Raw genomic sequence first — 72,089 nt, 5'->3', positions numbered from 1 at the left:
ATTGTTGCATATTGGATGGTGCACTTGGGTGACTGCATATGATTGACATGCATACAAGATACATGCTTATTTGCTTTGACTATCTTTATCTGTGTATGTCCACAGTCATTTGCCCAAACCTCGCAGGTGAGTACAGTTTATTTCAGTATTACATTTCTTATTATTCTTGCAGTAGAATGTATTACATGCCTATTGTTGGTTACTGCAGTTTATTTAGTTATACATACCTGTTTACTGTTAGGAGACTGTACTATATGTTGTACTGTTAGGATACTGTACCATAGGATTGTTGCTGGTAGTTATATGTTGCTGTACATATCTATTGGATTATCTGTTGAGTTCTTTGGACTCACACTGTTATATTACTATTTTTCAGGTTGAGGCCGCCGGGAGAGATTCCAGTCGCTACCCCCCTTGTCGCGAGGATTTGCTGTAGTCGATCTCTATTTTCGTTACTACATTTTTACACTTGTGATGTGGGTTTTGTATTGTGGACTTTATGTTGAACCTTTGGATTTGCTACTTTTGTTTTCCGCTGTGGATATTTTCATTACTTCGTGGATTTCATTTTCTTCGTTGTAGTGGAGTAGGATGTTATACATGTATCTGTGATGATTTCTATATTGTCTTTTCTTTATATTAAACTGCGTGGATTGTTCATATTAAACTGTGTGGAATGTCGATATAAACTGCGTGGTTTGATTATTATTTGTATAGTATTGTTCCTGCCGTGTGGGCCGATGTATGGATATATGTATTCTGGATTCATATTGTCATCCGTATAGGGGAGATGTTGTCAAAATTTCTTCTGGCAGGGAGTACATGGGGCGTGACAACTACTCTCTCTCCAAACACCTCAAGAAATCACTAAGTGATGACCTGATCTCCAAAAAGCATTCTCTGCTTCTTCCTTTACGTGGTACCGGGTCACGTAAAGTTTAAGCAGCTAACTTTAACTCTCTCCCTCCAGAACAAATCATATGTCTGAAAGTACTCTCCAACTCATACACCCTAATAACGGTTATATCTCATAAGTGTTAAGCAGGTAGCTTTACACTTTTCCACATCAGTGGAGTATCCTATCCGAATGTACCTTCTAAGTCATCCTACCAGGTACAGACAACCCATGGTCAAAGTCCCCATGGAATAGGATACGACAATCCTCTATAGGCTGACCAAGTCGACAATGGTATACGGCTAACTCAGTCCTCCCCATGACGGTACAAGTCATGTACTCAAGTATGTCTCCCAAAATATCTAACCAAGCACGAGTATCCTAAGGATCAGAATCTCTATAAAAATAGGGTAAGTTGGTCCCTAATGATCGAACCAACAAAATAAATCGATCATCTACTAACTGATCCAATAAGGGTAAATCAATCATCCACTGATGAAACTAACTAAAGTAAATCAATACACAACTACCCAAATCAACAAGGGTAAATCGATCCTCTACCGACTAAACTAATAGGATCACGAAACCAACTAAGATAAATCAAATCACAACTACGTCAGTCAACCAGATAAATCAATCCTAAACTGACAGAACTAACAGGAGTAAACCGGTGGTACTCTACTAACTGAGTCCACATGAGTATATAGATATTATCCACTACCCAGCTAATAATAACAGAGACTGGTATGTGACTCTAACTCTCAACCAACTCGTAGTAACAGACACTAAAACTACTGGTAGTATGATATGACGAATCTCCTGAGACTGCAATGCTTGATCTCCAGCAGGGTCAACCGTGATCAGTGATTGACCCAACACATGAAATGCATGGTACAATCAACCAGATAGGTACTAACTGTTGGATCGAAAAGAATTTAGATATCTCCACAATGGTATGATATTGTCCACTTTGGGCCTGGACCCTCATGGCTTTGCTCTTGGGCTCTCCCCAAAAGGCCTCATGCCAATGGAGATATCTTTTTCTTATAAACCCATGATCTTTTCCATGTGTTTTCAATATGGGACTATGTTTGCAACCTTGCAACCCCAACAATCCCCCCCCTCAAACAAAGGACCATGGGCTTCCCACGTCCGATCCTCGACCCACCAGGTCTTCCTGCCCCTCGGTCTACTCGACCTACTAGGACTTCCTGCCCCTCGGTCTACCCGACCTACTAGGACTTCCTTGCCTAGCCGCAACTAGGACTTCCTACCCCTCGGTCCACCCGACCTACTAGGACTTCCTGCCTGGTGTCTGGTCCTCTTGATCCGAACATAGGAGCCCCCACTTTCTTTGTTCGAGGTCAATATTGTACTCACATGGTTCAATCAGACCATAGCTCTTGTGCACAGTCGGCGGTTAAACCTTCTGGCAGTCCGGGCTCTGATACCAATTGTTGGATCGAAAAGAATTTAGATATCTCCACAATGGTATGATATTGTCCACTTTGGGCCTGGACCCTCATGGCTTTGCTCTTGGGCTCTCCCCAAAAGGCCTCATGCCAATGGAGATATCTTTTTTTTATAAACCCATGATCTTTTCCATGTGTTTTCAATATGGGACTATGTTTACAACCTTGCAACCCCAACACTAACAAAAGAATGCTAACACATGTCATCACTATCAGAACAACAATGCATTTACTAAAGAAATGTACGATAACATTATGCAAACATACCTCCTATAGCCTGGAGATGTCCTGCTGCTGCCTAGTCCCAAAGCCCGAAAAGTCACATCAAGAAAACCGAAACATGAAATCCTAAAACACGAACAACAACAAGCATCATAAACATGCTCTGATACCACTAATTTGTCACGCCCCCATAGGAGTCCATACCGAAAAATTTCGGCAGCACCTCCCCTGTACCGGTGACAATCTGAAGCATAAATACATACAAAATATACATCAGCCACATACGGCTGAAATATGTGCACAACCACACAGTTATAATCACAACCCACTTGGCTGGAATGAAACAATCACAACCACGTAGTTATATACAAAGTAGCTCACACGGCTGTACTAAAAACACAGCGGAAAAACGAAGGAAAAGCCCACACAAACCAAATAAATACAATGCATGTCGGCACGGCTTAAACACAAATACAACACCAAAACCATAAGATAGCCACATGGCTAAACACAAATACAATGCCAAAATTAATAAAATGATATACAAAAGAAAACAAACACTAGGTGAAACTGTCTTCGGATGTGACGTAGGACCCGACAGACAGGATACTCCGAGCGACACCAACCATCTACAAGCTACCTAAAAACATAAATGTATACATGCGGTGGTGAGTATAGGTAACTCAGCGGATAATAGACAAGATAGTGCATGGTCTATAAACAAACATGGAGATCACAAGTATACAGTCTCAGTAGGGAATAAAGAACATGATCATACTATCATAATCAATGCACCTAAACATATCTGACATAATAACCTGACATATAAACTGTACAAACCACAACTAACATAATGACAGATACATACCTAATCTGGAATCAACACATGGTACAATGATCAGTAAACTCACCGGATCTACAACAAAACTACTCATGACACCTATGAAATATAAATACAACTGCATATACATGTAAAATAAATAACATGTATGCAGCATGACAACCATATGCAACAAGCATATCTCAAACAAGTGCAACAACCACAATCACATGCATCTAGTATCTACTAGGCATGTATGTAAATATATCTCCAAAGATGCACCGCGCATCATATGCAAAAATGCGTATGCATGCTCCATGGTCACCCCCGCCACCTCTCTAGACACCACGACCCCTATATGGCCGAGAGGCTTGGGTGCGTGACAAACCGTACTAGCCTCCAGTACATGCATGGCTATAAGCGACCAAAGCAGACGGTCAGCTAAGTAGTTATATAACTACATAGCTAAGGGTCCCTGGCTACTCACATCTCTAGCCCTCTGACTGTTGTACCCTCAAGACTCACTACTCCAGAGTGGTTGAGGCTGACAGAACACTGAGCAGCTGAGTAAGCGCGACAGGACTAGCTCCGCTCCAAACTATCACTCTCCATTAGTGGTCGAATGGACAGCTATAAAAGACTGACAACCCTCTCAACTACAAGGGAGACGATAGTCGTCAATACGCAATGAATGATGAACATGATATATATATATTACTGTCATCATCCATGCAAACTCTATGTCACGCCCCGGAGGAGTCCCTGTCCGAAGAAATTTTGGCAGCATCTCCCCTGTACGGCGGACAATCTGAAACTTTCTACATATCCATATACCTCAGCCACATGCGGCTGGAATAACAATGATAATAAAATACAATACACAGACATTCCACGCAGTTTATATGACAAGTAAATGGAAGAATAATACTCTGACTCGAAACCAACCCTACTCCACTACACCCATAAAGCACAAATCCGATTTACTCACCTCTTCTGCCGTCCAGGCATACATGTAGTAAAACATATCGAAATAAAATCCATCGACATCACAAAATCCATACAATGTCTATACCATCAAACAAAATAATTTAACATAGTCTATGTAAGAAAACCAAAAGACCAATAATATCCTCGAGGTCTGCAGGGACTAGCAACTGGAACTCTCTCATGACAGCATCAACCTGAAAAATAACAACAATGGAGGCGAGGTGAGTCCAGCACTCAGCAAGTACAACTGATATGCAAAGTAGGGAAATAACACCTAGCACTAATCATGCGTACAGTCTCCTGATATAAGAAAGATAAAAATGCATCTGAAGTAAACAAGAGAGAAACTGTACTAACCAGAACCTGGGTATAAGGACAAACAGTCCGAGTGGTATAGAAATCCTGTATGCATGTCAAACATAGGTATCCAAACAATATGCAACATATAAATGCAGCAAACACAAACACAAGCAATAAATGCATCATGCATATGATGCCAATGATGCATCCTGGTCACCCCTGACGCCAGTCGATCATCTCACATAATAGTGAGGCCAAGTGGGTAGGGCTGTGACAACCGTGCACTCTGTCGTCACTGCTCCTGATGAGTGACCGAGTGGACGGGATGCTGTCGGAGTATACCTATCCTCCTACCCCAAATCATAAATGGGGGAGCGCAATACTCTCAACTCTCGGTACATGATGACGGGGAGGAATCCCTGCCGGCTACTACGTTGTGTCACACTACCCATGAGTGGACCAACGGAGCCAAACAAAGTCCCTGCTGCAACACACTCTGCCTAAATCGACCACTAACCCATGAGTGGTGGTGTGTGCAAATCCATGTAACTGGCGATGTGCTCAACAATAATGGAGCGGACTATCGCACAACATGCAATCATGCAAATGGTGCATGGCACTAACCACAAAATATCCTGAGCTAAACCATGTATATATATAGAAAGTGCACCATAAGTCAATGAATCAAAACAACGGTACACAGATCAGATAAGGTATACAATCTAGGTCCTGAACATGGTGAAGCATGGTATATCACTACCCCTACAAGCATGTATAAATAGGTAAAGTATACATGAGATGCAAACCAAGAAATCAATCAAGCATGTAACAAGTTTTGGGTAGTGATTAACTGAAACAGAATGAGGAACATAATTAATGTAATTTGTTAAATTCACTACTATGTATATCAAACGACATAAAGTCAAAAGTACCCGCCTCCAATAGGAATGTTCAAATCCAACATCGAGATACTCGTCTCGCGTCAAAGTCCTGTAATACCAATAGATATACTTTTATTTAGCTAAAATTCCTATAAATATCTAAATAAATTCTTTAACCCTAAATTAGGGCAAAACCCTAATTTCAAAAACACAAAAACCTAATTAACACATCAATTTTTAAAGTCAACAAGGATCTTTACCTAATTTTCCTCTTTTCAACGACGGCAGCAGATCCGATCAAATGTTGGGTGGTGACATTAGGTCAAGTTGCTGCCCAACAGATCAACATTCCTAAAATCAGGCACCTAGTATAGTTTAAATGCCTAAATTCACAGTGAATTCCTCAACTAAATAAGACTAAATCAATGTTTACCCTAAACTTGTGTCGATAGCTTTCTTCCTGCCGGCATCTGATGACGAAGAAGGATGACCCGATAGAGAGGTCTAAGGCACGGCTTGGAGGACTTCGACAGATCTAGGCAGATCAAAAGGGGGCTCTGTCCAGCAGTAAAGAACTAGGGCAGTGGTAGCCGCGGCGGCGCTGGGATCTCCACGGCAAGGGGTGACGGGCGCCGGTGACTAGCTAGGCACGAGCACAGAGGAGGAGGCCGACGATCGGCTGGTTTCGTGCGGGAAGAAGGCTCGATCGGCTGCGGATCTAGGGCACGGCTGGTGCAAGCGTCGCCGGCGCTTGGGAGAAGATAAGAAGAGAAGAAGATGTGGCGGGGCGATGGGAGATCAGCGCGGCGGAGAGTGAAGTCGGCTAGGGCACAACGACGATCGGCAGAGGAGAAGAAGAGAGGCGCTCCACGCCGTGAGAGGGAGAGGGAAAAGGCTCAGGAGAGGAGGGAACTGCTCGTGCGGTTAGGGCACGAGAGGCTTCGGCGATTAGGGCTCGGAGGAGAAGGCGTCGGGCGCGTGGGGAAGGAGTCGGGAACGCGAGGGAATAATAAGAGAAAAAGAAAAATAAAATAAAATAAAAAGGAAAAGGAAATAAAACTTTTCCTCATTAAAATGGGGTAGCCTAAACAGGCTTTTTCGGGCCCCATTTTTTTTATCCCCGTTAACTCGTCCGTACGAGCTCCAAAAAATTCCCGAAAAATTTCTAAAAATTTTGAAAAATTCCCTTACGATTATTCGCCTATTTTTGGTATTTTACATTCTCCCCCACTAATTAAAATTTGGTCCCCAAATTTTGTTATCTACCATCAGCAAGTACTAATAATAGACAGAAAGTATAAATGCTGAACGGTAAACTGAATCACATACCTCACGTAAAAAGATGGGGATATCGAGCTCGGATAGTATCCTTGAGCTCCAAAGTAGCCTTCTCGTCCAAATGATGTTGCCATCCGACTTTAACCAGCCGGATAGTCTTGTCCGTAACTGACGATCTTTCTGTTAGTTAGAGCCCTAGAGCCAATCATTTGATGATTGTATGGACTCATGTATATCATATTCTTGTATGTTAATAAAGGCATTTGTTTGGTTATTATACTTATTTGTATTAGTGCCAAATAAACTAAGTATAATAGCGTCCTTGAGTAGAAGGTTCATACCTATATCAATCGATTAGTTGAATCGATAGTGAGATGATATAGGGAACACTACTCTAAATCATTCCTAGTTGAGTATTAGCATTCAGGGACAATGTTAATACAATAAGACTAGCATGTAGGTCAGCTCGATGACTTGATCTCACAAGTCATGGATATAGAGATATCAAGCTGACACATGGGTATGCATTAGAGAATGTATACTGAATGACCCGCCATGAGAAAGTATCATGGATCGTTATATGAGTGTCATATACTTTCTCATGTGGCTATTAGTATGACTATTAGTCCTTAGACCTGAAGTCACCATGGATCCCTACATAAGGAGTTATGTACTTTAGTTTCGTCAAACGTCACCCGTAACTGGGTGGACTATAAAGGCGATTACTGGGTATGTAACAAATTATGCGGAGGGATGTGAGTGATGTAGATGGAATCTATCCCTCCCATATGACGGGAGCGACATCGGTATTCTTGATAGAGTGAGACCACTAAGTGCATGGCCATGCCCAAATGAGTCAACACTAGATGTTGAGCTCATTTGATCGAGTGAGTCTACTTGGAGTTCAAGATTTAGATTGATTAGAGGATGACACGGTCTATGCCTCACATTGATCAATCTAGATGTCTAGGAGAGAAGGACAATGTCACATATTGTGAGGAGTCACAATTAGTAGTCACAAGGTGATGTCGGATCTCGACATTCTTGTAACTTGGGTAGTAATGATGTGTTGCTAGATACCGCTCATTACTTATGCTCCTAAATGGGTTTAGGGCATTGCCAACGTTACAAGAACCTATAGGGTCACACACTTAGGACAATTAGATGGAGATTAGGTTCATATGATGAACCAAGAGGATTAGATTCATTTGATGAATCAAATTGGATTAAGAGTAATCCTAATTGGGCTAACTTGAGTTCGACTCAAGTTGATTCATGTATTTAATGAGTCTAATGAGTCTAATTTAGATTATGACTTATTAAATCAATTTAATTTAATGAATTAGATTCATTATATTAAGTTGGCTCGAATCAAATGGTTGGATTAGATCAACCATGGTAGAGATTGGGTCAAGTTTGACTTGACTAGAGAAGGAAGACCAAAGGTCAATTTTGACTTGACCTTTTGCCACCTCATTGGTGAGTTGGCATTAGGTGGACCAATGATGATGTTCCACATCATCTTGGTGTGTCACCTCATGGAAGTTACAAAGCCATTTTCTTATTGACTTCACATTAATTGCATTTAATGGGGAGTTACACTTGATGAGAAGTAGCCAGCCACTTTTGAATTTGAATTGATTTTCATTCATTTCATTCAAGTGTGGTGAATCTTCCTCCTTCTTCCTCTCAAGCTCTCCCTCTCCCTCTCCTCCTTGCTTGGCCGAATCTCACCAAGGTGCTAGCACACCTTTGTGTGAGGTTTTCTCCACCTACGTGTCCGTGTGGATACTTCTAGAGGACCGGCGCTTGACGGTCTAGAGATCCGGCAACTCCTTGGACGAGCGGGATAAGCGAAAGGCACGCTTCGAAGGTATAACCCTTATCTAGTGTAGATCTAAAGGTTTTACAAACTCGTACAAGAAAAGGTTTTTTCGAAAAGTTTTGTTTACGAATCTTTGCACGGATCTGCGACGCGAAAAAGCGATTTTCGCGGCCCGAAGAACCCAACAGTGGTATCAGAGCCACGTGCAAGGCTTGTATGAGTTTGATTTTTAGTTTTATGAAAACTAAAGTTTCTGTAATTTTCTGTAAAATTATGATTTTATAGTTTTTATGGGTAATTTTTCCGTAGAAGCGAAGCACAAGTGTCTCGGCACTTGTAGGCTTCGGCTACCGGAAAGATTTTCCCAAAACGGCTTCGTTTTGCCCCAAATCCGTTTGGGACAGCGGGCTTGGGTGCCATTAGATCGTAAAGGAGCAACTCACGATGGTTAGATCGTGGGTAGGTCTCTGTCCCTAACCCCGCAATTTGCTCCTGATCGCACCGAAATCGCTAAAAACGAACCGGGAAGATTTTCCGAAACGGCAATGTCTCGACCCAAATTGTTTTGGGACAGCGAGTTTAGGCGCTGTTGGATCGCAAAAGGAACCCTCGCGATGGTTAGATCGCGGGTAAGGGCGCTGCCCTGGCCCCGCAAGGGGATCCGTTCTGCGATTGCGAAACGGGACCGCCGGAAATTTTACTCGTAAAATTGTAAAAATTATTTTTAAAATTATAGAAAATTATGAAAATATAAAATTTTGAATTATATATTAATTTTGTGATAGTCATGGCCCAAAAACCCAATATGATTGGTTGTGTTGTAATTCATAATACGACCTGCGTGCCGTTATGTGTTTGCGAGTGTTGTATTGTATTCGCGACCTGCGCGTCGTGCCTTCTCTTATATTCTTGTTGTAAATTAGATTTAGACTCGAATGTAACTCGAGTTTCAAATTGTAATGTACAAATTGGAGCGGTGGAGGGTCCACACGAGACGGAGTTTCGAGGCGGGCACGAGCAACACAAGGTGGTCAAAGGGAGGAGCTTGGAGAAGCTGTTGACCCTAGGTTGACCATTCGATCTTCTCATTGGCTTGAGAAGATCGTAGTAGGGCCATGACTAAATCACAAATAGATTAATTAGTTAATTGCTTATGTATATGATACATGTTTAATAAGTAATTAATTAATTAGTGTCTTACGATTAGATTAGATCTAAGTCGTGCACATGATGCACCCTTGCGATTAGATAAGATCTAAGTCATGCACAAGATGCATCCTTTTCGATTAGATTAGATCTCGATCGAACCAACTCTAATGCCTAACCGTGCCGTGATACCTATCACTACCTCGATCACATGTATTGTTGAATCTGCCAAAGCAGAGCAATACATATTATCTTGGTAGGGTACGGAGGGACAATCTTGGTCCCGCCTATCAACGCATGGGTGAATATAAACTCAATTAGATTGAGTATTCCTAGTTGCTCGGTTAGATCGAGTCAACTATAGGCATTCTTCCAACGGTTGGAAAAGATAGGTCAAAATCACATCTATATTAACTCTCGGGCGTATTAGCCGAAGCTAACTCGAGTTTTAATATAAATGCGGATATTGATTCTATAAACAAGAGTTGCATAGAGATGTAATTGGTAATTGTTACCTACCGATCATACTAAGCCTTGGGCGTATTAGCCAAAGCTAACTCAAGGGTTAGTATGATGTGGATCTTGTCCCACAAGAATTATAGAATTCAGTGGGAGCATCATTTAATTAAAGGCCTAATTAAATGATTTTTAAAGAATATGATATTTATTTCTGCAAATTTTCTGTTGTAGATAACCATGACGTCGAACACGAATTCCTTCTCCCTGCGATCTGTCCTTGAGAAGGACAAGCTCAACGGAGTGAATTTCCTGGACTGGTACAGGAACTTGAGAATAGTTCTCGCCCAGGAGCGTAAGTTGTACGTTCTGGAGCAGCCCATTCTGGAGGCTCCTCCTGCCAATGCCCCGCGAGCCGACAAAGATGCTTACAAGAAGCATCAAGACGACGCATTAGATGTGTCCTGTCTAATGCTCGCGACCATGAACTCAGAGCTTCAGAAGCAACATGAGTTGATGGGCGCTTTTGATATGGTTGAGCATCTTCGCCAACTATATCAGGGACAAGCGAGGCATGAGAGATTTGAGATCTCGAAGCCATTGTTTCAGATGTCGGGGGTCCTGTAAGTCCTTATGTACTCAAGATGATTGGGTACATAGAGAACCTCTGACTGGGGTTCCCACTTGGCCAAGAGTGGCCACTGATCTTGCGATGCTTGCCAGATAGCTATAGTCAATTCGTTCTCAACTATAACATGAGCGAGATTGACAAGCCACCCGAGTTACTTAGTATGTTACGAACTGCTGAGATTAACCTTAAGAAGGTTAAGCCCATTCTGATGGTCCAGAAGCACAAGGGCAAGGGCAAGCCCAAAGGTAAGGGAAAGTCCCAAACCAAGGGCAAAGGCAAGGCACTGAAGCCTAAAGGAGGGGTCGACAAGAATGCTACCTGCTTCCACTGCGGTCAGACCGGGCACTGGAAGAGGAACTGCAAGGTATACTTGGAGGATCTTAAGAAGAAGCGAAGTGAGACTTCCACTTCAGGTATATATGTTATAGAAGTCAATCTATCTATTTCTACATCATGGGTATTAGATACTGGATGTGCTTCTCACATTTGTACTGATATGCAGGCGCTGAGAAATAGCAGAGCATTGGCAAAGGGCGAGGTGGACCTACGAGTAGGCAATGGAGCACGGGTTGCTGTAGGGAACTTATCAGCTATCTCTGCCCTCTGGGCTTGTACTAGATTTAGATGATTGTTGTTATGTGCCTGCTCTTACTAAGAACATAGTTTCAGTTTCTTGTTTAGACAAGAAAGGATACTCTTTTATAATAAAAGATAAATGTTGTTCTGTATATTTAAAAGATATGTTCTATTGTAGCGCACCTCTAATAAACGGACTCTATATTCTAGACCTTGAGAGCCCTATCTATAACATTAGTACCAAGAGGTTCAAGTCAAATGACATGAACCAAACCTACCTCTAGCACTGTCGCTTAGGTCATATAAATGACAAGCGCTTATCCCAGCTCCATAAGGATGGTTTGCTGGACTCATTTGATTTTGAATCATATGAGATATGCGAGTCATGCCTACGAGGCAAGATGACCAAGACGCCCTTTAGTGGGCATAGCGAGAGAGCAACCGATTTGTTGGGACTCATACATAGTGATGTATGTGGCCCTTTCAATGTTCTTGTATAGGCGGTTATAGGTACTTCATCACATTTATGATGATTTCAGTGAATACGGTTATGTGTACTTGATGACACATAAGTGCGAATCCTTTGAAAGTTCAAAGAATTCAAGAATGAAGTAGAGAACCGACTTGGCAAGAGTATTAAGGTACTTGATCAGATCGAGGTGGTGAATACTTAAGCCATGAGTTTCGTGACTACTTAGTGAGTGTGGGATTTTATCTCAACTCACTCCTCTGGAACACCACGGTGGAATGGTGTATCCGAAAGGAGGAATCGTACCTTATTAGATATGGTACGATCTATGATGAGTCACACGGATCTTCCGACATATCTATGGGGATATGCTCTGACACGGCAGCTTTCATACTCAACCGAGGTTCCATCAAAGGCCGTGATAAAGACACCATATAGGATATGGTGGAGAGATGCCGGTGTCTTTCATGAGGATTTGGGGTTGTGAGGCTTACGTGCGATGTCAAGTCTCGGACAAATTGGGACCCAAATCCGATAAGTGCTACTTATTGGATATCCCAAGGAAACTAAGGATATTACTTCTACATTCCAGTCAACAAGATAGTTGTGGCAAAGCGGGGTCTTTCTAGAAAGGGACTTTGTTTCTAGAAAGACTAGTGGGAGCGCGTTCGATCTTGAAGAAATTCAAGATGCAAACAATAGCACTAATGCCTCGATGGAAATTGAACTGGAACCACAAAGTATTGTGGATGATGTTGTTCCACAAAGAGTTGAGGAACAACAACCAGTTCAAGTAGACATACCTCTTCGCAGGTCTGATAGGGTACGTCGTCAACCTGAGAGATACTCATTTCTCTTGTCTGACCATGATGACATTGTGCTCATAGAGGATGAGCCTACCACCTATCAGGAAGCTGTGATGAGACCAGATTCCGAGAAATGGCTAGAAGCCATGAGATCCGAAATGGAATCCATGTACACCAACCAAGTATGGACTTTGGTTGATCCACCTGAAGGGGTAAAACCCATTGGGTGTAAGTGGGTCTTTAAGAGAAAGACTGACATGGATGGACTTATTTATAAGGGTCGCTTGGTAGCTAAAGGTTTCAAGCAGATTCATGGTATTGACTATGATGAAACTTTTTCTCCAGTAGCGATGTTTAAGTCCATTCGGATCATGCTTGCTATTGCAGCCTACCATGACTATAAGATATGGCAGATGGATGTTAAAACCACGTTTCTGAATGGAAACCTACTCGAAGATGTGTACATGACACAACCTGAGGGTTTTGTAGATCCACAGCATGCAAGCTGCATAAGTCCATTTATGGATTAAAGCAAGCTTCTCGAAGCTGGAATCTTCGTTTTGATGATGCAATCAAACAGTTTGGTTTCATCAAGAACGAAGATGAGCCTTGTGTCTACAAGAAGGTTGTAGGGGATATAGTTGTCTTCCTCATATTGTATGTGGATGACATACTACTCATTGGGAAGGACATCCCTATGCTTCAGTCTGTCAAGACCTGGCTAGAGAGTTGCTTCTCAATGAAGGACTTAGGTGAGGCATCCCGCATTCTTGGGATACAAATCTATAGAGATAGATCTAAGAGATTGCTTGGCCTAAGTCAGGGTACATACATTGACAAGGTACTCCTTCGGTTTGCCATGCAGAATTCCAAGAAGGGATTTCTGCCGATGTCACATGGCGTGAGTCTTTCGAAGACTCAAGGTCCCTCTTCTAGAGAGGAGAGAGATCGCATGGATCAGATCCCTTATGCCTCAGCCATAGGATCGATCATGTACGCCATGCTATATACGACCCGATGTCTCATATGCTTTGAGCATGGCGAGATACCGTCGAGATCCGGTGAAAGTCATTGGATAGCGGTCAAGAATATTCTTAAGTACTACGAAGGACTAAAGAATATTTCTTGATATATGGAGGCAATGATGAGCTAGCTGTAAAGGGTTACGGTGATGCCAACTTCCAGACCGATCGGGATGATTACCGATCGCGATCGGGGTTCGTATTTTCCATTAATGGTGGTCATCATTGGAAAAGTTGAAGCGAGGATCGATGGTGATTCTACAAGTCGAGTATATTGTTGCATCGGAGGCAACAAAGGAGGCGGTTTGATCCGCAAGTTCATCACGAACTTGGGGTGGTTCCTAGCATCGCTGACCAGTTGAGCTCTATTGTGACAACAATGGAGCTATATGACGAAGGAACCTCGCTCACACCAAATGGACCAAGCACATACTACGGCGCTTCCATCTCATTCGAGATTATCGATAGAGGAGATGTGAAGATTTCTAATACCTACAGAGGCTAACATCGCGGATCCCTTGACCAAGGCTTTGTACGGAGGAAGCATGATGGTCACACTAGGTCTTTAGGCCTTAGAGCCTATACTGATTGGCACTAGTGCTAGTGGGAGATTGTTAGTTAGAGCCCTAGAGTCAATCATTTGATGATTGTATGGACTCATGTATATCATATTCTTGTATGTTAATAAAGGCATTTGTTTGGTTATTATACTTATTTGTATTAGTGTCAAATAAACTAAGTATAATAGCGTCCTTGAGTAGAAGGTTCATACCTATATCAATCGATTAGTTGAATCGATAGTGAGATGATATAGGGAACACTACTCTAAATCATTCCTAGTCGAGTATTAGCATTCAGGGACAATGTTAATACAATAAGACTAGCATGTAGGTCAGCTCGATGACTTGATCTCACAAGTCATGGATATAGAGATATCAAGCTGACACATGGGTATGCATTAGAGAATGTATACTGAATGACCCGCCATGAGAAAGTATCATGGATCGTTATATGAGTGTCATATACTTTCTCATGTAGCTATTAGTATGACTATTAGTCCTTAGACCTGAAGTCACCATGGATCCCTACATAAGGAGTTATGTACTTTAGTTTCGTCAAACGTCACCCGTAACTGGGTGGACTATAAAGGCGATTACTGGGTATGTAACAAATTATGCGGAGGGATGTGAGTGATGTAGATGGAATCTATCCCTCCCATATGACGGGAGCGACATCGGTATTCTTGATAGAGTGAGACCACTAAGTGCATGGCCATGCCCAAATGAGTCAACACTAGATGTTGAGCTCATTTGATCGAGTGAGTCTACTTGGAGTTCAAGATTTAGATTGATTAGAGGATGACACGGTCTATGCCTCACATTGATCAATCTAGATGTCTAGGAGAGAAGGACAATGTCACATATTGTGAGGAGTCACAATTAGTAGTCACAAGGTGATGTAGGATCTCGACATTCTTGTAACTTGGGTAGTAATGATGTGTTGCTAGATACCGCTCATTACTTATGCTCCTAAATGGGTTTAGGGCATTGCCAACGTTACAAGAACCTATAGGGTCACACACTTAGGACAATTAGATGGAGATTAGGTTCATATGATGAACCAAGAGGATTAGATTCATTTGATGAATCAAATTGGATTAAGAGTAATCCTAATTGGGCTAACTTGAGTTCGACTCAAGTTGATTCATGTATTTAATGAGTCTAATGAGTCTAATTTAGATTATGACTTATTAAATCAATTTAATTTAATGAATTAGATTCATTATATTAAGTTGGCTCGAATCAAATGGTTGGATTAGATCAACCATGGTAGAGATTGGGTCAAGTTTGACTTGACTAGAGAAGGAAGACCAAAGGTCAATTTTGACTTGACCTTTTGCCACCTCATTGGTGAGTTGGCATTAGGTGGACCAATGATGATGTTCCACATCATCATGGTGTGCCACCTCATGGAAGTTACAAAGCCATTTTCTTATTGACTTCACATTAATTGCATTTAATGGGGAGTTACACTTGATGAGAAGTGGCCGGCCACTTTTGAATTTGAATTGATTTTCATTCATTTCATTCAAGTGTGGTGAATCTTCCTCCTTCCTCTCAAGCTCTCCCTCTCCCTCTCCTCCTTGCTTGGCCGAATCTCACCAAGGTGCTAGCACACCTTTGTGTGAGGTTTTCTCCACATACGTGTCCGTGTGGATACTTCTAGAGGACCGGCGCTTGACGGTCTAGAGATCCGGCAACTCCTTGGACGAGCGGGATAAGCGAAAGGCACGCTTCGAAGGTATAACCCTTATCTAGTGTAGATCTAAAGGTTTTACAAACTCGTACAAGAAAAGGTTTTTTTCGAAAAGTTTTGTTTACGAATCTTTGCACGGATCTACGGCTTTGGGTGACTCGGGGTTTCCGCGACGCGAAAAAGCAGTTTTCGCGGCCCGAAGAACCCAACACTTTCCAGTCTAAAATCCGTATCGGAACCTCCTCATAAGTAATGTCAGGGTGAACTGGAACTAGGATATCTGCCAGCACATGTGTCGGGTCTGGTACGTATCTCCTCAGCATAGATACGTGGAATACATCGTGTACGCCTGACAGGGACGGTGCTAGTGTCAGTCGATAAGCTACCGCTCCGATCCTCTCCAAGATCTCGAAAGGGCCAATGTACCGCGGAGCTAACTTACCTCTGAGGCCAAATCTCTTCACCCCTTTCGTGGGTGAAACTCGTAGAAATACATGGTTGCCAATAGAGAACTCTAGTGGTCTGCGTCTCCGATCAGCATAACTCTTCTGGCGGTCCTGCGCCTCTGACATCCTCCGTCTAATAGTACAGACCAACTCTGCATCCTGCTGAACTCTCTGAGGTCCCAACATCTGGGCCTCTCCAACCTCATCCCAGAGGACGGGTGTCTGACAAGGTCTACCATACAACGCCTCAAACGGTGCCAACTGGATAGCCGAATGAAAGCTGTTGTTGTAAGCAAACTCTACTAACAGCAGATGGTCCTCCCAACTGCCTCCGAAATCCATAACACATGACCTCATCAGGTCCTCTAAAGTCTGAATGGTCCGCTCTGACTGTCCATCTGTCTGTGGATGGAAGGTTGTACTGAAACGGAGCTGTGTGCCCAAGGCCTGCTGCAGACTCTGCCAAAAACGAGACGTAAACCATGGATCTCTATCTGAAATGATACTCAAAGGAACACCATGTAGTCTGATGATCTCTCGGCAATACAGATCTACCAATCGATCCAGGAGATCAGTCCTCCAAATCGCTAAAAAGTGCGCGGATTTGGTTAATCGATCAACGATTACCCAAATCGCATCATGACCTCGTCGTGTCCTTGGCAACCCTACCACAAAGTCCATGGTAATGTGATCCCACTTCCACTCAGGAATAGGAATCCGCTGAAGTAATCCTACAGGTCTCTGGTGCTCAGCCTTCACCTGCTGACAAACAAGACATCTAGCTATGAAATTCGCGATGTCTTTCTTCATGCCGTTCCACCAATAGGAACGCCTCAAGTCTCGATACATACGGGTCCCGCCTGGATGGATCGTAAATCGAGAGCGGTGTGCCTCCTGGAGTAGCTCCTGTAAGACCGGATGAGACTGAGGTACGCATAACCTGCCTCAGATGTATATAATACCCTCCTCGTCTCGTGTAAACTCGGTCTGCTGCCCGGAAGCTATCTGACTGCTAATGAACTGCAAATGCTAATCACCAGCCTGGGCCTCTCGGATCCTCGTCCTGATCGACAACTGAGCAACCATGGTAACAAGAATACCCTACTCTTTCTATCCCTGCTCCTCAAGGTCTAACTCTGAGAAACATTGAATCAAGTCCGTGACTGAAGTCCGGTGGCAAGCCAAAGTCCCTCTGGACTTCCTGCTGAGTGCATCGGCAACCACATTAGCTTTCCCCGGGTGGTAGCTAATGGTACAATCGTAGTCCTTCAGGAACTCCATCCATCTCCTCTGTCGGAGATTAAGCTCTTTCTGAGTGAAAATATATTTGAGACTCTTATGATCAGTGAGAATCTCAAATGTAATACCGTATAAATGATGCCGCCAAAGCTTCAGAGCAAAGATGATGGCAGTTAACTCCAAGTCATGAACTGGGTAGTTCTTCTCATGCTCCTTCAGCTGACGAGAAGCATAAGAGACTACTCTGCCGTGCTGCATCAGAATAGCACCTATACCCTATAGAGAAGCGTCGGTGTAGAGTACAAATCCGTCCTCTCCATAAGGTAAAACCAAAACTGGAGACGACACTAATCTCCGCTTCAGCTCCTGAAAGCTGGTCTCGCAATCCTCGGACTACATGAACTTCACGCCTTTCCTGGTAAGGCATCTCAGCGGCATAACAATACGCGAGAAACCCTCGACAAAATGTCGGTAATATCCGGCCAATCCCAGAAAACTACGGATCTCCTAAACTCACTTCGGCTGCTCCCAACCGGTGACAGCCTCGATCTTTTGAAGATCAACTGAAATACCTCTGCTAGAAACCACGTGTCCCAGAAAATCGACTGAGGATAACCAGAATGCACACTTGCTGAACTTCGCGTACAGCTGATGTCGTCTAAGAGTCTCCAAGACTATAGAAGATGTTGTACATGCTCCTCCTTGGAATGCGAGTAGACCAATATGTCATCAATGAAAACGATAACAAACTGATCCAGATACTCCAGAAAAATGCGGTTCATCAAGTCCATAAACACCGCTGGAACATTGGTAAGCCCAAATGGCATTACTAAAAACTCATAATGACCGTATCTCGTACGGAAAGCTGTCTTCTGGATATCTGAGTCTCTAACCCTCAACTGATGATATCCAGATCGCAGATCAATCTTAGAATACACTAATGTACCTCTGAGCTGATCAAACAAATCCTCGATCCGTGGTAAAGGATATTTATTTCTGACGGTAACTGCATTTAGCTGTCTGTAGTCAATACATAACCTCATAGTGCCGTCCTTTTTCTTGACAAATAATACCGGAGAACCCCATGGAGAAACACTAGGGCGAATGAATCCCCTGTCTAAAAGCTCCTGGAGTTGAACCTTCAGCTCGTTCAACTTTTTTGGTGCCATACGATAAGGAGCTTTCAATGTCGGCGCGGTTCCCGGAATCAGCTCAATAGCGAACTCCACTGGCCTTCTGGGAGGCAAACCTGGCAACTCCTCTGGAAATACATCTGGGTACTCCCGGACTACAGAAACGTCGGAGAGCTGTGAACTACTGCTGTCTTCAGTACTAATAAGAGATAATAGAAAACCGTGACAGCCATGAGACAGCAGCTTCTGCGCCTGAATCGCTGAAATAATCGAGATGTCGTCGTCTCTGATGCCAGTGAAACTCCACGAGGGTTGGTTCGGAGGCTGGAAGGTGACCACCCTCGTCTGGCAATCAACGGTAGCATGATATACTGACAGTCAATCCATGCCAAGTATGATATCAAACTCGACCATCTCCAATACTAGAAGATCTACCGTAAGTATCATGTTGCCAAAGTCTAACGGGCAACCTTTGACCTCCTGGGTGACGTCTAAAGTATCACCGGACGATAGGGAGACGGTCAATCGCTGCAGTCTAAAAGTAGGTAATCTACCAATCTCCCGCATAAAGGTATGGGATATAAAAGAGTGCGAGCTACCAGTATCAATCAATATATCAGCGGAAAATGCATAAATGGAAATCGTACCGCGGAAAATGGATCCGTCGGCTCGCTGCGCATCCTCTCTGGTAATCGAATGAACACGTCCAGTCTCTGACGGAGGAGGAGGTGGTTACGCTGCCAGCGGTTGGGCAAAAGCATGTCACTGAGGCGGTACTGGATAATGTGCCAGAGAAGACTGAGAGGACGGTGACTCATACTATGCCGATGACTGGGACTGAGTCTGGTACTGGCCTAGAGGCTGAGGTTGCATCTGATACTGCCCCTGCGTCAGATAATAAGGTCCTGGAATAGAACTCTGGGGTGCTATGGAAGCAATGGAGTACTCCTATCCAAGCATGCCAAATGCCGTTGCTGCAGGTGAAGCTATCCCCTGCTGACGATGTGAAGATTGGGCTTTCTGCCCTCCTCGATATGCCCCTGACTGACTAGATTGTCCCCTTTGACCTGACCCTCCAGAAACTGTGTGCTGAGCCTTCAGCTGACAATCTCGGCTCTGGTGCCCAGGCAGTTTGCAATAAAAGCAAACTGGTTGTCCCAGAGAGCAAGCTGAGGTGAGGTGATCTCTGGATACCACTAAATTGTCACGCCCCGGAGGAGTCCCTATCCGAAGAAATTTCGACAGCATCTCCCCTGTACGGCGGACAATCTGAAACTTTCTACATATCCATATACCTCAGCCACATGCGGCTGGAATAACAACGATAATAAAATACAATACACAGACATTCCACGCAGTTTATATAACAAGTAAACGGAAGAATAATACTCTGACTCGAAACCAATCCTACTCCACTACACCCATAAAGCACAAATCCGATTTACTCACCTCTTCTGCCGTCCAGGCAGACATGTAGTAAAACATATCGAAATAAAATCCATCGACATCACAAAATTCATACAATGTCTATACCATCAAACAAAACAATTTAACATAGTCTATGTAAGAAAACCAAAAGACCAATAATATCCTCGAGGTCTGCAGGGACTAGCAACTAGAACTCTCTCCTGACAGCATCAACCTGAAAAATAACAACAATGGAGGTGGGGTGAGTCCAACACTCAGTAGGTACAACTGATATGCAAAGTAGGGAAATAACACCTAGCACTAATCATGCGTACAGTCTCTTGATATAAGAAAGATAAAAATGCATCTAAAGTAAACAGGAGAGAAACTGTACTAACCAGAACTTGGGTATAAGGACAAACAGTCCGAGTGGTATAGAAATCCTGTATGCATGCCAAACATAGGTATCCAAATAATATGCAGCATATAAATGCAGCAAACACAAACACAAGCAATAAATACATCATGCATATGATGCCAATGATGTGTCCTGGTCACCCCTGATGCCAGTCGATCATCTCACACAATAGTGAGGCCAAGTGGGTAGGGTTGTGACAACCGTGCACTCTGTCGTCACTGCTCCTGATGAGTGACCGAGTGGACGGGATGCTATCGGAGTACACCTATCCTCCTACCCCAAATCATAAATGGGGGAGCGCAATGCTCTCAACTTCCGGTACACGATGACGGGGAGGAATCCCTGCCGGCTACTACGTTGTGTCACACTACCCATGAGCAGACCAACGGAGCCAAACAAAGTCCCTGCTGCAACACACTCTGCCTGAATCGACCACTAACCCATGAGTGGTAGTGTGTGCAGATCCATGTAACTGGCGATGTGCTCAGCAATAATGGAGCGGACTATCACACAGCATGCAATCATGCAAATGGTGCATGGCACTAACCACAAAATATCCTGAGCTAAACCATGTATATATATAGAAAGTGCACCATAAGTCAATGAATCAAAACAACGGTACACAGATCAGATAAGGTATACAATCTAGGTCCTGAACATGGTGAAGCATGGTATATCACTACCCCTACAAGCATGTATAAACAGGTAAAGTATACAAGAGATGCAAACCAAGAAATCAATCAAGCATGTAACAAGTTTTGAGTAGTGATTAACCGAAACAGAATGAGGAACATAATTAATGCAATTTGTTAAATTCACTACTATGTATATCAAACGACATAAAGTCAAAAGTACCCGCCTCCAATGGGAATGTCCAAATCCGACATCGAGATACTCGTCTCGCGTCAAAGTCCTGTAATACCAATAGATATACTTTTATTTAGCTAAAATTCCTATAAATAGCTAAATAAATTCTTTAACCCTAAATTAGGGCAAAACCCTAATTTCAAAAACACATAAACCTAATCAGCACATCAATTATTAAAGTCCACAAGGATCTTTACCTAATTTTCCTCTTTTCAACGACGGCAGCAGATCCGATCAAATGTTGGGTGGTGACATTAGGTCAAGTTGCTGCCCAACATATCAACATTCCTAAAATCAGGCACCTAGTATAGTTTAAATGCCTAAATTCACAGTGAATTCCTCAACTAAATAAGACTAAATCAATGTTTACCCTAAACTTGTGTCGGTAGCTTTCTTCCTGCCGGCATCTGATGACGAAGAAGGATGACCCGATAGAGAGGTCTAAGGCACGGCTTGAAGGGCTTCGACAGATCTAGGCAGATCAGAAGGGGGCTCTGTCCAGCAGTAAAGAACTAGGGCAGTGGTAGCCGCGGCGGCGCTGGGATTTCCACGGCAAGGGGTGACGGGCGCCGGTGACTAGCTAGGCACGAGCACAGAGGAGGAGGCCGACGATCGGCTGGTATCGTGCGGGAAGAAGGCTCGGCCGGCGGCGGATCTAGGGCATGGCTGGCGCAAGCGTCGCCGGCGCTTGGGAGAAGATAAGAAGAGAAGAAGATGTGGCGGGGCGATGGGAGATCGGCGCGGCGGAGAGTGAAGTTGGCTAGGGCACAGCGATGATCGACAGAGGAGAAGAAGAGAGGCGCTCCACGCCTTGAGATGGAGAGGGAAAAGGCTCGGGAGAGGAGGGAACCGCTCGTGCGGTTAGGGCACGAGAGGCTTCGGCGATTAGGGCTCGGAGGAGAAGGCGTCGGGCGCGCGGGGAAGGAGTCGGGCACGCGAGGGAATAATAAGAGAAAAAGAAAAGGAAAAGGAAAAGGAAATAAAACTTTTCCTCATTAAAATGGGGTAGCCTAAACAGGCTTTTCCGGCCCTCATTTTTTTATCCGCGTTAACTCGTCCGTACGAGCTCCGAAAAATTCCCGAAAATTTTTTAAAAATTTTGGAAAATTCCTTTACGATTATTCACCTATTTTCGGTATTTTACACTCTAACTCCACCTGAGTGCCCCACAAGACGGAAATAATCATCATGATACCTCCATATATCCCACCAAACATATATATACAACTACACATGTATAGTCAACTAAAAATCTCCAATAACCCCACTAGACACACATACACAACCCCACATGTACAATCAACATGTATCCTCCAGTAAAAACACATCAGACACGTGTATAAACCATAGACATACAATCAACACAACTCCTCCAAAAGTACATAACAAACACGTGCGTACATACAACATGTAAATGTAAGGTCAACATGATGACTCCTATAACACATACCATCCTACATACAATCCTCGTCATATGCACAATCAGCATGATAATACAAACCACCCGACAATCCCTACAATACATACTCTACACATGTGAACATAGAAGAGTAGATATCAAGAGTAAAGACTGTGTATGATATAACTAGAAAACCTCAAAGATCAAGCATAAGTATCAAGCAGGAAAGTAACAAACGAACACGATATAAGGTACAACAGCCTAATCCATCAAATAAACCGTGCACTAAGCTCAATAAAAATCTACATAAAGCCAAGGAAGAAATACCGGCCTCAAATAGAAGATCCAATCAAGCTAAATCTGACGTCGAGACGCTCGTCTCGAATCAGAGTCCTGCATCAAACAATATATATATTTTTATTTAGCTAAAATTTAAATGAATAGCTAAATAAAATCCTTAAGACTAAATTAGGGTAAAACCCTAATCAATCTAACCATAATCCCTACTTAAATTAAATCTAGCAATTGACTAGGGTTAATTGCCTTAACCCTAATCATTCTATTAGATTAATCAATCTACGCACAATAATCCATTATCTAAATTCAACTAACCATCAATTAATCATATGATCCAAATCATACCTAATTCAACACATAAACCTAATTTAGCAACATACTAATGAGAATCACAAAGGCACCTCTCTGGAAAACACTTACCGTGAGGTTTAGTAGCAGTTCAATATCTCACAGCCCATAAGAACCTCTTGCCGATAGCTACCAAAGAATCCCTACACCAAATCCTTCCAAAATCAATCCCGAACCTAGCTGTAGAGAAATTGATTTGCTGAAATTCTTAACAAACAGAGCTCTACTCACCTAAAACACACCACCTCTTCACCGAGGCTTCAATCGCCGGAGAGGATCACCGATCCGATGGAGAAAGCGATCCCCAACAGAGCGGTGGTGGCTAGAACCAAAATAAAATCTCTGCCTCCCAGAAAACCACCTAAATCAAACCAAGAAAAAGAACACATACTCGAATCCACAACCAAATCTAAACACTTACCTCCAAGGCTAGGGCAACGATCTGTTTTTGCCGACCCACAAAGGAGAAGATCGAGGAAAGAAATAGCGACAATAGACACTGCTACCTTCCCCCAATGGCCGATGCTCGACCGATTCAATGCCGGTGCCCTCGATTTCTTTTCAACAGAAACAAGTGGTGCGGCAATGGCAAGTAAAAGGGAAATTTGTCGCTGCCGCTTGCTGAGACCGGAGAGGAGAAAGAGGCCAGAAACGAAAGATCGGTTGTAGCTAGCTCTTCCCCCTCACCACTCCAAGATCAGCTCCTCGCCGGCGACACCGAGGAGAGGCGATGAAATCGTCGATCGCCGAGATCAGAGAACGCAGAGAACAGAGGAGGGAGTCGGGGAAACGAATGGGAAGAAGTTAGGTTTGGGTTTTTAAATCTAGGATTTAATTAACCTACTATAGGTTAATTTAATCAATCAACTCCCACTTATTTTGGGTATTCCAAATAGGTCTCCACTAGTCCCACGATTTATCCTCTCAAAACGAATCATACGGACTCCGTTTAACTCCCAAAAAATTTCAAAAATTTTCAGAAAAATCCAATAAGATTTTTCGTCCAATAACATTTATTATTTAATTTTTCGATATCTTACATTCTCATGAAGTAACTCGGATGGGTCTTCATGGGAGGAACCGGAGACTTTAAACTATCATAAAACCATAGTCGATCGGGAAATCTCATGAAGTAACTTGGGCGGGTCTTCATGGGAGGAACCGGAGACTTTAAACTATCATAAAAGCATAGTCGATTGGGAAATCTCATGAAGTAACTCGGACGGGTTTTCATGGGAGGAACCGAAGACTTTAAACTATCATAAAAGCATAGTCAATCGGGAAATCTCATGAAGTAACTCGGATGGGTCTTCATGGGAGGAATCGGAGACTCTAAACTATCATAAAAGCATAGTCGATCGGGAAATCTCATGAAATAACTCGGACGGGTCTTCATGGGAGGAACCGGAGACTTTAAACTATCATAAAAGCATAGTCAATCGGGAAATCTCATGAAGTAACTCAGACGGGTCTTCATGGGAGGAACTAGAGACTTTAAACTATCATAAAAGCATAGTTGATCGGGAAATCTCATGAAGTAACTCGGACGGGTCTTCATGGGAGGAACCGGAGACTTTAAACTATCATAAAAGCATAGTCGATCGGGAAATCTCATGAAGTAACTCGAACGGGTCTTCATGGGAGAAACCGGAGACTTTAAACTATCATAAAATCATAGTCGATCAGGAAATCTCATGAAATAACTCGGACGGGTCTTCATGGGAAGAACTGGAGACTTTAAACTATCATAAAAGCAAAGTCGATCGAGAAATCTCATGAAGTAACTCGGAAGGGTCTTCATGGGAGAAACTGGGGACTCTAAACTATCATAAAAGCATAATCGATCGGAATTATATTGTCAGTATAAATTCAGAGTTATGCGGATTTCTTCATAAAAATCATTTGGTGTTACACTCCAGACCAAGATTCAATGTGCGAGGGGTATTCTGTATATACATATAATCTTGCAAAATTACATTCCCTATCTGGAGTCTCGATCATATAGAGCTCTTTATCTAAAATTACTCAGAACATTATACTCAACTAAAGCACATATGTTCCATGAAGTTTTTCATATAAAATCGCTCGGAGTTACATGCTCTTCTGAGATGTTACCAATAAAGGAATTTATCCAAACAAGATCTAATTCCAAGGAATAGGGGAGGAATTCTTGAATGAGATAGTACTTATTCTTAGTTCTTAGAAGCATTTCAAAGGAAGCAATGTCAAGTTAACACAAACCAGGAAAAAACAGGTAAGTACCAAATTTTTCTTAATAGTGCAGTTACTTAATTACAGATCTTTTAAATTACAAGTCTTTTCATTACAAGTCTTCTAATTATAAGTCTTTTTATTATAAGTCTTTTTAAATTCATAACCATGCTTACTCAAAATGGCTCGTTACATTTTCGGGTAATTCTTTGTTGAGTCTGCGACGGTTTATGAATAGAGGAGGAGGTTCCCTAGGTAGATAACCACTCTCTCTCAGTTGTTGAAGAATTCCTGCCACAGAATGATTTAAAGCCCCTATGATTCGATGAACATATTCGTTAACAAACGTCGGAGACCTTAGATAAGTTAGGCGTCTCTCTTCCCATCGTTTTTCCTCATGCTCCTTATAACTTTGAAATTCAGCCTGTGTTTTAGCAGCCTGATTTTTTAGAGTGTCTTTCTCCAATTTAAGCTGTTCTAGCTCTTTTCGAAGTGAGGATATTTCATCATCCTGGGCCTTTCTTTGTTCTGGCTCTTCTAGCAAAGAAAAATCTCTTGATACTGATTCTTGAGCCTGATCAGAAAGACAGATATTATGAAGCCTCTTCACTTTCTCTAGAATAAGGCTTTTATGAGAAATATCTGAAAGGGCTTTGTCCTTCAGAGCAATTTCCATCCGTAGACCAGAATGTAATCGATCCACTTGTAACTCTAAGGTTCTCCTTTCAAGCTCCTTGTTTTTCAATGACTACTGTAACTCCTATAATTCTTTCTTCATAGTCTCTATTTGCTGATCTTGTGAGGCTATTTTCTTGTGTAATTGAGTGAGCTCAATGTGAGAAGGAGGAAGATTTGCTTGCAATGTCTCTACCTGAGCCTTTAACTTGCCATTTTCCCTTTCTAAGGCAATGACTAACTAGTCCAGATGAATGCTTGAGGCAAGGAACTGAAAATAATAATATATTTAGCGAAAGTAATAAGAAGTCAACAATATGTAATGAAAAACACTTACAGCAATAGCTTGGTGACTATGATGGTCGGCACGGCTGGAAATACTAGTGCCTTTTAATAATTCTTGGCTATGCAACCAAGACTTAGACAGTGGGTCTTATAGTTGTAAAAAATTGTAACCAGGAGGGTCCGAAGTTTGTCCCATTTGAGAGGGAAGACCCATAGTTTGTCTAAATAAAGGCGTGGAGGTAGAAGGAGAAGAGGGTCGTGTGGAAGAAGAGGGAAGAGGAGTGAGGGGAGTAGTAGAACTAGGAATGATAGAGGATGAGTTAGAAGGGAAAGAAGTAGTGGAAACAAGAGCAACAGAGGAAGAATTAGAGGGGACGGAAGGTGGTAATGCAAGAAGAGTTGATTCAATTGTTGAAGCATGGATTGCTGATGGTCCTGGATTTGGAGAAGATCTCCGGCAAGGTGTTTGTTTAGCTCGTGGCCCAGAAGCCAGAGGAGGCAAGGCCAAGGCAAGAGGCTGAGAGGATATAGAGGGGGTAACGGCCATCTGAGAAGCAGAAGAAGCTGAAACAATAACAGGAAAGGAGGGGATGAGTAGAGCCGGTCTCATCATCCTAAGAGAAAGGTTGGAGATAATATGAGTAGGGGGCATTGGTGTCTTACCTCTCTCAAAAGAAATAGGTGCTGGAACGAGGGGAGTTTGTACAAAGGTACCAAAGAGGTCGCCAAAAGGAACATCCTTAGTAAGCCTGGGTTTCTTGATCAAGATAATAAAAGGTTGTTCCTCTTCCTCTTCCATAGCTGCAGCAGCTTTTGCTTCTTGCTCTTCTTTAGACAGCAAACCCAGGGTAGAGGAAGTGAGATTGGCTCGACGAGCTTGTAGTCATTTTTCTTCGAGATTATTCAGAAAAGACTTAGTCATAGTAGTGTTCTTATACATGAAAGCCGGTAGAAGAGCATCAGCTGAAACATAAGAATTGGGCATCATTATAGAGGATGATTACAACCAATTGATAAATATAGTTCAAAATGTTTAGACCTACCAAAAGTGACATCCAGGGGAGTGTCGATGTTACTTATCCCAAACGGAAACATCAAGCCCTCCACAATCAAGGATGGTAAGATGAATTTTGCCCCCTTTAGTTTGGATAAAGCGAAAGAGACAGAGGGATCGTTGAGGAGATTGTCGGCACTAGGAATGGGAGGGAGATCATATATCCATTGAACAGGAAAAGGAGGAGAAGAAGGGAGGTGCATAAAGAAAAATTTGTGACACCATTCCCCTTAAAGAGGAATTCAGTTGAACAAAATAGCCTTAGGGCGAAACTGAAATATGAAGACACCGATATCTACTTAGCGCGGAATGAAGAAGTGATGAAAAAGATGAGGGGATAGAGGAAAATCTAGCAATTTAAACACTCCAACGAAACCCATGAGGATAGAAAAAGACTGAGGGATAAATTGATTAAGTGGAATCTTAAAGTAGATACTAACATCAGAGAAAAAAGGATGAAGAGGGAATCGAAAGCCTTGTAAAACTTGATCTCGAAAGATAGATATGCACCCCAGAGGAGGAAGATGTGTGCTATCCTGTGGGGTAGGGCGAACTATATAGGAAGGAAAACCATAGCTCACTTGTAAATCCACCTCCTGTAGTTCTATAAGGTCAGAAGCGCATGAAAGAAACCATGCAGGGGAGAAGTGGCCATGGCGGAATGACAGAAGGAAAGCAAACAAAGGAGAAGGTAGGGATATTCAAAAAGAAGAAGATGGCATCTTAAGCCTCCTTCTCTCTTCCTAAGGGCCTTATACCTAAGAACCCTTAAACAGGAGAGGAAGAAGAACTAAAAAAAGGAAAAACCCAAAAGCATAGGGGTATATAAAATAGTAATATCAATGGCAGTTTGAGTAAAACTTAAGTATAAAAGTGGGTATAGAGAGAAGGAGTATGAATCCAATAAGGAAGAGTACCTGGAATCGTAACCGTCATAAAGAGGTAATGTCATCAAAGGATAGAATTGAATTCAAAAAGAAGGATGAATCCCAAGAAAAAAGTATTAAGTTTAGTAATCTCTCTCGGGAAACGTGACTAGATTTTTCTCGATATATGCTTGATTCTTAAAGAATCAAAGAAGTATGGAAAAAATCGGTCGGGTACTAGGTTGATAAAATAATTTCAGATTATCTATTTGGATAAAACAATAAACCCGGATAGTCACACTGGACCGGACGAGATTTAGTTAAGTGTAAGGCATCAGTCGATATATTCTCGCCCAAGGGTATATCGACCAGGTATAATAAACCAGTTGATATCGAAAATGGCATATTATAAAGTATCATGTTATATCGAAAGGAGCTCAGTTAGAAAGTACCGGACAGGATTTGTAAGTATAAGTATGAATCGGTCGGCTACGATAGATCGACCGAGATGAATGATATATTGAGTGAGGTTTTATAATAGCAAGCGAGGTGGCATTCGCCATAATAAATTAGATGAAATTTAGTTAAGTATAATGCACCAAATGATATTTATAGACACAAATATAAATCGACCGGTTATAATAGACCGAACAATATTAATAATATTACGACGGGCCGCACTAAATCGGACAGGACTTAGTTAACTACAAAGTACTGGACGATATTTGTAAACACAAGTATGAACCGGTCGGTCATAATGGATCGGCTGAGATGGAGGATATTATAGTATATTGAGCGAGGTTTCATAGTGGCAAACCTAATGACATCCAATATACTTAGATAAAACAAGTAATCATCATGAGAAGGAACATATTTAGTAATAAAGATAGTTACATGAACAAACCAGACTGTCATCATGAATTCCAGGTAACTTTACAATAATCTAGATTCGAATGAAGAAATTATCCTATAGTTAGCTGAGGAAATAGATTAGCGGGCCTGTTATCAAGAAGTTTACGTCGGTTCAAGAAATTGGGAGGGGGATCACGAGATAAAAAGTCTTCTTCTTGCAGTTGCTTCACTGCTCCTTCAGCTCCGGCATTGTAGGCTGCCAAAATTGACTTTACGATGGGCCTATTGAACTCAGGAGAGTGGATCAAGACGGTAGCTTGCTCCTTGAAGCGGGTGTCTTCACCAGCCTTGTAGACTACTAAAACCGTTTGAGAAGTTTTCAGCTCAACGTCTTTGATGGAGGCTTGTGCTTTGGCTATGTCCAAAGAGGTATTCAAAGAAGCTATTTTATCATCTTTCAAATGCAAAGCCTTGAGTTTATCAGCCAATGCAGATTTATAATCAGATTTTAACTTATTGAGTTCAGCCGTCTGATTCTCTAATTTGGAAGTTAGTTCCTTGTCGAGATCCATAGCTGATTTGAGTTGCGATTGGAGACTCTCAATTTGAGATTCATATTGTCTCTTGGATTCTTCTGAAACTCTAGCAAGAGACATCTCAGCAACTTGCTGCTTCAATTTCTTAATCTCATTATACAAGTTATGCATTAGCCGAGATAGACCCATGTTTTCTAACCATCGTTGGAAATATAATGAAGAGTCAGCAAATAGTCAAGGATAAATAGTAAATAAACATTGATGAACATACCCGAGTTTCCTTGTAAGAGAATCGATCGATTGTCTCAGGAGTGGTAAGCTCCCCAAAAAGAGGATGAATTTCCTCCTAGGCATTAGCAAAAGAATTTCCCAGCAAGATAGGGAGGACGGGAATGGTAGAGGAGCCCGCAGAAAAAGAAGAAGTTGGAATAGAAGGGGGAGCAAAACCCAGATAAGAAGAAGGTGAGGAGGGTAAAGATCCAGATTCTGGAATAGACAGAGGAAAAGTGAAAGAAGTGCCACCAGAAGTAGTGGTACTAGAGGAAGGCGAAGAGGAGAAAACAAGAGAAGGATAAAGGTCAGCCAAAGTGGGCTCAGCAGAAGGAAGATCAGCAGAAGCAAAGTCTTCTGAGAGAAATTCTTTAGTAGAAAGGATGAGTCTCCTTTTGGGAGGAGGAGCCCTAGTAAGTTTTCGCCTCGGGCGTTTTTCGAGAACAACTTCAGCTATTGATTTACCAGAGCTCACAGGAGATGTAAGCTCAATGATAGGAAGGGGAGTGGTTACTGAAGGAGCAACAACCACTGATGAAGAAATGGTCAGTAGAGAGACAGCAGGAGTTTCTGCAGGAAATCAAAGCCTTCGGGAACCTCAGGAACCACCTGAGAGCTGGGTACTTCAACTAAGGGAGGCGGATTTTCGATTGGGGGTGGCGAAGTAATGGCAGCGCTCTTTTGCATGAAGTGCATCCTCTTCTAGACGCAGTTCCTCATTGATTAAAGTAGAATAAAAATTGTCCACTACATAGAGGGAAGAAAATGTTTTACTTAGTAAAAATCAAGAAGGAAGAAGCAGAATTTTACCTAAAGAGCCTTGTGTATCGGGCTTGATAGGGCTTAGACCAAATAAATACAGAAGATCGACCCGTAGCCACTTAAGGATAGAAAGCCGGCGACATAGCAATTTTTCACAATAAGCAGGAAAAGAAGGATGAAGGTGAAACTCCTTGACATCGGGCAAGGGAGGCAAGGAGGATCTCCAAGCATGGGACCAAGGGATGGGTCCCGGAAACTTCACAAAAAAGAAATGAGATTTCCAAGCCTTGAGAGACGAAGGCATATCCTCAAAAAGGACCATCTTAGTCCAGGATTGGAAAAGAAAAATGCCAGGTTCTGAGAATTTTGGATAGGAAAACATAAAAAATTTTGGGGAGTAGTAGGAATATCTAACAGACGAAATAGCATGTAGGTGCCACACAAATAACGAAAGGCATTAGGTGCAAATTGTTGCAAAGGGATATCAAAATACTGGCTCACATCAATTAGAAAAGAAGGAATGGGAAATCTCAAGTCCCCTATTAGCTGATCCCTGAAAAAAAATCACGCGGTTAGCAGGGGGACGGTGAGGATGATCATCTGGTTTAGGGATTAAGATGTCATATTCCCTAGGGATTTCATATTGATGGCAAATAGCAAGCCTAGCATTTTTGTCAAAAGAAGATGAAATTTGGATATACCAAGGAGCAATCGTTTCTTCAGCCATAGACAAAAGTAAAGGTTAGCAGAACAACAAGTTACTTACTAGAGGCAAGAAAGGAGATCGCCGGAAAGCAGGAAGCGCGAGGTTTGATCAAAGACTGCAACAAGAGAAGAATGCTAAGGTAAGAAATAAAGGGACAAAGTCGACAAGAAGATGAAGGGTTTAGGGTTTAGAAGACACACAACCGTCGTTAGATCAAAACACTTTTATTTCAATAGACGTCGGGGATTATAGAAAAAGGAGCAAACGCCCATGTGACGTAGCAGAGAGAGAAGACATGTGTTACATAATCATAAATAGGCATTTATGTTGGACGCGATAAATTGAATCATGCTGGGGTTGGTAACACCTCAACATGCGCCTCCAACATTCTCTTATTGTTGAAAAGCCAATCATAATCCAGGAATTTTGAGAAAAGGTGCAGTTTACTAGGTGTAATAAAGGAAGATGGAACGGGTTTGACAGAACCCGAACCGAGGATAGAAGATAAAGTCTAGACAAGCACAAAGCACAGTTTGAATTGATATCATTATGAGGTACAGATAACCTTGTTTACAATAAACAAGCTAATATCGACCAGGATAACTTTATCCATAATAGATAACATAACATCGGTCGGGATAACCTTATTTATAATAAACAAGCTAATATCAGTCGGGATAACTTTATCTATAATAGATGGTATAACATCGGTCGGGATAACCTTGTTGGCAATAAACAAGCTAATATCGGTCAGAATGACAATATTTATGACATATAAGTCAATATTAGGTATTACGTTTATACTTGTGAACTAGAAGGATTCAAGAAAGTCATTCAATCCAATACAAAAGATCGTTCGATTTTACACTTAAAATTTGATCAAATACATAACATTACATTTTCCTCTCAAAACATTAAACCTCGAAAGGTTAACAAAAATTACAAACATAAGCTCTCAGAATACTTAGAAGATTTCAATCCCACCGGAGCCGAGCTTGTCAAGGTGCAGAAGTGGAAATATTTTACCTGGCATGAAGGAAGCTTGCTCGAGCGGCAGAAGTAGGACTATTTTGCCCAGGATGAAGGAAACTATGAAGCAGAGTGGCCTCATGAACAAGGAGGGGCAGGTTTATTAATGCCCTGGTGCAAAGGACTGAAGAGCCCATTTCCTACTAGAGCCTTTGAGCTCTGCTTCTGGAGGGTCCACCGGTAACCTGGGCTATGCCCTCGTCGCGACATCCATGGGCTATTCGGTTGGCCCTCCATAAGTAGTGAGAACCCCTCTGAAACCCGTCGGGTTTGCAAAGCAGTCGTACGTTTGGATGGAGATCTAGATCTCGAGAAACTTCGTCTCTCGGGATAGTTTCTCGGATCAAGAGGTTAACTAAAGCCAAATCTTGGGAAAACTCATATATAGATCTTGCCCTATCCAACAAGAACTGTCCCCAGAGAGAGGGATCTGGGGCCATACTCTCGGTAAGAAGAAGTGAACAAGGAAGACAAAGAAATGGGGTGAATGGAGAATGAAGAGAGGGTAACAGCTCTATTTAAAGGATCAAAAGACTCATGGGCTCACTGTACTTGAGTTCATGGGATAACTATAGCAGAGAATCACGAGACCATTACAGTACCTATGGCAGAGTCACGGGTAAAGATAGGCAAAGAAACAAAAATAGACTGGTGTCTAGTCAGTCGGCTACACCTCTTTCGACTAGACTTAAAGGGAAGCCTAGTGATATGGGTTAGGTTTAGTGGGTCCCTGGTGAAAAAGGGAAAGGAGATAGCAGAATTAAGAAGACAGGTCAACATCGACTGAGATATACCTTGATGAAGGAGGACCAATATTGATCAAGACATACCTTAAGGAAAGTGCGCCAATATCGGCCAATATATACCTCACAGGAGGTAGACCAACATCGATCGATACATACCTCAAGAGAAGTTGGCCAATATCGGTTGGGATATACCTTAGGGAAAGGCAGGTTAATATCGACCGATATATACCTTAAGGAAAGTTAGTTAATACCGATCGAGAAATACCTCGAGAAGAGTAGGCTATAATCGGTCTGGATATACCTTAGGGGAAGGCAGGTTAATATCGACCGATATATACCTTAAGGAAAGTTAGTTAATACCGATTGAGAAATACCTCGAGAAGAGTAGGCCAATATCGGTCGGGATGTACCTTAGGGGAAGGCAGGTTAATATCGACCGATATATACCTTAAGGAAAGTTAGCTAATACCGATCGAGAAATACCTCGAGAAGAGTAGGCCAATATCGGTCGAGATACATCTTAGGAAGGGTAAGTCAATATCGGCCGAGTTTACACGTTTAAGATAAAAAGTCAGGATTGTTTAAACTGGCATATCTAAGGTTAATCAAGTATACATGATCACCCGGAATAAAAAGATCTAAAGCTTTATAGAATTAGTAATATATTACCGAATGACTGGTTGAATGATAATAATAAACCGATTGGACAGGGGCTAGGTTTAATATTCGATCAATACAAAGCATAGTATAATACCAAGTTGTCTATAACATAATAAAGACACGATGAACAAGTAGACTTATAATTAATTTAATAAAGATATCTGTATGTGACTGAATAAGTAAACAGGTTTACCTATTTGGCAGGAAGTATGCTTCTAGACTTTTCTGCAGGTACTAGACGACAAAGAAGGTACATCTGGGGTACAAAAAAGATTCCTTAAAAGTCATTTATCATAAGTACCAGCTTACGTCATCTCATAACAAATTCTAACAAACCGGGGTCTACTTCATGCATACGGAGGTTATATGAAGTGGTATAAAAAGGGGAATCCTCTCCGTTGGCCAGGTAAGTTCACTTTGAGGTTCACATTCACAAACCCTAATTCTCAACTACTGGTCATCTTCTTCTTCTTCCTTCGTACACACAAGGAGAGATCACTGACTTGAGCATCGGAGGGCCTAGCCAGGGATTCCCACCCCGGTCTTAGGTCACTGGGGATAGTGTTGGTTGGTCTCTTGTGCGTAGGAAGCCTTCGAAGCTCCAGATCTCGATTTTCTTCAGTTAGATTTCTCTCTCGTCATTGAAGCTTCGCACGAGGAGGGCATTCTGTGACTTTATTCTCCCTGATCCGCTTTGGGTTTCTCGGATCAGTATCCAGTCAGTCAAGTATTACTCTTCATCAGCAGTAGGTTTTCTCCCAAGCTTTCCATTTTGTCAAGTTTCTCAGACAGGATCATATGATTTTTCAAATGTTCTACTTCTATTTTCAATTGTTCATTTTCTAGCTTTAATTTATCAAAATATTCTAATAGATAAGATTTTGCTAGAATTAACTTTAGCTCTTTAATTTCTTTTTCTAATTTGCAATAGTCTTTAGTTAGTAATTTAAAAAATTTAAATAACCTATTAGGTGGGAGAGATCATACCTGAATTACCTTGTCGATCTCATTATCCGTAGCTCCCTCTGAACTGCTACTTTCTTCTGATGTAGCTCCCCCTTCATCGATGCTCTCTATGCTCATTTCGGATGAGCTTTCTTCTTCTTCATCTTCTGGTAGGTACTCGGCTATTAGAGTTGTTCCGGCGATTTCCTCGATTTCAAATTCTTCTAATGACTTGGTGTCCATCGAGGAATTGGATTCGGCTACTTTTGGTTCTTTATGAAGCTTCAAGAACTTTTCCCAAAGTTATTTTGCATTTTGGTAGTCGCCAATTTTATCGAGATCTTCAACCGGTAGTACGCTTAAAAGATGAAATTCAGCCTTACCATTAGCCATGAAGTCATTGCATTGCTTTTCAGTCCATTGATGTTTCTCAAGTTCTTTTCTCTCTTTACTTTTGGGCATATTAAAACCATATTTAATTGTTAGTAGAATATTATAATCAGTTTTAAAATAACCCTCCATTCGACATCTCCAAAAAGCGAACTCGCCCTCAAATACTGGTGGGTAGATGCTAGCTCCGGCCATCGTTTTTGCTTCGATCGATGATTAGTCCCCCTGAAGCATCTTGGCTCTAAAACCACTTGTTTGGACCATTGGGTCGGCTAGAAGGGGGTTGAATAGTCATACAAAAAATAAAATAGAAAATACCCTTCTCAGACTTAAATGAACACTTGCATAAATAAAATTAGAATAAACAGAAAGCAGAGGCTCAAGGGATTTACTTGGTTACAACCGGGGAGGTTGTTAATCCAAGGAAATAAAGTACACTAAATACTCCTTCAAGCGGAGAAACCTCTTTACAGCAGTGAAAGCACAAAAATGAAGAAGCTAAACAAAATTGGAAAACACACAAGTGTTGTAAATGAAATTGTTTGTTCATTTTAGCTTCTTGGACCAAGGCTATATTTATAGCCTTGGTCGGGGTGCCTGGAAGTTCCAGGTGTCTGGAGGAGGATACAACTTTATCCCCTCCACAATAGATCACGGTCAAACGCAATCTAGATAGAATCAGGTTCCGAGCGCCCGAATTGGGTCCGAGCACCCAGAGCCTTAAAGTCAACATGGTTGACTTTTTTCGATCCGGACCCTCTGCTCTGGTGTTGCTCACCTCAGTCCGGGTCTTTCGCTCCAGCTCCGCTCGCTTGGGTAATTTCGGCCAACCGAAATAAAGCTCACCTGAACCCAATTTCGGCCTTCTCCTTGAGCAGGCTTTCGCTCCGGCTTCTCATCTCTCGAACGTCGCGCACCTTCTTCTTGTCCAACGGTGTACTCTTCCACGGTGCCTCATGCCTCAGACACACCGAGCTCGTCGGCTCTCTCCCGTGTCGTCCTTCTCGCTAGCCGCGTCTTCCGCTTGACTTCCTGTGCTCCTAAGCTCCTGCACACTTAGACACAGGGATCAAAAACCAACATTACCTAACTTAACTTGTTTGATCACATTAAAACAACCTTGGGGTTCCAACAACATCCACCACTTGTACTTTTATGGTCTAGTTTATTGCTAGCATAGTCTGAGTCTGAGTAACCTATGAGTTCAAAATTAGGTGTTCTAGGATACCAAATTCCTACATTTGAAGTTCCTTTTAGATATTTGAAAATTCTTTTTTTGTTAGTTAAGTGGGATTCTTTAGCAGAGGTTTGGTATCTAGCACACATACTAACTGCAAATAAAATGTCAGATCGACTTGCAGTCAAGTATAGAAGGCTACCTATGGTACTTCTATAGTATTTTAGGTCAACTGATTTTCCATTTGGGTCATTATTTAAGATTGTGTTAGTTGTCATTTGTGTTTTTATTTCTTTGGTGTTTTCCATTCTAATTTTTTAAGTAATTCCTTAATATATTTTTGTTGATAAACATAATTTCCTTCATTCATTTGTTTAATTTGTAAACCTAAAAAGTAAGTTAGAGTACCTACTAAGATCATTTCAAATTCTTGTTCCATTAAGGTTATAAATTCTTGTAAAAATTCTGAATTAGTTGAACCAAAGATTATGTTGCCTACATATACTTGGGCTATAAAGATATCTTGGTTGATTGATTTTACAAACAAAGTTGGATCAATTTGTCCTTAGTTGAATCCTTTGGACATTAGATAAGAGGTCAACCTTTCATACCAGGCCCTAGGTGCTTATTTAAGACCATACAATGCTTTCTTAAGTTTAAAGACATGGTCAGGATGGTCTAGACTCTCAAACCCAGGTGGCTGACCTACATAAACTTTTTCTTTTATTAGCCCATTTAAAAAGGTGGATTTAACATTCATTTGATAAAGCTTAAATCCTTTATGGGTTGCATAGCTAAGTAGCATTCTGATAGACTCAAGTCTAGATAGTGGGGCATATGTTTTATTATAGTCAAGTCCTTCTACTTGACTAAACCCCTTAGTCACTAGTCTAGCCTTGTTTCTAATAATTTCTCCACTTTCACTTAGTTTACTTCTAAATACCAATTTTGTTTATATTACCTTTTTATTGTTAGGTGGTGGTACTAAGTCCCAGACTTTGTTTCTTTCAAATTGGGCTAGTTCTTCCTGCATGACTATAATCCAGTCTAGGTCAAGTAAGGATTCTTCTATCATTTTGGGTTCAATTTTTGAGATTAAAGATATTTAACTTAAATTTCTAAAGGATGATCTAGTCTAAACTCTTATGTCTGGGTCATCAATTATTTGGTCTATTGGATGGTTTGGGTTAACTCTTACAGTTCTAGTGGGTTCATTTACTTGAGGTTAATCTTCTTCTTCGTGACTTAGGTTTTCACTCCCCCCCCCCCCCCCCCGGCCGGCCCTTGACTATTGCTACCTTGAACAAAATCAATTGTTTGAATCTGGGTTTGTTCTAAGTTTTGGTTGGTCTCTTCAAATTTTACATTTGAGGTTTCTTCAATTCTTAGTGTGACTTTGTTATATACTCTATAACCTCTATTGTTTAATAAGTAGCCTACAAAGATTCTATTTTCTACTTTTGAGGTAAATTTTTCTAAGTGTTCTCTTATGTTTAGTATGTAGGCTGGGCATCCAAATACTTTAAAGTATTTAATATTAGGTTGTTTATTATAATAGAGTTCAAATGAGGTTTTATTATAAGTTTTATTTATTTTATTTTGTACATAGCATGTTGTGCTAATAGCTTCTGCCCAAAAATATTTTGATAATTTATATTCATTTAACATTGTCCTAGAGGCTTCAAGTAGAGTTTTATTCTTTCTTTCTACTATTCCATTTTGTTGGGGTGTCCTAGGGCAAGAAAATTCGTGATGATATTCATTTTCAAGGTAGAATTGATTAAAGTTGTGATATTTAAATTCACTTCCGTTATCACTTCTGATTCTTTTAATTTTTCTATCTTTTTCATTTTTAATTTGTTTTAAAAATTTACTGAATACTTCAAATGTTTCATCATTACTTTTTAAGAATTTTTACTCAGGTAAATCTAGAGTAATCATTTATTATTACTAGGCAGTAAAGACTCCCATTTATTGATTTGATTCCATGGGAGGCAAATAGGTCCAAGTGCAATAGTTCTAGTATAGAATTTGTTTAAAGTTGATTAGTTGATTTATGAGTTGACTTTGTTTGTTTTACTTGTTGACAGGAATTACAAATTGTTGAGACTAAGTTGGATAATTTTGGTAAGTCTCTAACTAATCCATTTAATTTACTTAGATTTCTAAAGTTTGTGTGTGACATTCTTCTATGTCATAGCCAGGTTTCTTCTTTTTGTATCAAGTGACACTTAAGTGAGGAACCAGTTAGGTTGATTACATAGATATTGTCTTTTCTAAACCCTTATAGTTTTATGGTGGGATTATCTATGTGTATAATTAAGCATTCAGAAGATAAGAACCTAACCTTTATCCAGAATCACACAATTAACTGATGCTAAGAAGATTGTATTTGAGATTTTCAACAAGTAACAGTTTCTTAATAATAAAATCAGTTTTAAATTCAATATTACCTATCCCAATTACCTTGAGTTTGTCATTGTTTCCAAAGGCAACTGTTCCTAAGCTTTTGTATGTTAATTAATTGAATTTGGTGTGACCCAGACATGTGTTTGGAATAACCACTATCCAATATCCACGTGGTTTCCTACCGCAGGTAGGAGTTAAGACCAATTTAGATTAACCTTGATTTGAAATTCTTTTAAGTTTTAAATTTTAATTTAAGTTTTAAATTTTAATTTTAAATCCTTAGTTTTAATTTTAAATTTTAATTTTAATTTTAATTTTAATTTTTAATTTTAAGTTTAATATTTAATTTTAAATTTTAAATTTTAAGTTTAATTTTAATATTAATTTTTAATTTTTAATTTTTAATTTTAAGTTTTAAGTTTTATGTTTAATGTTTAATGTTTAATTTTAAATTTTAATTTTAATTTTAAGTTTAATTTTAAATTTTAAATTTAAATTTTAAGTTGAATTTTAATTTTAAATTCCTTAGTCATCTCACCCGATCTACGCTTTCAATCAGGGAATCCTATAATTTTGTAAGATGAGTTAAGTTTAATTTCAGACTTTAGTTTAACTTTGTATTAGATTCAGGTTTAGCTTTGGATTCAAGAAATAGACATTCTTTGGATAAACTTCTGGGCTATAGTGAGTCACCTGGACATCATTAGAGTAACCATGCTGTCAAGGTTTTCCAAATAGTCCTATCCACTGAACTTAGTAGAAAATCTTGGTTTAACTAGTTAAGATCTGTAACGGGTAACTTAAGTTAGTTCCACTAAGCCAAATATATCAGGTCGAAGTCATATCTTCCTAGACATGCATAGATAGAGTTTTCCTAACCTACTATCATCCAAAACTTCACCAGTACTTTTGTTAAGTTAAATTGTTGTATCTATTTTAGCTAGTCCTAATTACCCTGCCCGGTAATTTGTTATTTTGGAGGTGTCAACTAATTTGGAGACTCTCCCTGAATTATTGAGCTTGATTTTCAAGTTTTGGATTTATGTCGATTACTTTTGTTATTATAGTGAACTTGATGGTAATTAAATTTGTTTAATTTTATTTTGTTTTTAATGTTAGAATTTAGTTTTATAGATTTATTTTGGTTTGAATTTAATGTTTTAGTTGGATTTGATTTTATGTAGTGGATCTCATTTTTAGGTACATAATATTGGTTGATTCCTACTTGCGTGGTTAGGTACGCTTTTGGAACCCAAGCTTTAGTTTGAATCTTATTTTGTTTAACTAATGATATAAAGAATTTGTTGGTTGAGCTGGACTTGTATCCGAGTCCGGACTTATTGTACATAGCTCTTTGTGACCCAAGTATCATGTCGAGATACTTGGATCTAGTTGTGAATTTTTGTAGTAATTCTTTTAGTTCAATTATTTCATTTTTCAGTCTGAGATTATCCTCCTCAAGTTTTGCAACTTGAGTTGGAACTTCAGCTTGAATTGGTTCAGTTGTTGAACTTGATTTTAATTGTTCATTAAGTTTGTTATTTTCTTCTGTTAGCTCATTTATGCAATTTTTAGAGTTAGTTAATTTCTTATTTAAACATACAATAATTTTGAAAAATGTTTTACTTAAAGTAAAGTATACCTCACCTTCGGAAACGAGTGCTGACACGTGGCTTGATTCTGGTTCAAACCCGTCTTCTGATACTGATTCGTAAGCCATCAGTGTGAGGTAGTTAGTGTGCTTCGGTTCTCCACCATCTAATTCATCTCCGGATAATTCGTCCCACGTTGCTTTGAGGGCCTTCTTTTTCTTCAGATTCAGGCAGTCGGTCTTGTAGTGCCCCTTCTTGTTAAATCCAAAGCAGGTCACATTCTTACTGTTGGAATTTGAGGAGGAGTTGATCTTTTGCAGGTCCTTTTTGTTGAAATTCTTCTTTCTCCTGATGAACATCTTTCTTACCAGGTTCACCAGGTATTCTTTACCTCTGAGTCTTGGTCAGACTCAATTTCAGGTAGAGATGTAAATGAGTCAAGCCGCTCATGAACTATTCGAAACTCGATTCGATAAAAGCTCGTTTGAGCTCGTTTAATGAGGCTAGTTAAGATAAACAAACCAAGCTTAAGTTTCACAATATTCAGCTCGTTAGCTTATGAACACGTTCGTTAAGCTCATAAATCAACTTTTAAATAAAAATAGTAATAGTTTTGATATTAAATTTATAAATTTTACACTCTACTTATGGAAAACATAGACAAATATATTAAATTTATTTATTAGAATAAAATTATAAATTTAACAAGAATATTATAATTTTTTTAAAATATATAATTTAGTTTTTAATGAATATTTAAATTTATCATTTATATTTATTAAGCTCGTTTAGGCTCGATAAAAGCTCGAATAAGCTCGTGAGCCATGAATATATTTGTTAAATAAAGCTCGAGCTCAGCTCGATTATAAACGAGTCAAACTCAAACATCCAAAAATTCGGCTCGGCTCGGCTCAATGACACCCTAATTTCAGGTTCAGGTTTGGTTCTGGACTGTTCTTTTGATGTCCCTGCAATAAGAGCAATACTCTTCTCAGTTTTGGCATTAGTCTGTTCGTGCAACTCTAATTTACAAAATAACTTATCTAATTTTAATTTGGACAAGTTCCTCAAAATCTTATAGGCATCCACAATGGATGTCCATAGTGCATTTTGAGGAAACACATTTAGAGCATACCTTATTAAGTCGTGATTCTCCATCTAGTGACCGATAGTGTGAAGTCCGTTAAGGATGTCTTTTATCCTCGCGTGTAGTTGACTTGCGGATTCTCCTTCCTACAATTTTATGTTAAATAATTTATTTAAATGAAGATCCCTTTTTGTTACCTTCGCATCGTTGGTTCCCTCGTGCAATTCGATAAGTTTATCCCACAGCTCCTTTGCATTTTCATGTGGGCCGACGTGGTTCAGTTCTTCCTTTGTTAGCCCGCACTGGAGTGTGTTGAGAGCCTTGAAGTTGATCTAAGCTTTTTTCTTCATTTCTAGATTCAAATGTTCTGGGTCCATTGGAATTCCGGCGTTGTCGATGGGAGCTTTGTAGCCTCTGGTGATGTTGAACCACTGGTCGAAGTTGGTCTTCAGGTATGCCTCCATCTACTTCTTCTAGTACGAGAAGTCGTCACCGTTGAATAGGGGAGGATGAACAGTGTTATACCCTTCAAGTTGGGCCATTTGAGTGCTGAAAAGATAAACTCAAGAAGGTATCAAGACTTGGTCTTAGATTAGCAAAGTTTAAGATATAAATATAAAAATATAGAAAAATTTGAGAGGTGTTGCACCAATCTCAAATTAAAACCGAACGGAAAAATTATCTGAATCGGTAAAGTTTTACCAATTCAAATAGAATACAAAAAAAATAAAGAAATCTAAAAACGATTCCCCCGGCTTGATTGGTGGTTGCACCAATTCAGAGCAAACCCTGCTCTGATACCACTTGTTGGATCGATCGCACGTGAGGGGGGGGATGAATCAAGTGATTTTCAAAACTTTTCTTTTCAGTTTTAAAAACAAAGTAAAGTACGCAGTGAAAAATTAAAACGAAAAGCCAACCCCAGAAAACATAAACAGTTTATTTGGTTCGGAGCCATCGGCGACTCCTATTCCAAGACCCAGATCTCACAAACCTATCAATGGATAATTCACTAAAGACTTCTTCTGATACCCCCAGAAGAGGGAATCGAATATAGAGAATAATTCAGATAACTGTAACAGACTACACTTTCTATTTGCAGAATGTAAGTACAACAGTAAAGTTTGTTACTGACACTTAGAGTTTGTATGTGGAAGCGTTCGTGTGTCAATGTCGGTCTATCAGCCACTATCGGAAGTCCTCGGAACAGTCGTCGGGCACAATAGCTTTGCAGCAGAGTCGTAGCAGAAGCCTGGAGCAGTCGGAAGCTTAAATGAACATGCAGTAGCTTGTATATCAGTTATGCTTCAATGCCTTCTCGAGACAGCCTTATAAAAGCATGGAAGGCGCATTCAATAGCCATGGAAGGCACCTCCAATGAGACAAATTTAATCCCGAACAGCCCGACACTTATCCACGACTTCGGCCAAAATTTATCTTGTGGAAGACGCCTTTTATGAACAGTACGAAGGTGTCTTCACTGCTTGAAGGCGTCTTCGGATACTATTCATCCGAAGGCAACTTTTCTCCTTTTGTTCTGCAAAATAACGTTAGTCCAAATAATCTACAAAACAAGTATTATGATAAATAATAATTTAACAATAAAGAATAGTAATTAGTTCTTGTCCTTCCAAGACTAGGAACTAGTCAGAGTCTCAGTTTAGGGATCCCAAAATGGACTTAAACTCTACTGTCCTCTCAACTGGGACGCGTTCTCACTTGGTCACTCTCCTTCAGTGACTTATCTTAACTTACCAATTTGCTAGATATCCAGTCAGCTCGTCGACTTGCCTGGACTTCATGCCAGCTATCTGGTTAGCCCGTTGACTTAGCTAAACTTCTTGTCAGATATCCGGTTAGTCCGTCGACCTATTTTGTCTTCGTATCAACTATCTGGTCGACCCGTCGACTTAGCTGAATTTCTTGTCAGATATCCGGTCAGCCCGTCGACTTATCTGAACTTCGTACCAGCTATCCGATCGGCTCGTCGACCTATCTAGACTTCGTATTGCATACTTAATCATGTGATTAGATCACAACAGAACCTAACTTAACTTACTTGTCATTTATCAAAACTTGAGTTAGACTATTAATGCAAAATTACACCAACACCTGTGTCAAGGACTTCTTCCCTGATTCTAGCTTTAACACTTTCGTGTGAGCTGTTTGTGATCTGCGCAGGTCCGTGGGTATCATTTTCCATCGTCTCCCTTTGCTCCGCTCAAAAGTCAAAAGCTTGTGGCATATCTTTAGGTTCCAATCCCTTAATTTTCGGACGGGATCAACTGTCAAATGGGACGACTTCAAGCTTGCTGGGTTCATCGAACACGACCAGAGCCTGCAGACCATGGCGTTTGCCAGAACGATGGGGTACATGGCCCCTGAATGCCTTAGCACTGGCAAAGCCAGGAGACAGTCGGATGTCTACAGCTTCGGAGTCGTAGCGTTGCAGATCGCGTGTGGGAGAAGACCAATAGAGGTGCTTGAGCACCCAAACAAGGTGAAACTAGTGGAGTGGGTGTGGGAGATTCTCGCGACGGGAGTCATACTTGAAGAAGTCGACGAGAAGCTAAACGGTGAATTCGACCAAGAACAAATGGAGCGACTGATGGTTGTAGGCCTCTGGTGTTCCCATCCGGACTTCAATCTGCGGCCATCCATGGACCAGGCAATAAGCATGCTTAACGGGGAGACGGCACTATCCAATCTTATTCCCCCACGTTAATTGGAAACACAAAGAGCATCACTGTTCTCTCTCTTTTCGTACTAAAGCAATTCTTAAATCAAAAGTTTCCATAATTTTCTTCCGTTTTCTTTGTCTTAATTTATTTTTCTTCGAACAATGTACGAATTAAATTAAGGGATATATATGCTCGTTTTTTTTTTACTTTAAAGAGTTGTGAAATCTATACTAATTTGAAAGAAAAAAAAAATAATCAGGTTCCATGAAAATTTTCCATCAATCATCAAGATAAATCAATAAATATTCACAGCGGACAATCCAGGAGATTAGTATCCTTTAGTTATATGTCCCATTTGGAAAAAAAATTCATATAAATTCATCATAGCTGAGATTCAAATCACGGATGTCTGGATGACAATCTGGATGTCTTACCATTGTACTATAGCCTCGGGGGTAAAATTAAGGTAGAGTAAACTTTTTAAGTTGACTGGGTTCATCGCTTCGCGGTCCCATACCCTAAAAACTCCCGAAGGGATTTTTTAAGAGTCTCAGTACCACGTATCTAACGAATAAAGAGTTGATAAGAGAGCTCGAACATGATACCTCAGTTAATGGATAATAATTTATATCTAGAATATTTCTAGATCAGTTATAAATTGAGATAGGGTCAATTTTTTTAATATGATTGGACTCACCGCACGGCTCCATGTCCCAAAAATTTATGAAGGAATTTTTTAAAGAAATCATTTATCCGACGGATAAAGGGTAATTATGGGTGATGCATTTGGTTATTAAACTGACTGTTTAATGATTTAAAAAGATTTGATAAAAGCTTCGGAGAAAGCTGCTGCACTGTGGTTGCTCTCAGCCTAGTTGGTAGACTTGTGATCCTACTCAGATTTGGGATAAAGATTATAGTAATAGGATCGGATAGGTGAGGATTGGATAGATATGATCGAATATTGATTTATTGATTCAAACAATAATCGTAAAAGTTGACTCAATATAATATTATGAAATAAAATATAAACTAGTAGTCTTTTAGGGAACGAATGAAATAAAAAATTCATGAGGATCAAAACTCTCTTATATCAATTAAATAAATATTTTAAATAGTCTTAAAATTTATGAAAAAGATAAAAATAACTTTAATATAATAATAAAATTAATTCAGAGTCTTCAAACAATTTTAAATAATATTTTTTAATTTAAGAATGGATGATTATGAGTTACACCTGATAATAAATATAGATCTGTAAATGAGATTTGATGTATTGTACATTTTATAATTCAATCCAAATAAAAAAATTATGACCTCTGAAATTATGATATAAAATTATATCAATTTCATCGATTCAATTCCGATTCCATTATAAAATTCAGTCCCAATTGATTGATAGATTTAGTATTTTCGGAGTATAGAATCATAAATGATTTTGTAAATCATGCTCTTCGGTTCATCTACAAATTTGTTAACTGAAAAAAAAGGAAACCATCAAAGTCTTATCCATTTTTTGTGGACCAGGGATGATCCACAATATAATTATGATTCAATTGTGATCATGATTTGACCACAATTGATTACGATTCCTCCTTGAGTTTACTTTTCCATCCAGGTTATAGTTTAAATAGGGATGAGCGACTAAAAGCCGCTGGTAGCGGGCGGATGGCCGGGCACCAAATGGAGACGGCCTCTGAATGACTTCCGACCATTCATTTCGATCGAAATTATAACTTGAAAGGGGGAAATAAATTCAGAGAAGAATTATAATCAATTACAATCAAATCGATTTAACCATAATATAATTATGAATCATCTCTTAACTTATAAAAATAGATCAGAAGATTTGATCTCCGAATTCAATAGCATCACTGCAAGTGGATACTGTTCACATATAATAAAGATTAGGTCATGGATCGGACTAGATTCGCTAATCCAATCTGCCTAGAGCAAGAGTCGATTTTAAGCCGGGAGAAATACTTGTTCAATTTACTGATTTATCACTGTGAAATCGAAGTGTGTAAGGCGCTTGGATCCATGTAAACTTGAAACTAAATCTAATAAAAATAAATAATAATAATAATTTTTTAAGTCAGCCTGCAGTCTGCATATTATTCTTTACAGCTAAGTACAGATTTAGACATGCATGCTTTCCCAGCTAATCTGGTCTCTGTCCAACTTTTAAAACTTTTTCAAAAAGGAAAGTCATGTGCATTTTCTCTCTACTGGCAGATTAAAGTTATTTTTTTCTTTTCGAAAAAAACGAATGGCAATAGGCTTCATATAAAATATTGCGTTTGGCATAAGCTCACGGGTTTTCTTGAATAGGACAGTGGAAGCTTCAATGTAAATCCCTCCCTCCTCTTGAGAAATTTCTTGGCAATATACCATTCCTCTAATTAAATTTGGTTTTTTCTTTCTTCATTTATTTTTCTTATTTGATCAATATCTTCCTAAATTATGTCTGATAACATTTTAATATAATATTTTTTTTATCAGGCATGCTCAACTGATTTAGACCGTTGACAATAGAAATGTTAGCCGCGTTTAATTTGGTTATTTTTTATTTTTATTTTATGAAAAAAGGAAAAATATTATTTGGTTGATAATCTTTATATTTATTTTTTTAGAAAAAAGAGATATCATTTTGAATATCTAAAAATCAATTACTAAGAAAAAAATATATAAGTTTTTCAGAAAATGAAACTGAAGGCAGTATCTTATAAACATGATTAATCTGACCATGGCCATGGAAATTAATGAAACTGAAGGCAGTTATTTGATAAACATGATTAATCTGATTACGGTCTTGGAATTTAAGATTCATTTCCTTTTAAAGAATAAAAGGAAAGATCATATCTATTTTCAGAATATTTTTACCATTGTTTTTAAAAAATAGTATTTTAAAATTTGGCCTTTAATAAGATTCTCTTCTGACAATGTTCTTCCACTTTTAGCCTCCTCCGTCAATCTACCATCCATGGCGCAGATGGACATCGGAGCTTTCTGTGTTCTCCTTTGCTTGTCGATCTCACTGCCCCTTCTGGCGAACTCCCTCTTCTTCAACTTCACCGATTTCAGTCGAGCAGCTTCCAATTCACAGCTCTTACTGCAGTACGAAGCAAGAAAGAACGGCGCAAGCATCAACCTCACTAGGGATCCCATGCAATACGCCACCGGAAGAGTGGAGTACGCAGAGGAACTGCTTCTGTGGGACGCCGGCACCGGCGATCTCACCGACTTCATCACCAGCTTCTCCTTCGTCATCGACTCGTTCAACAAGTCGGAGTTCGGCGACGGCCTCGCCTTCTTCCTGTCGTCGGGGGAGACCGAGCTCAACTACGCCCGGGGCGGCTTCCTCGGCATCTTCAGCAACAGCTCCTTCTCCGACTCCCCCGCCGGCACGGTGGCGGTGGAGTTCGACACCTTCAGCAACGACTGGGACCCGAAGGGCGTCCATCTCGGGATCGACGTCGACAACATCACCTCCGCGGTGACCACGCCGTGGAACGTCGACATCAGGGGCGGCAAGCCGGCGACGGCGTGGGTGAGTTATGATTCGAAAGCACGCAACTTGAGCGTCCTGGTGAACTACGAACCGGATCCCGAGTCCGGCCTCCGGTCCGCCACCTCCGCCGCCCTATCCTTCGTCGTGGACCTGCGAAAGGTCCTTCCGGAGAAGGTGACGATGGGGTTCTCCGCGACCACCGGAAACTTGACCGAGGCGCACACCCTCCTTGCTTGGTCATTCAACTCGACCTTGGAAGAAAGAGGGGCTAGAAAGACACCGGCGGTTGCAGTCGCCTTCGGTGTCGCCTCCGGAATGATTGCGTTCGTGGCGGTTGCTGCGGGGTTCATTTGGTGCCTGATTCTGAAGGGGAAGCCCCCTGTTAGCGATGTGGCGGAGGATGACGACGACGACGCCATAGACGACCAATTTGAGAGAGAAAGGGGGCCGAAGAGATTCCCTTACCAAGAACTCGCCTCGGCGACTAGGGATTTCGCAGTAGAGGGCAAACTCGGGGAAGGTGGATTCGGATCGGTGTACAAAGGCAGATTAAACGGGGTGGATGTGGCGATCAAGAGGGTGTCCAAAGATGGCAAACAGGGGAAGAAGGAGTACATCTCCGAGGTCACCATCATCAGCCGCCTCCGCCACCGCAACCTGGTGCAGCTCCTCGGCTGGTGCCACGACGGCGGCGAGTTCCTCCTCGTCTACGAGTTCATGCCCAACGGCAGCCTCGACTCGCACCTCTACTGTTCGACGAAATGCCTGCGGTGGCCGACGCGGCACAAGGCGGCGATAGGGCTGGCGTCAGCGCTCTTCTACCTCCACCATGAATGCGATCCGGGGGTGGTGCACCGCGACGTGAAGCCCAGCAACGTCATGCTCGACTCCGCCTTCAACGCCAAGCTCGGCGACTTCGGGCTCGCCAGGCTGGTCGCCGGCGACGGCCGAGGTCCGCATACGACGATGCCGGCGGGGACGTTGCCCTACATGGCCCCCGAGTACTACCACTACGGCAAGGCCAGTAAAGAAACCGATGTGTATAGCTTCGGGATCGTGGCGCTGGAGATCGCCTGCGGGCGGCGGCCGGTGATGGATGACGCGCTGCTGGTGGAGTGGGTGTGGGATCTGTACGGGAAAGGAGCGATCTTGGAGGCGGCGGACGAGAGGCTCGCCGGCGACTTCGATCGGAAGGAAATGGAGTGCTTGATGGTGGTGGGATTGTGGTGCGCGTATCCCGATTGCAAGCTCCGCCCGACGATCCAGCAGGCGATCAACGTGCTGTTGATGGAGAAGGAAATTCCAAGACTGCCGCCGGCGAGGCCGCATCCGATCTATTACCAGCCGTCGTTCGATACGCTGGCCGCCATGTCCGGGACCTTTTTGAGCTCGACGACTGGAACTCGAAGCAGTACGGCTTCTGCTTCTTTGGCATGCTCTATGATCAATATCCCTACCATTGACAACACCACAAGCTGATCCATGCAACCAGATTCGTGAATTGATTTTTTTTATTATCTAGCATCAACACCTAGTCCTTCGTGCCCGAAGAATGAGCCATCGGTGAAGTACGTTTGATGTTGACCATGTTGACGAAAGCCGAGGGAAGATTGATCGTCGGAAAAACTAGTAGAGATGGAAAAAAGATATAGAACAGAGGTCAGGAGGTGCTCCGGCTTAACCATCCCGATGTTCAAATTAAATCTCCGGTAGGCGAGGGCAGGTGGAAATAAAACAGAAATAAGAAGATGCGGTGGTGTTGTAAGTGTGCATGTGGGTGTACATATGCCCCCATGGAAACAGACTCTTTTTATATATAAAAAAAAAATGATCCGTCTTTCCTTGAGATGTTATGTCTAAATATAAAAAGTACATCATCTTTGATACGGTGCATGATCATGAAATCGAAAAGATGATATGATCAAAAATCGAGATCATGAAATGATCAAAAGTCAAACTTATGTGACAGTCAGAAGTCAAACTTACGTGACGGTTAAAAGTCAGACCTACATGAGAGTCAAAAGTCTGGCATACGCGAAGGTCAAGGAGTCGGTCTATGTGTAGTTCGAGGGGCCCAGTTACAAGATGAGTTGGGTTAGGCATGAAGGGTGTCTCAAGACTGGACCTGGGTGTCAAGTTATAGCTCAGAGACCAGGATTACAGGTCGGGATGTGCCAATCAAGGATACAGGTCAGGGCTTATAGCCTTGTGGCGCAGGTCAATGAACAAAAGCGTACAAGTCGGGATGTACCAGCCAAGGATATAGGTCAGTGCCTATAGCCTTGTGTCGCAGGTTAATGGACAAAAGCGTACAGGTCGGGATGTACCAACCAAGGATACAAGTCAAGACTTATAGCCTTGTGACACAGGTCAATGGACAAAAGCGTATAGGTCGAGATGCACTGGGCAAGGATACAGGTCAGGGCCTCTAGCCTTGTGTCGCAGATCAATGGGCAAAAGTGTACAGGTCGAGATATACCAGCCAAGGATACAGGTCAGGGCCTATAGCCTTGTGTCGCAGGTCAATGGACAAAAGCATACAGGTCGGGACTTAGGATAAGTAGAAGCAGACTGACGGATACAGGCCAGGACTCAGGATAAACGGAAGCAGACGGACACCTACCGGTCGAGACCCAGGATAAGCGGAAACAAACGGAGACATGCGGGTCGGGATGCAGGATAGATAGAACTATATTAAAGCTTAACAGGTCGCGACTTATAGCGTAAAGCAGGTCAAGAGATCACAGAACAAGTCATACAGGACAGGGATGGGCATATAGATCTGGAGTTGTGAAGGGGTAAACACAAATCAGGAAATATAGGTCGACACCTACAGGTCAAGATTAGCAAATACAAGGACCCAGTCCAGGGTTAACAGATCGGGGAAAACATACACGACAAGCCTACGCAGGTTGGGATGTATGAGGCAGTAAACACAGGATAACTACAGGTCAGTGCCCACAGGTCAAGATTAGAAGGTATGAAGAGCCAACACAACGATAATGAAATAAGGAGGTCGGGCGCTACACGACAAGCAAGCCAAGGAATTGTAACAACCTGTCAGGGAATAATCAATGTCTGTCTAGGAATATGCCAATGGTCTGGTGCTCACAATCCTCTGATTCCTTCCTAGACATATAGGAGGATGTCACGTGTCATTCACCGCCCGACAAGGCCTGACATCCGACATTCCCTAACACCTGTTAGACTCCAGAAGCATCCGTTGCAGTATAAAAAGGGAGGTCTTGTCCCTTACGCAGGTATGCTCACTCGTCTTTTCGCACTCATCTTCTACTTTTTGTCCTTTCTCTTTGTTTTCGAGTAAAAAGTACCTGACTTAAGCGTCGGAGGGCCTGACCCGAGGACTTTTCCCCTGATTTCTAGTCTCTAACGACTGGTGGGCTGGTCTGAGCGTGCGCAGAGTCCTTGTTGCATCGTCTCCGTCATCACCCCCGTCATTCACCCGTGTGATTTCCGGTGGGTGCCAGGTCGACCAGACTCCGCAACGACTTTCCGTCAACACCGACTCCAGCATCACCGTCCTCTGTCCGACTCAGCTTCCGGGCGGGATCAAATTTGGCGCCGTCTGTGAGAATACAACTACCTGTTCTGGAACGTGACGATGGAAGACTCGAGACGAATCAATGTGACCATGATTGCGGGAGAGTATGAGCTCTTCAAGGAGGCCAAGAAGCGAGCAGCCTCAGAGAAGCAGCAGACAACCGCCTCTCGACCGAAAAAGCTACCTGAAGTTTCTAAAGAACCCGCTCACGCCTCTGATCGAGGCTCTAAGCGAAAACAACCTCTGGAATTTCCTCCTGCTTTCTACAGGGAGCCGGGCCAGGGTCACTATCAACCCGAGCCTGGATATTACAATTACAGCCATAAGGAGCAACCCCAAGTTTCAGTGGCTGAGAGTTCTTTGCCCAAAGATTCTAAGAAAGGGAAGTCTATCATTCCACGTGAAGAGCGCAGGTCAGAACCAGAAGAGGTGTCATTCTCTTCCAAAATCTTGGAGGAGAGGCTACCTAAAAGTTATCGACCCCCGACTATCGGGGAATACAATGGCAGTAAAGATCTTGAAGACTATCTCCGCAAGTTCAGGAACGCAGCCCTGCTACACCAGTATAGTGACGTCGTTAAATGTCGCGTGTTCCTGAACACTCTATCCAGCTCTGCCTAAAAATGGTTTGATGGACTGCCACACGGGTCTATCACCTGTTTCTCCGACTTCAAGATAGCATTCCTGCGCCACTTTGCTAGCAGCAGGAAATATCAGAAGACCGACCACTGCTTATTCGCTCTCAAGCAAGGGTCTGTCGAGCCATTGAGAAGCTATATCAAGCGCTTCAATTAAGTAGCTCAAGACGTTCCCTCGGCCACGTCCGAGATACTCATGAGCGCCTTCTCCCATGGGCTGACTGAGGGAGAGTTCTTCAGAGACCTCATCAGAAATCCCATAAGGATTTTCGATGAAATGCTGGAGAACGCAGCCAGCTACATAAATGTGGAGGAAGCGCAGGCGGTGCGAAGAAAGGCAGATAAGACCAGAGAGAAGAGTGCCTCAACTGCTTGCTCAACCTCTCCCACATGCTCGGGACGCCCGGCCGACCTTCCACCCCGTTCAGGATGCCCGATTGGTGCCACGTGTAGCTGCAGTTCAGGTCCCTCGACCTGGACCTTGGGAGCAGCGTTATTGTACATACCATCGGTCACATATGCACGCCACCAACAATTGCTTTCAATTTGCCCGTGATCCTCGGCGCGCTGTTGAGCTGGGCCTGCCACCCCTTGAGTTGGCTCCTCAGGTCCAGCGAATGATGGAAGAGCGGCGTAATGCAGCTGGGCTGGCCAACGACCCCGGACCGAACAGGAGGGGCCAAGCATGCAACCACAAGGGCGCAGTGGAGAACCAGGAGAAGCCCGTGAGGCTGAAAATCGAGGTAACGCGACCATCAGAGACATAGGCATGATTTCCGGAGGTCCCACCGAATGAGATTCAAGCCAGGCACACAAGTCTCATGAGCGCCGGTTGGAGATTCATGTTGTAGGGTGCAGCCAGGAGCAGGCTGCTGGCCCGGTCATCAGCTTCGGATCGCAAGATCTGGAAGGACTAGAGCTGCCCCATGATGACGCCCTCATCATCAAAGCTATCATAGCCAATAGCCGAGTGGCAAGGGTCTTCATAGATACTGGTAGCTCTGTAAATGTCTTGTTCCAGTCGGCTTTCGAAGAAATGCAGATTGACGCCAGTGAGCTCCAGCCGGTGGCTACTTCCCTATATGGCTTTACTGGTAACGAAGTGAGGCTCATTGGTCAGATCAAGCTGGCCATATATTTGGGGAACGAGCCACTAGTCAGAACCACGAGGAGCACCTTCCTTGTAGTTGATTCTCCCTCTTCCTACAACGTCATTTTAGGCCGACCGGCCTTGCATGAATTTAGGGCGGCAGTTTTTACATTTCATCAGAAGATAAAATTCCCGGTCAGGGATCAAGTCGGGGAAGTTAGGGGAGAGCAGCGAGTCTGTAGGACCGTTGGGCCGGCTAGAAGTGGGGTTGAATAGCCCTGGATTAAAACGCAACCCTTTCTCGAACAATTAAGCTAACACTTGAAAAATAGATTAAGCAGAAAATAAAGCATAAAAAACGAGACACCGGATTTAACTTGGTTACAACCGGGGAGGTTGTTAATCCAAGGAAGATGATTGCACTAAGAACTCCTTTAGGCGAAGAAGCCTCGTTTACAGCAGTGTAGGCACAAAAAGAAAGAAACTAATCAAAGCAGTGGAAGCACACAAGTGTTGTTACAATTTCTGAACTGATGATTAGCTTCTGGACCAAGGCTATATTTATAGCCCTGGTCGGGGCGCCTGGAAGGGTTCCGGGCACCCTGGGGGGATAAAACTTTATACCCCAACGTTCAAATCGCGTAAATCGCGATCTTTGTCAAAATCAGGGTCCGAGCGCCCGGAAGGGTTCCGGGCGCCCCGGAGCCCAAAGTCAACAGTCGTTGACTTTTTCGTCCGGGACCTCTTCTCTGGTTCAGTCCCGCCTCGGTCCAGTTCTTCTCCTCCTGATCCGCTCACTTGGGTGATCTCTGCCATCCGGGAAAGGGCTCACCTGAACCCAACTTCCGGTCTTCTCGAGCGGGCTTCCCTCCGGCTTCTCGTCCCTCGGAATTGCCGCGTGTTTCCTTCTCGTCCGCCAGCGTACTCATCTGCAGTCTTCGTCCTTCGGTCGTCGACCTTCTCGCTAGCTGCGTTTCTTGCTCCCCGAGCAATCTTCCACTCCAGCTTTCGTCCCTCGGAACCACTGCGCGCTTCCTTCTCGTCCGCCGGTATACTCTTCCGCAGCACCTCGTCCCTCGGACTACCGTCCTTCTCGCTAGCTACGTCTTCCGCTCAACTACCTGTGTTCCTAAGATCCTGCACACTTAGACACAAGGTTAGAAGCAAACAGGACCTAACTTAACTTGTTGATCACACCAAAACAACCTTGGGGTTCCAACAATCTCCCCCTTTTTGGTGTGATCAACCCAAGTTAAGTTAGGGTTAAAATAGACATTAAATAACATTAAGTAAAATTAACTTAATTTTCAATTTAAGTGCAAAAAGATAGAAAAGATAAAATCAAATTAAATCTATCTACCTCCCCCTAGACTTATACTTTCCCTTCTCCCCCTTTGATCACAAAAAAAATGGGGTTCCAAGAAAAACAATCTAAGGGTTAAAGACTTAGAAAAAGTATTTCTAAAAAAATTCCTAAGTTTTTAAGAGATTTAGAAAATTTTTCTAAATAATTTAAGCTGAGATGTCTAGTTTCAAGAAAAAATTCTTAACTTAGGAAAAAATAATTTTTGAGAATATTTCTAAGTATTCTCAGAAAAAAATAATTTTTTTTTTAAATTGACTTAGGCAAAAAATATTTTTCTAAGTATAAAAATTTTGAACAAAAATGTTTAAAAAAACTTTGAATGCATTAATTAATTCTAATTTTAATGCTTTGACAGAAAGTTAATTAAACATTTATTTCAATATTTTGGCTTCCAGGTCGTGGTGAGACACTAGGCCTTCTTGGTTATTGGAGCAACAACCACTTCCTTAGACAAAGCCTTATAGAGAAACTTATTGTTTAATTTTCTCACTGAAAAGCGCTAATTTTAATTTTAAAACTTAGACTAAGCAAGATTTATGAACCCAATAAAGGTTCCAGCCTACTGGATTGATTAAAAATTTCTTAGGGACATATTTTCTAGAGATATTCTTAATTTGTCCCGGGTGATATCTATAATACCAATTTAAATTTTTAAACTTTCTAGAATTAGATGAGCATGCATGGTTTTTCAAATTATCTACTTGAATTTTCAAATCATTATTTTCAAGTTTCAATTTTTTATTTTCCAATTTTGATTTATCTAATTCTTCTAGAGGGCAAGACTTAGCTAAAATTATTTTTAAAATTTTTATTTCTTTTTCTAATTTACAGCAGTCTTTAGTTAATAACTTAACAAATTTATAAAGTTTATCGGGAGGAAGAGAACGTACCTGACTTACCTTATCGAGTTCGTTTTCCGTGTCTCCCCCTGAACTGCTGCTTTCTTCTGAGGAAGCTCCCCCTTCATCGATGCTCTCGATGCTCATTTCGGAAGAGCTTGACTCGCAGTCGTAGTCTTGATGACTTGCCATTAGAGCGAGTCCGGAGAATGCCTCGACTTCCGACTCCGACGACGTATCGTCCCACGTCGCCTTTAGGGCTTTTCGCTTTTGGATAGGCTTCTTACCCTTTTCCTTGTTCTTGTTCTTCAGCTTGGGGCAATTGTCCTTGACGTGCCCTTCTTCGTCGCAGTGGTAGCAGCGGATCGTCCTTTTCTTCTTCCCCTGCGGATGGTTAGTAGATCTGGATTTACAAAGTTTCTTGAATCTTCTTACCATCATTACCATTTCCTCGTCATCGAGAGAAGATTCCGACTCAGGTTCGTCTCTCGAAGCTTTGAGGGCGACGTTGTTCTTGGGCTCCTTCATTCCTGCACATCTTGACTCATGCACTTCAAATGTTGAAAAAAATTCTTCTAATGAAATTTTTTCTAAGTCCTTCGAAATGTAAAAAGCATCTACTAGTGATGCCCATTTTGAATTTCTTGGAAATGAATTTAAGGCGTACCTGAGCGAATCTCGGTTACTTACCTTTTCTCCGAGATTCGTGAGTCCGGTGATGATTTCTTTTATTCTGGAGTGCAGATGTGCGACTGTCTCGTCTTCCCCAAGTCGCAGACTGGTGAGCTGATTGCGAAGCAGATCTCGTCTAGCGAGTTTGTCTTCGGACGTACCTTCATGCAGCTCGAGGAACTTCTCCCAAAGTTCCTTTGCGGAGTTGCATTTACCGATCCTGTTGACTTCTTGAGGCGGAAGAACGCTTAGCAGATGGTACTCTGCTTCGTCCTTTTTGTCCATTTATCTATTTCCTTGTCCTCTGGAGCTTCAAAGCCAAATTTCATTGTTAAAAATAGTTTAATATCTGTTGTAAGAAATACCTGCATCAGTTTTTTCCACGTAGCGAAGTCCCCTTACTCGAATGGTGGTTACACTATTTTAGAGCGAACCTGGCTCGATACCACTTGTAGGACCGTTGGCAGGTTAGAGGGTGTGAATCATGTGAATTTAAAAAACCTTTCTATTTTGAATTTGAAAAACAAGTGGACATCGGAAATCAAAACAGTTAAGTAAGAAAGAAGAGAAAGCAAGACACATGATTTATTTAGTTAGGAGGTTTTGATGATTGCTACTTCAAGAACTCCTTTGGACCTTTCTGATGGGCAAGCCACTAACTTTGAAACTCAAATACAAAATACAAGGAGAGTGTAACACTCTACACTTTTCTTTTGCAAGTATATTAAGCATGCACAATAAGAAATTCTTTACCAACGCAAAGATGTTGAAATCGATCGATCATGGTCGATGTTGGTCGGAAGGGTTCCGGGCGCCCCGGAGGGCTCCGATTCCGGGCTCCCCGGAGCCCAAAGTCAACAGTCGTTGACTTTTTCGTCCGGGACCTCTTCTCTGGTTCAGTCCCGCCTCGGTCTAGTTCTTCTCCTCCGGATCCGCTCACTTGGGTGATCTCTGCCATCCGGAAAAGGGCTCACCCGAACCCAACTTCCGGTCTTCTCGAGCGGGCTTCCCTCCGGCTTCTCGTCCCTCAGAATTGCCGCGTGTTTCCTTCTCGTCCGCCAGCGTACTCATCCGCAGTCTTCGTCCCTCGGTCGTCGACCTTCTCGCTAGCTGCGTCTCTTGCTCCCCGAGCAATCTTCCGCTCCGGCTTTCGTCCCTCGGAACCACCGCACGCTTCCTTCTCGTCCGCCGGTGTACTCTTCTGCAGCACCTCGTCCCTCGGACTACCGTCCTTCTCGCTAGCTGCGTCTTCCGCTCGACTACCTGTTTTCCTAAGCTCCTGCACACTTAGACACAAGGTTAGAAACAAACAGGACCTAACTTAACTTGTTGATCACACCAAAACAAGCTTGGGGTTCCAACAGAGTCTCTCGGTGGTGCTACATTGACTTGGTCAAAGTAGAAGCTCGGAAAGCACAGAAGACTCAAGATGGGGTTGTGCATGCCATCCAAGAAGAACCCCTGCTTATAGCTGAGGAGCATATTCCCTAGGAGGAAGTCCAGCTTTATCCTGAACGGCTAGAGAGTCTTACTCAAGTAGTAGGTGACTTACCTCTCGAGCTTAAAGAAGAACTGATCCAGTGCCTGACCCGTAACAAGGATGTCTTCGGTTGGTCCACCGAAGAATTACCAGGGGTCAAGCCTGAAGTGGTGGAGCACAAATTGCATCTCCTACCAGATGTCCGGCCTATAAAGCAGAAGAAAAGAAACTTCTCAGCCGACCAGAATAAAATTATCAGAGCTGAAGTGGACCAGCTCAGGAAAGCAGGACATGTTCGTGAAGTATAATTCCCGTCCTGACTTTCTAATGTGGTTTTAGTAGCCAAGCCTAATAATAAATGCAGGGTCTGCATAGACTTCCGGGACCTCAATCAAGCCAGCCCTAAAGACTGCTATCCCTTGCCCAAAATTGATCAGCTGGTGGACTCAACTGCTGGTTGTGAAAGAATCTGCATGTTGAATGCTTATCAGGGGTATCATCAAATCCCCTTATCTATGGAGGATCAAGAAAAGGTCAGTTTTATTACGGCTGGCGGTACATTCTGTTATACTGTCATGCCCTTCGGACTGAGGAATGCTGGCACCACATACCAACGGATGATGGACAAAATCTTCCGGGAGCAGGCAGGGCGCAACGTGGAAGTCTATGTGGATGACATACTAATCAAGTCTGCCTTGGCGACGAATCTGATAGCCGATGTAGAGGAGACTTGCGGCACCCTGCGACAGTATGGGTTGAAATTAAATCCTTTGAAGTGCCTATTTGGAGCTAAGGGAGGGAAATTCTTGGGCTATCTCGTCACTGAGCGAGGAATTAAAGCCAACCCAGAGAAAGTCCGAGCACTTCGGGATATGAAGGATCCCCAAAACTTGAAGGAGGCTCAGAAGCTTGTCGGAAGGATAACAGCCTTGTCCTGTTTTATCTCCAGATCGGCAGACAAGGCAGCGCCCTTGTTCAAAGTTCTCCGAAAAGCTTCTAAGTTCCAGTGGGATGAAGAATGCACGCGAGCCTTTGAAGAGTTAAAGACATATATGGAGACCCTGCCCTCTTTATTCAAACCTGTCGCAGGAGAGCCACTTTGGGTTTACCTGTCAGCTACCCCCAAGGCTGTGGGGGCAGTATTAGTAAAAGAACAAGACAATGTACAGAGGCCCGTGTATTTTTTCAGTCATTTATTAAAGGGAGTTGAGTCTCGATACACAGCTCTAGAAAAGTTGGTTTATGGATTAGTACTTATGGCTCGGCGTTTAAGGCCTTACTTTCTGTCATATCCCATTACAGTCCTGACCAACAGTACTATGGGCAAAGCTCTAACCAACGTTGAAGTTGCTGGCCGGCTTATCAAGTGGGCGACCGAATTGGGAGAGTATAATATCGCCCATCAACCTCGAATAGCCATTAAGGCACAGGCCCTAGCTGATTTCCTGACTGAAGTTCATCAGACTAACTCAAAGGAAAGCTGGAAAGTATATGTAGATGGGTCAGCTACACGTTAGGGGAGTGGTGTCGGAGTCTCCTGATATCTCCTCAAGAAGACATCTTGCAACTGGCCATGCGGCTGAACTTCAGAGCCACTAATAATGAAGCAGAGTATGAAACTTTATTGACAGGTCTGCAAGCAGCTCGGTATGTGGGGATCATTCGAGTAATCATTTATTTAGACTCCCAATTAGTAACTCAACAAGTAACTGACCACTTTGAGATCAATTGTGACAAGATGCAAGTATACCGGGAGACTTATGAGAAGATGAAAGAGGAGTTCAAGGAGGTCACGGTCAGCAAGATTCCCAGAGCATAAAATGGCCGAGCTGATGAATTAGCCAAAATGACCAGTTCTTTGACTACCTGAGTACTGGATAGGTCAATATCACAGACCTTCCTCATAGCCCAGATAGATTTGCAAAATAACATGGACGAGATTATTGACTAGCGAGCACCTATGGTTAGTTATCTTCGATAGGGCACCTTGCCAATAGACCTGGAACAAGTGCGACTAGTCAAGAAAAAGGCGCATGCCAACACCATGGTGGGTGATCAATTATACAAGCGGGCGTTCTCCAGGCCTTTATTCAAATGTATAGGCATAGAAGAGGCAGATCAGGTCTTGCGAGAGATGCATCTGGGATGCTGTGGCAGTCACGCTGGAGGTCGAACATTAGCTCGTAAGGTGCTGCTGGCCGGATATTTCTGGCCCACTTTACAGAGAGATGCTCAACAGTTGGTGAATACTTACCTGCCCTGTCAAAAATATCAAAATCTGACACATATGCCTACCTCAGTCTTAAAGACATCTATCGTTTCCTGCCCCTTCGATCAATGGGGTATGGACATTGTCGGACCCTTCCCTATGGCATCCGATCAAAGACGATTCTTGCTGGTGGTCGTGGACTACTTTTCCAAGTGGGTGGAAGCCGAAGCTCTGGCCAGGATTATCGAGGGAGCAGTTATACAATTTTTATGGAGGAACATTCTGTGCAGATTCGACGTACCCCACAGGCTAGTATCATATAACGGAAGGCAGTTTCAAGGTCAAAAGATCTAGGCCTGGTGTCAGGGGTTTTGTATTATTCAGGCCTTCACCTCTGTAGCATATCTCCAAAGCAATGGGCAGACCAAAGTGATCAATCGAGAAATTGTATGAGAACTTAAAGTGAAGCTAGATCATGTTGGAGGAGACTGGGTGGAAGAGCTGCAAAGTGTTCTCTGGGCGTATCGTACGACACCCAGGGAAAGCACAGGTCTCACCTCGTTCCACCTGGTCTACGGCAGTGAATCAGTGGTACCCGTAGAGATCGGGGTGCCCTCAACCAGAAGAATTCTATATGATGAAGAAAACAACGAGCGACGATTGACAGAGCTGGATCTCATTACTGAAACTCATGAACAAACAGCAGCTCAGCTATTTGCTTATCGACAAAGGATGAGGCGGAATTATGACAAGAAGGTGGTTCCTCGCTTCTTCGGAGAGGGAGACCTGGTCTGGAAGCGAGTGAAACCTGTGGGAGACGTGGTTAAACTAGCGCCTCAATGGGATGGGCCCTATAAAATCATTAAAAAATTAGCATCGGGCGCCTACTACTTGCAGGACGACTGGGGCAGGAATCTGGAGCGGCTCTGGAGCACTAATTACCTTCAATCTTATCGCACCTAGACAACTCTAGGGTCGGTAAAACCCAAGGCCCCATAAGGACAGAGCTGTAAAAGAGTAAGGAAGATTAGGAATGCATTAACTAGTTAGTAAAATTGCTTGCCCGGTCAAGGTTGTTACATATCTTTTGTAAATCATTGAGTAAATCATTGAAAAAGCAGATGATCAAAAGCAAAGTACAACGTTCATTATCAAAGAGTAGTTCAATTTACACAAGGCACAAGTACAAACTACTTGAAAGCGGCGAAAACTTTATCAGGCATCTCGTCCAAGATGCGATGATGATCCAAAAAGTCCGTGGGAGGGGCGGACTTGAAATATCCTTGTTCGTATAATTGCTGCACAGCCCCTGCCACCCAAGAAGATACAGCGACCACGAAGCAGTCTCCTACCTGAACACCGAATTCTAGAGAATGGAGATAAACCTCCCGACTTTGCCTGCAGCGTTCATCTTCTCCTGCTCGGTATATTTTCATAGCTGAGGTAACTCCAGAAAGACCAGAGTGGGCTTGGGATAGTTTGGCTTTCAGGGATTCCAGAGTCTGGCTTTGTTCTTGTAGGAGGGTCTCTTTCAATTTTAGCTCCTGGGTCAGCTGATCCATAGTCTGTTTATGGATACCCTCGGCCCAACTTTTTTCTTCGCGAAGGGTTTGGAGTTCCTGGTCAGTCGCCCGTAGAGCTTGTTGATGCTGAGCATTCATCCTCTTTAAAGCCCCTAAGTCGGCTCTTTGAGCACGGTCGGCTGCTGCGAGATCGTTCAATTGCAACTCCAGCTCGGATACCCTATCTGCCAGCACCTTATTGCGATGATAAATAAATTGAAGTGTTCTATTTATCGTGGGCCTGAGCCATAAAGCTAAAGTGTTTAACAAGAGTAACAGAAGTTTTACTGCATGAGTAAGTGCAGGAGTAAGTGAAAAGCACCTGAACATACAACTCTGAGAACCTCTCTATCCGATTGGGTACAGATTAGTTCTCCATTTGTTCAACGCTTTCATCCCAACAGGTAGCCAGTTGCCCTCTCATGAAAAGGCAGTTGGTGGGGCTCCCTGTTGGTGCAGCAGCCCTGAGTTAGAGGGTGTGGTGGAGTAATAATGGCGATAGGAAGGGCCAGGCGGTTGCTGAGATGGTGCTGTCGGTTCAGGAGGATTTGGAGGGGCCGAATGAGATGGCCCAGATCTTGATTCACTCGGCGGGGGTGTAGTTGAAGGACCTGCCCATTCCATAATTCCATGGGAGTAGAAGGAACTATTTTAGAAGGTACCATATTCAGAATATACACTGCTGTTTCTAGAGCATATTGTTGGTGCGGGGAGCATCCGACGATCGAACCTAAGTTTTGATAATGGCAAAGGATTCAAAGTTAAGATGTGTGGTGATCTAACAGTCTGAATGAGATTGCAGGAAAGTCCTAATTGTACTTAGGCAAAAGCCCTAACTGTGGTTAGGCAAGGTGAAAACCCTAGGGGGTGGTAACCCTATACGAAAAGTCTTGGTGGGTCGAGTGCTTCAGGCAAAAGTCCTGGGGGGGTAACCCTAGGTGGAAAGTCCTGGTGTCGCGAACCAGGTGAAAGACTGAACTAGCCGGGAAGCGGAAGTCCAGCAGAAAGTCCGGAAGCATCGAGCACCGAGCAAAAGTCCAGTCGATCTGGAGGATCGCACTGCATCAGGTAAATCTCCTGAATGGAGAAGGTAAGGGCGCGTTCCCCGTAGAGGGAACAGTAGGCGTCGGGTCGACCTAGGGTTTTCGGTTGGAAATTCGAAGTCAGACCCGGACAGTCCGGAGACTATCATAATATTCTATAGTCATTATCTCTATGCTAACTTGGTTTTGCAGGACGTGTTTTGTAGTTGTGGACTAACATATTTTGCAGGGCCAAATTCAAAGTTTAGCCTCGGATGAACAGTGTCTGAGACGCCTCTATGGGGCTTGGAGGCGCCTCGGGTGCGAGCCAGCACATGTCTGCGCAGAAGACTTGGAGGCACCTCAGACGTGGCTGGAGGTGCCTTGGACCAGACGTTAGAGGCGCCTTGGAGCAGCTTGGAGGCGCCTCAAGCAAGATAAAGCACGACTTGTTCTGCACTTATCACCGCAGCAGACTCGGTGCCTGGAGGCACCTCGGACAGCCTTGGAGGCGCCTCCAGCACACTATAAAAGGGCACTTCGAACAGTAGCTTAGGACAATTCACTACAAGCGATTCCTTTGCATCTAGCTACTAACGACACGATCCAAAAGTGCTGCAACAACCTCCCGACAACCCGGAGCTTTGTTTCTTCTTCCTTAGTTGTCGGTATAAAGTTGTTATTATACTTTCATTGTAATTAGCTTGTAATAATTACTCGAGCTTATAGTTGTTGCCCACGGAAAGCGATCAAGGATCGCGGGCCTTCGAGTAGGAGTCGATCTAGGCTCCGAACGAAGTAAATTCTCGTGTTCCTTCTGTTTTCTTTTTCTTTATTCCGCTGCGTGTTTTAAACTCCGATAGATTTACGATTCCGAATCGAGTGAAAATCACGAGCGCTATTCACCCCCCCTCTAGCGCTTCTCGATCCAACAATTGGTATCAGAGTAGGGTCATTTTGAATCGTTGCAACCACCATTCAAAACAATTTTTACGTGGTGTTTTCAGATTTTTCGGAGTCAATTAGAATTTAGCCTTATAGCAATATTCTAATTTCTTTTCTCGAATCAGTTTTTGCTCGAAGTTGGTGCAACACCACTCGAGATCGTTTTCTTTTAAATACTTCCCACACTACTAATCTATCGTTAATTTTTCTTTATAGTTGATCTAAAATGGCCCAACAAGAGGGTTATAGCACTGTCCATCCCCCGCTCTTCACCGGAGAGGACTTTGGTTACTGGAAGGGCAGAATGCAGAACTTCCTGAAGATCCAATTCGAGACGTGGATGATCGTCAAGACTGGTTTAGATCTGCCAACAGATAAAGACGACAACCCTACACCCTGCAAGGACTGGGAACCTGCATTAATCAAGAAGGTGGAGGCAAATGCTAGAGCAACTTGTACCCTTCAGTGCGGACTGACCAAGGAGGAGCTCAATCGAGTTGGCCCGTTCACATCAGTAAAGGAGCTCTGAGAGAAGTTGATCGAGTTTCACGAAGGGACCTCTGATACCAAAGTAAGTAAGCGTTATTTACTATTCAATAAATTGTATAACTTAAAAATGCAGGAAAATGAGACGGCAAGCCAGCTACACGCGCGCATTCAAGACATCCTCAATTCTCTCCATGGAATCGGGCAAAAGGTAGAGAATCGGGACGTCATAAGGTACGCACTAAACTCATTTCCGAGAAGCACATTGTGGACATCAATGGTAGATGCCTACAAAGTCTCTAAGGATCTATCTAGTATTAAATTAGATGAATTATTTTCGGAATTTGAATTTCATGAGCAAACTAATGCACAGCCAACCGAGAAGGGGGTTGCCTTGGTTGCAGGTACCAGTCGAACACGCGAACCGAGAGCACGACGAAGAACTGAACCGGAGTCAGAAGAAGAACCCGTCTCAGACAATGAAGACGATGAATTAACAACCGAGCTCGTAAACCTCGTAAAGAAGCTCTACAAGAAGAAGAAGGGTTTCAACAAGAAAGATATAAAGAAGGCAGTACAATACAAGGAGGTTCAACCGAGTTCAAAGGGTAAGTTCGAAGTCATCTGCTACGGGTGCAACCAGAAGGGGCACATCAAGGCCAATTGCCCAAGTCTGAAGGATGCAAAGAAGCGAAAGAAGAAGGCCCTGAAGGCGACGTGGAATGAATCCTCAGAAGAAGATTCCGACGACGAACTCGATCAGACGAGTCTCCTCGCACTGATGGCCCGGGACCAAATCGACGAGTTCGAGAGCGAGAGCGAGTCAGAAGCCGAGTCCGAGTGAAGCCACGGATCCGTATTCGTTTCCGAAGGGCCAAACCCCGCTGTGAGTATTTCTAGACTTAATAATCTAGTTAACTATTTAGTGCGAAAGTTAGCTAAATCGAATCTTAAAATTAAGTCACTTCTAAAGGAAATAGAAATCCTTAAAGAAGTGACTAACTCCGATTCTTTGACTGAACCAGTTCAGACTGGAAACTCAACTCAAGTTCAAAAATTTGAAGAAGAGAACTCCAGTCTGAAAACTCAAGTCAAGAATCTGGAGAAAACACTAGAACGATTTTCTTTAGGTTCCAAGAATCTTGACCTAATTCTTGGGACACAAAGAGCCATTTACAATAGAACTGGTATAGGATTTAAACCAAAAAGAAAATATAAATCCTACTTATCTCTTGTAGAAAGAACAAATAGAAAAATAGTCCAAGTATGGGTCCCCAAGTCCAAATTGATTAATCAAGTTGGACTTGGTCAATATTGGATCCCGAAGGATCAAATTCACTACCTCAATAAACCATATCGAGGCTATGATCCAGGGGGAGCAAAAAGAAAAACAATATTAATAAAACGAACATAATTTCAAATTTTAAAATTCAAAATTCAAAAATAAATTAAAAAAGAATTTATTATTAAAATTCAAAATTCAAAATTCAATTAAAAATTTGAAATTAAATTCAAATTTTAATTAAAAATTTGAAATTAAATTCAAAATTCAATTAAAAAAATCAAAATTAAATTAAATTTAAAATTCAAAATTCAATTAAAAATTCAAAATTCAAAAATTAAAAATTTGAAATTAAATTTAAAATTCAATTAAAAAATAGAAAGAGAATCCAGAATAGCTGGCACCCCCAACTAAACTACCCAACTGGGTACCCGAATTTAATCTACCCGAAATGTGTAAACAAGAGTAGACTACCCGGCAGTGTAATTAAGGTTAGATAAAATGGGCTAGGTTTAACTTGACCCACGGTACTGGTGAAGTTTTTGGATGATAGTACGTTAGGGAAGCTTGGGCATCGCATGTCTAGGAAGATATGACTTCGACTTGGTGCATTTGGCCAAGTGGAACTGACCGAAGCTACCTTTAAATGGATCCTAACTAGTTAGACCAAGGTTTAGTATTAAGTTCAATGGGTAGGACTATTTGGAAAACCTCGAAGGCATGGTTACTTTAATGAGTTCCTTGTGACTCACCATAGCCCAGAAGTTTATCCAAAAAATGCTTACTTGTTGAACCCAAAGCTAAACCTGAATCTAACACAAAGTTAAACATAACCCTAAAATTGAACCTCAATTCATCTCACAAAAATTATAAGATTCCCTGATTGAAAATTTAAATTGGGTGAGATGACTAAGATATCTAAATTCTTTTCGATCCTACAATTGGTATCTAAATTCTTTTCGATCCTACAATGGAAATCCTGTTCCCCTAGATTTAAACGAGAGCATCTCACAAACACTTAGGTATGCCTTGCTTGTGTTTGCAAAACATAGAATGGTGTGAGATGCATAGGGTACAACCTGGACTCAAGAATGCTTATTTCTGTGCATCAATATGAGTCTGGGCGTTAAATACTTTATTAACAGTAATCAAGTCAAGTCTTCCAGCTCTAGTCAAATCTAACTGGACTAAATGATTTAACTCGACTAACCAAGTGAAAGTTGTTGCCCTCTAGGCAATCAGCAAGTAGCTAAAGGTTAGACAGTTGGTGAAGGAAATATTAAGATTAAGCATGTTTGTACATTAGGGCTCTGATACCTGATTAAAACAAATTTTGACTCATGCTTGGACTTAAGGACCAACCAATTTAATTAAATAAACTAAATTAAATATTTAGTTTCTCTCTCTTCTTCCTAAAAATTAAAAAGCTCTTACTCCCATGTTTTCAACAATAAATATTGTTTTATTCAAATTAAGCTAAGTGTCATTTTAACTTAACCTCTATTTTCAAAATTCAATGTTTGCAAAAGACTAAGCTCATATAGAAACCTTCAAACTTAGCAAACCTTCAAATCTAACTTTTTATAAATTCTTGCTAAGTTATTTTTACTTACCTAAAAGTATTAAAAATCATTGCTTTCAAAATATTTTTGCTAAGAGACTTCAATTTTCTCTAAGATTTTCAAAATTTAGCTAAGTATATTTCAAAAACAACTAAGTTTCAAAAGTGACTAAAATTGTCACAGTCTACTATATATTAGCCTTTTAAACTTAGGTGAAAATTTTTCCAAAGTCAATTTAGCTTTTATCCAGTCTTTCAAGCCTAATCTGTTCTTCAATAAGAAAAATTAAAAATTACTTAAAACTGGCTTATTTTTGATAAATGGCAAAGGGGGAGAGTAGGAAATTCAAAAGTAAAAATTCAAAAGGGAAACCCTGTATTAAGGGGGAGCATCACAAAGTTTAAGTATTAGCTTAAGTTATGCTTTTATTCGAATTTATATACTTAAGCTTGCTCACTGAAAACCTTTTAATATATTTATGCATTTGTTATACTTAACTTTAAATTTGGGTTGCCATAATCAAAAAGGGGGAGATTGTTGGTGCGGGGAGCATCCGACGATCGAACCTAAGTTTTGATAATGGCAAAGGATTCAAAGTTAAGATGTGTGGTGATCTAACGGTCTGAATGAGATTGCAGGAAAGTCCCAAGTGTACTTAGGCAAAAGCCCTAACTATGGTTAGGCAAGGTGAAAACCCTAGGGGGTGGTAACCCTAGGTCATAGGGGGTGGTAACCCTATGCGAAAAGTCTTTGTGGGTCGAGTGCTTTAGGCAAAAGTCCTAGGGGGGTAACCCTAGGTGGAAAGTCCTGGTGTCACGAACCAGGTGAAAGACTGGACCAGCCGGGAAGCGAAAGTCCAGCAGAAATTCCGAAAGTATCGAGCACCGAGCAAAAGTCCAGTCGATCTGGAGGATCACACTGGCATTAGGTAAATCTCCTGAGTGGAGTAGGTAAGGGCGCGTTCCTCGTAGAGGGAACAGTAGGCGTCGGGTCGACCTAGGGTTTTCGGTTGGAAATCCGAAGTCAGTTCCGGATAGTCCGGAGACTGTCATAATATTCTATAGTCATTATCTCTATGCTAACTTGGTTTTGCAGGACCTGTTTTGTAGTTGTGGACTAACATGTTTTGCAGGGTCAAATTCAGAGTTTGGCCTCGGATGAACAGTGTCCAAGGCACCTCCATGGGGCTTGGAGGCGCCTCGGGTGCGAGCCAGCACATGTCTGTGCAAAAGACTTGGAGGCACCTCAAACGTGGCTGGAGGCACCTTGGACCATACGTTGGAGGCCCCTTGGAGCAGCCTAGAGGCGCCTCAAGCAGGATAAAGCGTGACTTGTTCTGCACTTATCACCGAGGCAGACTCGGTGCCTGGAGGCACCTCGGACAGCCTTAGAGGCGCCTCCAGCACACTATAAAAGGGCACTTCAAACAACAGCTTAGGACAATTCACTACAAGCGATTCTTTTGCATCTAGCTGCTAACGACACGATCCAGAAGTGCTGCAACAACCTCCCGACGACTCGGAGCTTTGTTTCTTCTTCCTTAATTGTCGGTATAAAGTTGTTATTATACTTTCATTGTAATTAGCTTGTAATAATTACTCGAGCTATAGTTCTTGCCCACGGAAAGCGATCAAGGATCGTGGGCCTTCGAGTAGGAGTCGATCTAGGCTCCGAACGAAGTAAATCCTTGTGTTCCTTGTGTTTTATTTTTCTTTATTCCGCTGTGTGTTTTAAACTCCGATAGATTCACGATTCCGAATCGAGTGAAAGTCACGAGCGCTATTCACCCCCCCTCTAGCGCTTCTCAATCCAATAATTGATATTAGAGCGGGGTAGTTTTGAATCGGTGCAACCACCATTCAAAACAATTTTTACGTGGTGTTTTCAGATTTTTCGGAGTCAATTAGAATTTAGCCTTATAGCTATATTCTAATTTCTTTTCTCAAATCAGTTTTTGCTCGAAGTTGGTGCAACATCACTCGAGATCGTTTTCTTTTAAATACTTCCCACACTACTAATCCAGGACCAAGTCCTAGAATTTTCTTGTCGTTTATTTTTCTTTATACAACAACAACCAAGCCTTTTCCCACTAGGTGGGGTCGGCTGTATGAATCCTTTTACGTCATTGAGCCCTATCTCCTATTATATTATCATCTATATTTAAATAAATTTTATCTTATTTTATTGTTGCTAACCAAGTCTTATTTGGTCGTCCTCTTCCTCGTTTGATATGCATGTTTATCATGGTTTCACATCGCCTAACTGGAGCATTTATTGGTCGTCTAAGTACATGTTCGTACCATCTTAAACGTGTCTCTCGGAGTTATTCCTCAATAGATGCAACTCCGACTTTCTCTCTAATGCTCTCATTCCTTATTTTGTCCGTCTTCGTATGTCCACACATCCACCTTAACATCCTCATCTCTGCAACTCTCATCTTATGCTCATGTGCTCGAGTCATAGCCCAACATTCAGCTCCATATAACGTAGCAGGTCTAACTGCGGTTTTATAGAACTTACCTTTAAGTTTAAGAGGTACTTTACGGTCACATAAAACACCCAACGTTCCCCTTCATTTCACCCATCCTGCTTGTATTCTATGTAAGACATCTCTCTCAATCCCTTCATCATTTTGTAAAAATGATCCTAAATATTTAAATCTCTCGATTCCGGGCAACTCGTCCTCTCCTATCTTAACAATTGTTTCATTACTTCTAATATTGCTAAACTTAAATTCCATATATTCTGTCTTTAATCTACTAAGCTTAAAACCTTTCCCTTCTAGTGTTTCCCTCCAAGATTCAAGCTTAGCATTTACTCCTTCACGTGTCTCATCTACCAAAATAATATCATCTGCAAACAACATGCACCACGGTACTGTGTCTTGAATGTGTGCAGTGAGTTCATCCATAATTAGTGTAAAAAGATAGGAACTTAGGGCTGATCCTTGATGTAACCCTATCTTTATTGAAAATGCTTCAGTTACTCCGCCTGAAGTCTTTACTCTGGTCGTTACATCCTCATACATATCCTTAATTAGTTCAATATATATTACGCTAACACCTCTCTTTTCTAAAATTCTCCATATAATTTCTCTTGGGACTCTATCATAAGCTTTTTCTAAGTCAATGAATATCATGTGTAGATCTTCTTTTTGCTCCCGATATTTTTCAATTAATTGTCTAAGGAGATGTATAGCTTCTATTGTCGACCTTCCAGGCATAAACCCAAATTGATTTTCTGTCATTGTAGTCTCCTTCCTTAATCTTTTTTCTATTACTTTTTCCCAAAGTTTCATAGTATGACTCATTAGTTTAATACCCCTATAATTTGCACAATTTTGTATGTCTCCCTTGTTCTTATATAAGGGAACTAGAGTACTTATCCTCCATTGATTAGACATTCTTTTCGTTTTCAATATCATGTTAAATAATTTTGCAAGTCATGCAATACCTTGTTTCCCTAAGCACTTCCATACCTCTATCGGAATATCATCTGGTCCAACGGCTTTTCCATTGTGCATCTCATTTAAAGTTTGTTTTACTTCTGAAGTTTGAATTCTACGATAAAAATTAAAATTTCTATGCTCATTTGACCTAATTAAATTACCTAAGTTAAGTTGGTCACCTAAACCTTCATTAAAAAGTTGATGAAAATACCTCTTCCACCACTCTTTTATTTCTCCATCATTTACTAATACCCTATTACATTCATCTTTAATACATTTTATTTGGCTAAGATCTCTTATTTTTCTTTCTCTCACTTTAGCTATTCTATAAATGTCTCTTTCCCCTTCTTTTGTATCCAATTTTTGATATAACCGTTCAAAAGTTTCATTTTTTGCTTCACTCACTACTTTCTTAGCTTCTTTCTTGGCTATTGTATATTTTTTTAAGTTTTCCTCGTTCTTACAAATATATAATTCCTTATAAGCTATTCGTTTTTCCTTCACTTTCTCTTGTACTTTCTCATTCCACCACCAAGATTCTTTACTTAGTGGTGCATGTCCCTTTGACTCACCGAGTACACTCTTAGCTACTATTTTCAACTTTGATACCATCTTATCCCATGTTGTATTAGAGTCATCGTATATTTCACCTAATGCTTGTACTTCTACCTTCTCCTTAAATATATTTTGTTTCCCATCCTTTAACTTCCACCACTTAATTCTAGGAATTGTATATATTTTCTTTCTATTGATACTATGTTTGAGGCGTATATCCAATACTACTACCCTATGTTGGGTAGTTAAGCTTTCTCCAGGGATGACTTTGCAATCTTTACAAATCTTTCTATCCTTCTTCCTAACCATAAGAAAGTCAATTTGCGATTTATTATTTCCACTTTTGAATGTGGCTAAGTGTTCTTCTCTTTTCTTAAAAAACGTATTAGCTCATATAAGGTCATATGCTATCGCAAAATCTAATATAGTTTTCCCTTCCTCATTCCTCGTTCCAAACCCATAACTTCCATGTACTCTCTCATATTCCTCATTTTTCACTCCGACATGCCCATTTAGATCACCTCCTATTAAAATCATTTCATTTGGTGGAATATTTTGTAATATTTCATCTAAGTCCTCCCAAAACCTTAATTTGGTAGCTTCATTTAATCCTACTTGTGGTGCATATACGCTAATTATGTTCATAGTTTCTTTCGCCACTATTATCTTAAGGGCTATAATTCTATCCCCTTTTCTAACTACTCCTACAACTTCATCCTTTAACAAACTGTCTACAATGATACCCACTCCATTTCTTGCTTTACTCTTTCCAGTGTATCATAACTTAAAACCCAAGTTCTCTATCATCTTTGCCTTATCGCCTATCCATTTTATCTCTTGTACACACAAAATACTAATTTTTCTCCTAATCATCATATCTACTACCTCCATTGATTTACCAGTGAGAGTTCCTATATTTCATGTTCCAAATCTTAGATTATTAGTTTTCCTATCATATTTGTTCTTATCTAACCTATGGTGTGAGAACTTTTGCCTATTTAACACTACACCCAATTTCTCATGGAGATGTAGCGGTCCTTGCTGAGACGTTACAGTCGGACCCTGTAACGTGAACTCTTGCATATTTATCACTACACCCGAGTTCTGGAGATGTAGCGGTCCTTGCCGAGACATTACAGTCGGACCCTGCAACGCGTTCCTTCCAGGGAACAACCTAGCATTAGCACAATAGTTTAATGGATTCATTAATTGAATATTTGCCATAGTTTGACGCTGGCTGGTAACCTAACGCAACCCTCCTCCTTTATCCGGGCTTGGGACCGGCCATGACCGGTCATCATGGGTGGAGTTCGTTTATTTTCTTTATAGTT

The 72,089-nt window shown here is 41.7% G+C and overlaps 2 protein-coding genes across 2 annotated transcripts; both read left to right on the top strand.

Annotated features, from left to right (window-relative positions):
* Window positions 1-30,728: 30,728 nt before the first annotated feature.
* LOC121999625 (probable L-type lectin-domain containing receptor kinase I.2) lies at window positions 30,729-44,573 on the top strand. Its single transcript, XM_042554281.1, has 4 exons — window positions 30,729-30,965; window positions 42,205-42,300; window positions 42,352-42,419; window positions 44,030-44,573. The coding sequence occupies exons 1-4, from the start codon at window positions 30,729-30,731 to the stop codon at window positions 44,571-44,573; spliced, it is 945 nt and encodes a 314-aa protein (XP_042410215.1).
* Window positions 44,574-47,466: 2,893 nt separating this feature from the next.
* LOC122002093 (L-type lectin-domain containing receptor kinase IX.1-like) lies at window positions 47,467-49,886 on the top strand. The gene has a single exon (XM_042557151.1). The coding sequence runs from the start codon at window positions 47,513-47,515 to the stop codon at window positions 49,517-49,519; it is 2,007 nt and encodes a 668-aa protein (XP_042413085.1). The 5' UTR covers window positions 47,467-47,512; the 3' UTR covers window positions 49,520-49,886.
* The last annotated feature ends 22,203 nt before the right edge of the window (window positions 49,887-72,089 follow it).

This window comes from Zingiber officinale, chromosome 7A (assembly GCF_018446385.1).
Source record: "Zingiber officinale cultivar Zhangliang chromosome 7A, Zo_v1.1, whole genome shotgun sequence".
In the NCBI taxonomy this organism is placed as follows: Eukaryota; Viridiplantae; Streptophyta; class Magnoliopsida; order Zingiberales; family Zingiberaceae; genus Zingiber; species Zingiber officinale.
The sequence above is the reverse complement of the archived record's forward strand: the minus strand, read 5'-3'. Positions and strand labels throughout refer to the sequence as shown.

Coding starts and splice junctions, on each gene's coding strand:
- LOC121999625 (XM_042554281.1), top strand. CDS start 30,729: ATGAGTCTCCTTTTGGGAGGAGGAGCCCTAGTAAGTTTTCGCCTCGGG. Junction 30,966..42,204: donor AGGAACCACCTGAGAGCTGG/GTACTTCAACTA, acceptor CTTCATTTCTAG/ATTCAAATGTTCTGGGTCCA. Junction 42,301..42,351: donor TGGTCGAAGTTGGTCTTCAG/GTATGCCTCCAT, acceptor ACCGTTGAATAG/GGGAGGATGAACAGTGTTAT.
- LOC122002093 (XM_042557151.1), top strand. CDS start 47,513: ATGGCGCAGATGGACATCGGAGCTTTCTGTGTTCTCCTTTGCTTGTCG.